The 72,089-nt window shown below is 41.4% G+C and overlaps 2 protein-coding genes and 1 long non-coding RNA gene across 3 annotated transcripts in view; all 3 read right to left on the bottom strand.

Annotated features, from left to right (window-relative positions):
- Positions 1 to 7,945: 7,945 nt before the first annotated feature.
- LOC142160649 (uncharacterized) lies at positions 7,946 to 41,439 on the bottom strand. The gene is given in 5 exon segments (XM_075215510.1): positions 7,946 to 9,105; positions 9,108 to 9,399; positions 17,696 to 19,644; positions 41,073 to 41,157; positions 41,242 to 41,439. Coding segments are annotated over 5 exon segments (3,684 nt in total).
- Positions 41,440 to 47,265: 5,826 nt separating this feature from the next.
- On the bottom strand, positions 47,266 to 57,361 carry LOC142160650 (stonustoxin subunit alpha-like). Its single transcript, XM_075215512.1, has 2 exons — positions 57,280 to 57,361; positions 47,266 to 48,959 (listed from the first exon to the last, which is right to left on the bottom strand). The coding sequence occupies exons 1-2, from the start codon at positions 57,359 to 57,361 to the stop codon at positions 47,266 to 47,268; spliced, it is 1,776 nt and encodes a 591-aa protein (XP_075071613.1).
- A 14,380-nt stretch (positions 57,362 to 71,741) lies between these two features.
- LOC142160589 (uncharacterized) overlaps positions 71,742 to 72,089 on the bottom strand; it is a 4,002-nt gene continuing 3,654 nt past the window's right edge. Inside the window, exon 2 of the long non-coding RNA XR_012693277.1 lies at positions 71,742 to 72,022. This is a non-coding gene — a long non-coding RNA (uncharacterized LOC142160589). The remainder of the gene's footprint in view (positions 72,023 to 72,089) is intronic.

Raw genomic sequence — 72,089 nt, forward strand, 5'->3', positions numbered from 1 at the left:
GAGAGGTGTGCTGGATGTGAGGTGTGCTGGATGTGATGTGCTGGATGTGAGGTGTGCTGGATGTGATGTGTGCTGGATGTGAGATGTGCTGGATGTGAGATGTGCTGGATGTGAGATGCGCTGGATGTGAGATGTGCTGGATGTGAGATGTGCTGGATGTGAGATGTGCTGGATGTGAGATGTGCTGGATGTGAGATGTGCTGGATGTGAGATGTGAGAGGTGCTGGATGTGAGAGGTGCTGGATGTGAGGTGTGCTGGATGTGAGATGTGCAGGATGTGAGGTGTGCTGGATGTGCTGGATGTGAGATGTGCAGGATGTGAGATGTGCTGGATGTGCTGGATGTGAGATGTGCAGGATGTGAGATGTGTTGGATGTGAGGTGCGCTGGATGTGAGATGTGCTGGATGTGAGATGTGCTGGGTGTGAGATGTGCTGGATGTGAGATGTGCTGGATGTGAGGTGTGAGATGTGCTGGATGTGAGATGTGCTGGATGTGAGGTGTGCTGGATGTGAGGTGTGCTGGATGTGAGATGTGCTGGATGTGAGATGTGCTGGATGTGAGATGTGCTGGATGTGAGATATGCTGGATGTGAGATGTGCTGGATGTGAGGTGTGCTGGATGTGAGGTGTGCTGGATGTGAGGAGTGCTGGATGTGAGGTGTGCTGGATGTGAGATGCGCTGGATGAGAGGTGTGCTGGATGTGAGGTGTGCTGGATGTGAGGGGTGCTGGATGTGAGGTGTGCTGGATGTGAGATGTGCTGGATGTGAGGTGTGCTGGATGTGATGTGTGCTGGATGTGAGGTGTGCTGGATGTGAGATGTGCTGGATGTGAGGTGTGCTGGATGTGAGGTGTGCTGGATGTGAGATGTGCTGGATGTGAGGTGTGCTGGGTGTGAGGTGCGCTGGATGTGAGGTGTGCTGGATGTGAGATGTGCTGGATGAGAGGTGTGCTGGATGTGAGGTGTGCTGGATGTGATGTGCTGGATGTGAGGTGTGCTGGATGTGATGTGTGCTGGATGTGAGATGTGCTGGATGTGAGATGTGCTGGATGTGAGATGCGCTGGATGTGAGATGCGCTGGATGTGAGATGCGCTGGATGTGAGATGCGCTGGATGTGAGATGTGCTGGATGTGAGATGTGCTGGATGTGAGATGTGCTGGATGTGAGATGTGAGGTGCGCTGGATGTGAGGTGTGCTGGATGAGAGGTGTGCTGGATGTGAGGTGTGCTGGATGTGATGTGCTGGATGTGAGGTGTGCTGGATGTGATGTGTGCTGGATGTGAGATGTGCTGGATGTGAGATGTGCTGGATGTGAGATGCGCTGGATGTGAGATGTGCTGGATGTGAGATGTGCTGGATGTGAGATGTGCTGGATGTGAGATGTGCTGGATGTGAGATGTGCTGGATGTGAGATGTGAGAGGTGCTGGATGTGAGAGGTGCTGGATGTGAGGTGTGCTGGATGTGAGATGTGCAGGATGTGAGGTGTGCTGGATGTGCTGGATGTGAGATGTGCAGGATGTGAGATGTGCTGGATGTGCTGGATGTGAGATGTGCAGGATGTGAGATGTGCTGGATGTGAGATGTGCTGGATGTGAGGTGTGCTGGATGTGAGGTGTGCAGGATGTGAGATGTGTTGGATGTGAGGTGCGCTGGATCTGAGGTGTGCTGGATGTGAGGTGTGCTGGATGTGAGGTGTGCTGGATGTGATGTGTGCTGGATGTGAGGTGTGCTGGATGTGAGATGTGCTGGATGTGAGGTGCGCTGGATCTGAGGTGTGCTGGATGTGAGGTGTGCTGGATGTGAGGTGTGCTGGATGTGAGGTGTGCTGGATGTGAGGTGTGCTGGATGTGAGGTGTGCTGGATGTGAGGTGTGCTGGATGTGAGGTGTGCTGGGTGTGAGGTGCGCTGGATGTGAGGTGTGCTGGATGTGAGATGTGCTGGATGTGAGGTGTGCTGGATGTGAGATGTGCTGGATGTGATGTGTGCTGGATGTGAGATGTGCTGGATGTGAGGTGTGCTGGATGTGAGATGTGCTGGATGTGAGGTGTGCTGGGTGTGAGGTGCGCTGGATGTGAGGTGTGCTGGATGTGAGGTGTGCTGGATGTGAGGTGTGCTGGATGTGATGTGTGCTGGATGTGAGATGTGCTGGATGTGAGGTGTGCTGGATGTGAGATGTGCTGGATGTGAGATGTGCTGGATGTGAGGTGTGCTGGATGTGAGGTGTGCTGGATGTGAGGTGTGCTGGATGTGAGATGTGCTGGATGTGAGATGTGCTGGATGTGAGGTGTGCTGGATGTGAGGTGTGCTGGATGTGAGATGTGCTGGATGTGAGATGTGCTGGATGTGAGATGTGCTGGATGTGAGATGTGCTGGATGTGAGATGTGCTGGATGTGAGATGTGCTGGATGTGAGATGTGCTGGATGTGAGGTGTGCTGGATGTGAGATGTGCTGGATGTGAGGTGTGCTGGATGTGAGGTGTGCTGGATGTGAGATGTGCTGGATGTGAGATGTGCTGGATGTGAGATGTGCTGGATGTGAGATGTGCTGGATGTGAGATGTGCTGGATGTGAGGTGTGCTGGATGTGAGATGTGCTGGATGTGAGGTGTGCTGGATGTGAGATGTGCTGGATGTGAGATGCGCTGGATGTGATATGCGCTGGATGTGATGTGCGCTGGATGTGATGTGCGCTGGATGTGATGTGCGCTGGATGTGTGATGTGCTGGATGTGAGATGTGCTGGATGTGAGATGTGCTGGATGTGAGATGTGCTGGATGTGAGGTGTGCTGGATGTGAGATGTGCTGGATGTGAGATGTGCTGGATGTGAGATGTGCTGGATGTGAGATGTGCTGGATGTGAGATGTGCTGGATGTGAGGTGTGCTGGATGTGAGATGTGCTGGATGTGAGATGTGCTGGATGTGAGGTGTGCTGGGTGTGAGGTGTGCTGGATGTGAGGTGTGCTGGATGTGACGTGTGCTGGATGTGAGATGTGCTGGATGTAAGGTGTGCTGGATGTGAGATGTGCTGGATGTGAGGTGTGCTGGGTGTGAGGTGCGCTGGATGTGAGGTGTGCTGGATGTGAGATGTGCTGGATGTGAGATGTGCTGGATGTGAGGTGTGCTGGATGTGAGGTGTGCTGGATGTGAGGTGTGCTGGGTGTGAGGTGCGCTGGATGTGAGGTGCGCTGGATCTGAGGTGTGCTGGATGTGATGTGTGCTGGATGTGAGGTGTGCTGGATGTGAGGTGCGCTGGATGTGAGATGTGCTGGATGTGAGATGCGCTGGATGTGAGGTGTGCTGGATGTGAGGTGTGCTGGATGTGAGATGTGCTGGATGTGATGTGTGCTGGATGTGAGGTGTGATGAATGTGAGATGTGCTGGATGTGATGTGTGCTGGATGTGAGATGTGCTGGATGTGAGATGTGCTGGATGTGAGATGTGCTGGATATGAGATGTGCTGGATGTGACGTGTGCTGGATGTGAGGTGTGCTGGATGTGAGATGTGCTGGATGTGAGGTGTGCTGGGTGTGAGGTGCGCTGGATGTGAGGTGCGCTGGATGTGAGATGTGCTGGATGTGAGATGTGCTGGATGTGAGGTGTGCTGGATGTGAGGTGTGCTGGGTGTGAGGTGCGCTGGATGTGAGGTGCGCTGGATCTGAGGTGTGCTGGATGTGATGTGTGCTGGATGTGAGGTGTGCTGGATGTGAGGTGCGCTGGATGTGAGATGTGCTGGATATGAGATGCGCTGGATGTGAGGTGTGCTGGATGTGAGGTGTGATGGATGTGAGATGTGCTGGATGTGAGGTGTGCTGGATGTGAGGTGTGATGGATGTGAGATGTGCTGGATGTGATGTGTGCTGGATGTGAGATGTGCTGGATGTGAGATGTGCTGGATGTGAGAGGTGCTGGATGTGAGGTGTGCTGGATGTGAGATGCGCTGGATGTGAGATGCGCTGGATGTGAGATGCGCTGGATGTGAGATGCGCTGGATGTGAGATGCGCTGGATGTGAGATGTGCTGGATGTGAGATGCGCTGGATGTGAGGTGTGCTGGATGTGAGATGTGCTGGATGTGAGATGTGCTGGATGTGAGATGTGCTGGATGTGAGATGTGCTGGATGTGAGATGTGCTGGATGTGAGATGTGCTGGATGTGAGATGTGCTGGATGTGAGATGTGCTGGATGTGAGATGTGCTGGATGTGAGATGTGCTGGATGTGAGGTGTGCTGGATGTGAGGTGTGCTGGATGTGAGATGTGCTGGATGTGATGTGTGCTGGGTGTGAGGAGAGCTGGATGTGAGATGTGCTGGATGTGATGTGTGCTGGATGTGAGATGTGCTGGATGTGAGGTGTGCTGGATGTGAGGTGTGCTGGATGGGAGATGTGCTGGATGGGAGATGTGCTGGATGTCAGGTGTGCTGGATGTGATGTGTGCTGGATGTGAGATGTGCTGGATGTGAGATGTGCTGGATGTGAGATGTGCTGGATGTGAGATGTGCTGGATGTGAGATGTGCTGGATGTCAGGTGTGCTGGATGTGAGGTGTGCTGGATGTGAGGTGTGCTGGATGTGAGGTGTGCTGGATGTGAGGTGTGCTGGATGTGAGATGTGCTGGATGTGAGGTGAGCTGGATGTGAGGTGTGCTGGATGTGAGGTGAGCTGGATGTGAGGTGTGCTGGATGTGAGGTGAGCTGGATGTGAGATGTGCTGGATGTGAGATGTGCTGGGTGTGAGATGTGCTGGGTGTGAGTTGTGATGGATGTGAGGTGTGCAGGATGTGAGATGTGCTGGATGTGAGATGTGCTGGATGTGATGTGTGCTGGATGTGAGGTGCGCTGGATGTGAGGTGTGCTGGATGTGAGATGTGCTGGATGTGAGATGTGCTGGATGTGAGATGTACTGGATGTGAGATGTGCTGGATGTGAGATGTACTGGATGTCAGGAGTGCTGGATGTGAGGTGTGCTGGATGTGAGGAGTGCTGGATGTGAGGTGTGCTGGGTGTGAGATGTGCTGGATGTGAGGTGCGCTGGATGTGAGATGTGCTGGATGTGAGATGTACTGGATGTCAGGAGTGCTGGATGTGAGATGTGCTGGATGTGAGGTGTGCAGGATGTGAGATGTGTTGGATGTGAGGTGCGCTGGATCTGAGGTGTGCTGGATGTGAGATGTGCAGGATGTGAGATGTGTTGGATGTGAGGTGCGCTGGATCTGAGGTGTGCTGGATGTGAGATGCGCTGGATGTTCCTTCCTCTGCATCACAAGTACCAACCTCAGAATGCAGTTATAACTGGACTAGAGATGTCTCAGTTGATGTTGTGAAATTAGTATAAAGTATAAGTGATGTGATTGTCCCCAAAAAAGGTTTTCTTTAAAAAAAATTATGCAGCATTAAACAATAGTTGAAAAGTCAATTCTGCTAAACTAAAAATATTGATAAGAAAACAGGTAAAAACACTAAATCATAAAAATGCGATAGAATCGCTATTGTTGATAATGATTACTGAACCCCAATATGAGTGTGTCAGCTTCAACAATGAAGCATTCACATGCTAGTGAGCAAAGTAATTTTGTGCAAGGGATTCCAAGATCAATGATCGTTGGTAATACGTATAAATACAATGATCTGGTGATCTTACAGAGGCCTAACTTTCTAAACACAGGTAACTCAGGTATAGTCCGTTATGTCAATCAAATATTTCACCAAATTCTATGGAATTTTCTAATGGTGCAGAATGACATCTAGTGGCCTTTGTGGGTATGACAGGAATCAGTAATGTCACAGAATTCAGCTACTTAAAGATAAGACTATCATCATCATCATCATCACCATTTATTTATATAGCGCCACTAATTCTGGAGCGCTGTACAGAGAACTCACTCACATCAGTCCCTGCCCCATTGGGGCTTACAGTCTAAATTCCCTAATATACACACACACACAGACAGACTAGGGTCAATTTATTAGCAGCCAATTAACCTTCCAGTATGTTTTATCATCAGTGATTTATGAATTTGCACTTTGGAATTGTAGGAGGGGCTAAGACATAGAGTGACATTTAGGGGCTGGGTTAGAGCTTTGTGCAGAATTTGCAGCCTAGCTGACCATGTTGTTCTGTAATGAGTGCAAATAGAAACATGTTTGCATGCAGGGTAATTAGCTATTGCTCAATAAATGCATTTGGCTGCCATATGTGATGTTCTGTTTTAGCACTTTACTACCACGTAATACAAGGCAGATTAATTTATCCAATTGTAGCTCATCCCAGTTATTCTTTATATGATAATTTTATGCCAACTATTTTTATTATATAGTGTAAATAAACATTTTAAAGACACCTCCAATGTCTACCTCCAGAGGTTTTACCTGATACTGTAAATGTAAAAAAAATATATTTGTCTTTATTTTTACTCAATACTGAAATGTGTTTAGAATTTCCTGTCTTTCTATCCAATACAACTGTCCAGACAAACAATGTAATAAAACAACAGTGACGCCTATTTGTACTAGTAATACTGTAACATATAGCAGAAGAAGGTTCATAGAAGGAGGGAAATAAATGTGTCTTATGGTCAATATTGTGATGAATATTTTTGAATGAAACATCAGAGGTAACTGAAAAAATAGCCCCAATCAGAAAAATGAAACCTGTTCTACTATATAACATATTAAAATGATTTGTTATAAAAACATTCTAGAAATAGGGAGAATAAAATGTAAAGAATGAGCTTTATATAGTAAATATATGACACCATAGATATGATGATTAAATGACGTCTTCCCTGTAAATGAGAGTGTAGTGTTCTGGACTATACACCCGTATGACCACTGTTATCTTCTCTCATTATGTGCTTATTCATCATCATCATTAACATTTATTTATATAGCGCCAGGAAATTCCGTAGTGCTCTACAATTGGGAACAAACATTAATAAGACAATACTGAGTAATACATACAGACAGAGAGGTAAGAGAACCCTGCTCACAAGCTTACAATCTATGGGACAATCGGAGTTAGAAACACAAGGACATGTGCTACATCATATTGCACAATGGACCAGCTAGAATGCAAAGGTAAAAGTATTGAGTGGGCTGTGTGTGTACCAATGTTGGTCAGAGGGTTGTTGTCTTGCATTAGCTGTGTAGATGATGGTAATAGGGAGATTAAGATGGTGGTTGAGGAATATTGTAACCTTGTCTGAAGAGGTGGGTTTTCAGTGAACGCTTGAAGGTTTGAAGACCAGAGGAAAGTCTTACTGTGCGAGGGAGGGAATTCCACAAAGTGGGTGCAGCCCGGAAAAAGTCCTGTAACCGAGAATGGGAGGATGTGATGAGAGTGGAGGAGAGACGTAGATCTTGTGCAGAACAGAGGTGTCGAGTTGGGAGATATTTTGAGACAAGTGATGAAATGTATGTCGGTGCAATTCTGTTGATGGCCTTATATGTTAGTAGAAGAATTTTTTATTGGATTCATTGAAATACAGGCAGCCAATGTAGAGACTGACAGAGTGGCTCAGCAGAGGAAGAACGGTTTGCAAGGAAAATCAATCTAGCCATTGTGTGCAAAATAGATTGTAGCGGTTCAAGTCTGACTTTGGGAAGACCAGTAAGGAGGGAATTGCAATAGTCAATGTGGGAGATGATGAGTGCATGAATTAATGTTTTTGCAGTGTCTTGTGTGAGATATGTGCGTATTCTGGAAATGTTCTTTAGGTGTATGTAACATGATTTAGATATAGAGTTGATGTGGGGAATAAACGACAGTTGTGAGTCAAGGATTACACCTAGGCAGCGAGCTTGCGGGGTGGGATTTATGGTCATGTTATCAACAGAAATAGAAATGTCAGGCAGGAAGCTTCTGTTTTAGGGTGGGAATATTATTAATTCAGTTTTATTCAGTGCTGCATCTTGTAGTTTGGTAAATCAGTGTACGTTGCTTGTTATTCTAGTTGAAGAAGGAAAACACCACTTCCTTTAATTTCTTTACATTATGGTTATCCATCTTCTGGATCTCCTGTAATATCTCCGTCTGCTCTCTGACCTCCATCAGTGACTTGATTCTCTCCAGATATCCTGGTTTGGCTTCTTGTTCCTCACTCTGTATCATCAGATCAATGTATTCTGTGGTTGACAGTGGGTTTGGTCTTAGAGCGATTTCAAGGAGACGCTTCAGACTCTGAGAAGAATTGTGAATAAGAACGTATACTGCTTCTTTCACATTTTGATATTCCATGTTTAGTTTAATGACCATCTTTTCTGAAGTCATCACTTCTCCAGAATCGGCTCTATATTTGTCTTTCAGCTCTTTGAAGGTTCTTTTCTGTTTTTTAATCACATAATCCCACTTATATCTGTCATTGGTATGATCACTCCAGACACATCTACCTGGACATTGTGTACAGTATCCATAATGCATAGCATCACAAAAAATCTTTGTAAAGTTAAAAGGCAGTAAACAGTCATTGCAACATGTAAATTTGCACTTTGAGCAGTTTGTTGTGTTGTTATTTACCTCTCGCTTTTCTGGAACAGTTATATTTACCTCATACTCAAAGTGTTTATTTGCTGATATACGATCCTTGTGCTGCTGCAGAGCTTCCTCTGCTTTCCTTATTTCATCCAGTTTCATTAGTCCAGCCCTTATTTGTGGTTGTAAGGACTGCAGAGTCATCTCAAGCTGTTTCCGTTCCCTGAGGACTTCCTGGGTCAGCTTCAGACTTTTGGTTTTTATTTTATTCAGATCACTGAAAAATGTTCTCATACTCTCTACCCCCATGTTCCAGCACATTTCATTAATACTCACGTTACTCGCCTGATTGTTGGCAAATAGAGCTGAATTGTTGAACTTGAAGTGAATGGGGTCACCATTACTGCCCAGAGGGCAGGGGATGTCAGCATGTTTAATAGCTTCTAGTACTGGAGGTCTCTCGTCATCTGAGAAGTTGATGAGAATAAATATGTTGTCTTTAATGTCTTTTGCAAAGATAGAAAATACAGAATTAAAAATATATTTCTGGGTGTGTGTCAACCGAGCCAAAGCAGCCTGAACTACAAAGCACACAGCATTGATCTGATCAATGCCATTGTCACTGGAAAAAATGTGTGAATGTCTTTTGTAAGCTTCTTGTCCTGTGCTATTCCTCTGGTGTCTCCATATCCTGGTGTATCTATCAAGGTGAGGGAATAAGGGATTTGGTACCCACTTTCATAATTCATCTTATAGGCTGTAACTACAGAGGTTTGACTGTGAGCTTCAGATTTATCTGTAACTTCATGTACAAGTTTGAACCTAAAGTCATCTTTCCATTCCACACCCAGGATGTAGTTGGCCATTCCATTGATCAGTGTTGTTTTTCCTGATCCAGTAGCTCCTATTAATAGAATCACTTTATTAGGTATCTGTCACGGGCACTAGGAGTCTTTACCCAGGGATCACCAGGTGGTAGGCTTACCAGAGCAATGTAGATGGTAATAGGGTACTCTGGTAGCTGGGTGATCACGGAACATGAAATGATGGCCGATGAGATGCTCAGGAAAGTCTATGACTAGCAACACTGGTAATAATGAGATAATACACAAGGAACTGTATGGACAAGGACACGTGAAGTAGTCAGTGGTCTGCGATAGCAAGTTGTACCACTGCTATAGTGAGGAGGAATGTCCAACAGAAACAAGGAGGTGATGAGAGTCAGCGGTCTGCGGGTAGCAAGTTGTACCGCTGTCTGAGTGAAGGAATGGAATCCAAGTGGAGGTATCCAGGTAGTCAGTGGTCTGCGATAGCAAGTTGTACCACTGCTATGTGAGAGGATAATAGAACAGGTGATACCGGGAACAGGAATCAGTGGTCTGACATCAGCAAGTTGTACCACTGAATATATATGTGAGGAGGTGCATGGGGGAAGGCTGCTACACAGAATACACAGGCACCTTATACACGATCCACTGTAATATGCACAATATAGATATATATATATATAAATGACTGAGCAGGTCTGCAATCTAGAGAGTCTCTTGAAATAGTCCAGCACAATGATAACACAGTCAATGATGGCAATAGACTCAGCGGATAGCAGACTCCAGAGAGAACCAATCACAGTCCAGCAAGATATGCAATACACAGCACAGTCAATGAGAAGTATGCATACCGTGGTTCAGTAGTAGCAGTGAGATGGATTGCAGCGGTACCTGAGCGGCTGGAGGCCGACTGGATAGGAAGTCCCAGGATAGGTGAGGCAGTGGTCTAGCAGGTGCAGCGCACCGGTGAGTAGACCAACAGGTACACGAATCCACAGGAGTTAGCAACACGTGGAACTGGACTTCAAAGGAACCCAGAAGAATGGAGATGATGCAGCAGAGGGTAGTAGCAGAGATACAACTCCAAGGCTGACAGGAGGGTAGAGACCAGTGGAACACGTGAAGGCGTGGAGAGTGGAACAGCAGGAGATGGACGATAGCGCTGACCACAGCAGCAGGACTCAGCGGCACACGGAGGTAACCAGTAGCAACCACGGGAACCAACAGCGATGGGAAACCGGAGTGTAGCGCAGGCAGGAGCTGTTGATCACGAAGTGTAGCAGTTGGTAATGAAAGCGGCAGTCTCGAGGAAGCCACAGCAAAGATGAGATGAAGCTGTAGTGCACGGAGGCAGCGGATAGCAGTCAGCTGGCAGTCACGATGATGAACACAGGCGAGTTGCAACAGGAGACTGTAGTGCACGGAGGCAGCGGATAGGAATCAGCAAACAGACTTGATGAGAAGCAGGTGAGTGAAGTAAAAGCTGGAGTGCACGGAGGCAGCGGATAGCAATGAGCAAACAGTCACGTTAATATAATGTTGAAGTGGTTTAGAAGACTGTAGTGCACGGAGGCAGCGGATAGGAATCAGCAACAGTCCAATAGACATACAATAGCGATGAAGTGGTATAGAAGACTGTAGTGCACGGAGGCAGCGGATAGGAATCAGCAAACAGTCACGATGATACCGTTGATGGTAGAAGTGGTATGGGAACCACAGAAGTAGAAGTGGTTTGGAAACCACAGGCATAGAAGTGGTTTGGAAACCACAGGAATCAGCAGCGCTGAATACACGAGGAATACAGGAACACCTTCAGAGACTCATGAGGAATGAGACTCCAAGATCAGGCAACGTGGTATTGACCACAGGTGCTTAATATAGGGAGTGTTGCCTGATCTGCCAATTGAGTTAAAGGGGTATACACTGAAGTATAGAAAAGGGCTGCGCATGCGCAGACCCTCAGGATGGTGGACGGCCACGGTTCCTAAATGTCCGGGAAGAGGCACTCACGGTCCGGTGAGTGACAGTACCCCCCCTTTTAAAGGTGGGCACAGAACGCCTGGAACCGGGCTTGTCCGGATTTTTGGAGTAAAACTTCTTCAAAAGGGCAGGAGCATTAAGATCTTCAGCTTTGATCCAAGAGCGCTCCTCAGGACCAAAGCCCTTCCAATGAACGAGGAAGTGGAGGACTCCTCGCGAAATTTTTGCATCTAGTACCTCGGTAATCTCAAAATCCTCCTCCTGATGAACTTGAACTGGCTGCGGAGCTGAGGGAGGAGTTGAAAAACGGTTGATAATAAGAGGTTTGAGCAAGGATACATGGAAGGCATTAGAAATCCGAAGACTCTTAGGAAGAAGGAGTTTCACACATACTGGATTGATAACTTGAATGATCCTATATGGACCAATAAAACGAGGGGCGAATTTCATGGATGGAACCTTCAAACGAATATTTTTTGTGGATAACCAGACACGATCTCCAATTTTTAGTGGTGGAATAGCCCGCCTCTTCTTATCAGCGAAAGATTTATATTTGACAGATGTCTTCTTTAAACAGGTTCTGACCTGAGACCAGATATTTTTAAAGGTCTGACAAACAGTTTCCACCGCAGGAACTTGGGTGGGCGGGAGGGCAGGAAATTCCGGAAAAGACGGATGGTGACCGTAGACCACAAAAAATGGAGTTTTGGATGATGACTCATGGTACATGTTGTTATGGGCGAACTCAGCCCAAGGGAGTAACTCTACCCAGTTGTCTTGATTGGCTGATGAAAATATCCTTATAAAAGTCTCAAGATCTTGATTGACACGTTCGGTTTGTCCATTGGATTGCGGATGGTAAGAAGATGAGAGTGCTAATCGTATGCCCAAGGTTTTACAAAGGGCTCGCCAGAATCTGGACACGAATTGTACTCCTCTATCAGACACAATCTCAGATGGACATCCATGGATACGGAAGATTTCTTTAATGAAATGTTCAGCCAGGATAGACGAGGAAGGCAAACCAGACAGAGGGATGAAATGAGCCATCTTCGAAAATCTGTCCACTACCACCCAAATAGTGTTATGGTTCTTACTAGGTGGTAAGTCAGTAACGAAATCCATACTAATATGGGTCCATGGTTTGGACGGAATGGGTAGTGGTCGCAGCAACCCTGCTGGGGTTCTGCGGGAGGATTTGAATTGCGAACATAATTCACAAGAAGCAATGAACTCTTTGACGTCTCTCCTCATTGAAGGCCACCAGTAACTTCGAGAGAGGATCTCAAAAGTCTTGTGTTCACCGGCGTGTCCAGAAAAACGAGAGGCATGGAACCACGAAAGGATTTTCTTCCTTAGTATAGGAGGCACAAGGGTCTTCCCAAATGGTAGCGTTCTGGTGGATGAAGCAGCCAGTGAGATACATTTGGGGTCTAGAATGGTATGGTTGGAAACCTCTTCTATATCAGAGGACGTAACAAAGGCTCTAGATAAGGCATCAGCTTTTTTGTTCTTGGCAGCTGGTTTGAAGGTAATTATTAAATCAAAACGGGAAAAGAAAAGAGACCATCTTGCTTGACGAGGGTTCAAGCATTGGGCAGTCTGAAGATATGACAAGTTCTTATGATCGGTGAAGATCGTCACCGGATGGCGAGCTCCCTCCAACAAGTATCTCCATTCCTCTAATGCGGCTTTGATAGCCAGTAATTCCTTGTCCCCGATGGTATAATTCTTCTCTGCGGGTAGGAGACCCCGAGAATAGAAGGCACAAGGGTGGAATTTTTGCTGTTCCGAGCGTTGGGAGAGAATAGCTCCTAAGCCCACATTAGAGGCATCTACTTCTAGGAAGAAGGGGAGTGTCACATCAGGCTGTCGAAGGATTGGAGCCGAAGAGAAGGACTCTTTTAATGTTTGAAAGGCTTGAATAGCCTCAGTTGACCATTGCTTAGGATTAGCCCCTTTTCGAGTCAGGGCCACAATAGGAGATGCAATGGAAGAAAAGTCTTGAATGAAGCGTCTATAGTAATTGGCAAAACCTAAAAAACGCTGGATAGCACGAAGAGTAGTTGGCTGGGGCCAATGTAGTACAGCATTTACTTTGTCAGGATCCATCTTCAGGCCAACTCCGGAAACTATATACCCCAAGAATGGAATCTGGGGTAATTCGAATGAACATTTTTCTAACTTACAGAACAATGAATTTTTCCGTAGCCTGGAGAGGACTTCTGCCACATGTTGGTGGTGAGAAGGCAGGTCCTGTGAAAAAATCAATATGTCGTCCAGGTAGACGACGACACATACATATAATAAGTCCCGAAAAATCTCATTGATGAAGCCCTGAAAAACAGCGGGGGCATTACATAGCCCGAAAGGCATTACTAGATATTCGTAATGCCCGTCTCTGGTGTTAAACGCTGTCTTCCATTCGTCACCGGAACGGATTCTGATTAAATTGTAGGCACCACGAAGATCCAACTTAGTAAAAATACGGGCTCCCTTAATGCGGTCAAATAGCTCAGTGATCAACGGAATGGGATACCGATTCTTGATAGTGATGGCATTGAGTCCACGAAAATCTATACAAGGGCGTAATGATCCATCCTTCTTTTTGACAAAGAAGAACCCAGCTCCAGCGGGCGAAGTGGAAGGTCGAATGAACCCACGCTGGAGGTTCTCCCGTATATATTCAGATGTAGCTTGAGTTTCAGGTAACGAGAGTGGATAGACCCGGCCCCTGGGAGGAGTCTTGCCAGGAAGAAGGTCAATCGGACAATCCCAAGAACGATGAGGAGGAAGACGTTCAGACTGAGCTTTATCAAAAACATCGGTAAATGAAGCATATTGAGGAGGGAGTCCCGGTGAAATAGCTGAGATGGAAGCTTGCTGTACCTTGAGAGGAATGACTTGGGAAAGGCAATGATGGTGACACTCAGACCCCCAAGATGTGACTTGAGGAGTGCGCCAGTCAATCTGGGGAGAATGACACTGAAGCCATGGAAGGCCTAGGACAATCGGACTTGTCGTAACAGGAAGAATTAAAAACGATATCTCTTCATGATGCAGCGCACCAATCTGAAGGGTTACTGGAGACGTACTCTGGGTGATGAGACCGTTGATGAGACGTGATCCATCGATAGCCGTCACAGTAATGGGAGTTTTTAAGGTAATCACGGGTAGAGACCATTGATTTACCAACGATTTGGAAATAAAATTTCCTGCTGCTCCGGAATCAATCAATGCCTGTGACTCAAAGGTTTTGGTAGCAAAGGAGATAGTCACATCAAAGGCGCAGACTTTAGATTTCATAGTTGATGGAGAGGACTCCAGGGACCCTAACTTCACCTCTCCAGAACTAGTTAGGGCCTGGCATTTCCCGATCTCTTAGGGCAGGAGCTGAGAACATGAGTGGAATCAGCACAATAGATACAGAGTCTATTCTTGACTCTTCGTTTCCTCTCCTCCGAAGATAACTTGGAACGTCCTATCTCCATGGGAATCACAGCGGGTGACACTGGACGAAATTGAGGGTTAGAGCGAAGAGGTGCCTTAGCAGAAGTCGTTTTCTCAGCCTCTCTTTCACGAAATCTCATATCAACACGATGGCATAGAGAGATCAAATCTTCAAGTGACGAAGGAAGCTCTTGAGTAGTCAGTGCATCTTTAATTTTATCGGAAAGCCCCTGCCAGAAGGCGGCAACTAGGGCTTCAGTGTTCCACTGAAGTTCAGAGGCTAAGATCCTAAATTGAATGACGTACTGGCCTACAGTATGAGATCCTTGTCGCAGACGGAGGATGCTGGAAGCAGCGGAGGTCACACGACCTGGTTCATCGAACACACTTCGGAATGTAGAAATGAATTTGGCACTATCTTGTAATATTGGATCGTTCCTCTCCCACAGAGGGGAGGCCCAAGCCAGGGCTTGTCCTGAAAACAAAGAGATAAGATAGGCCACTCTGGAACGATGGGTAGAAAAATTTTGAGGTTGGAGCTCAAAATGGACTGAACATTGGTTAAGGAAACCCCTGCACGTTTTGGGGTCTCCATCGTACTTTGACGGAGTAGGCAGGTGAAGCGTGGAAGCTGTAGACACCTGGGATGGCAATGGGGAAATGGAGGAAAGCACAGGAGCCTCAGTAGTAGCTGTCACAGTCTGTCCAGATGTTCCTTGGGAGGTTAATGACTGATAACACTGAAGTAACAGCTGTTGGCGGGCATCCTGTTGCTCCACCCGGCTAACCAGATGTTGCAGCATCTCTTTGGCGGTAGGTTCCGCATCTGGGTCTGTCATGGCCTGATCTTACTGTCACGGGCACTAGGAGTCTTTACCCAGGGATCACCAGGTGGTAGGCTTACCAGAGCAATGTAGATGGTAATAGGGTACTCTGGTAGCTGGGTGATCACGGAACATGAAATGATGGCCGATGAGATGCTCAGGAAAGTCTATGACTAGCAACACTGGTAATAATGAGATAATACACAAGGAACTGTATGGACAAGGACACGTGAAGTAGTCAGTGGTCTGCGATAGCAAGTTGTACCACTGCTATAGTGAGGAGGAATGTCCAACAGAAACAAGGAGGTGATGAGAGTCAGCGGTCTGCGGGTAGCAAGTTGTACCGCTGTCTGAGTGAAGGAATGGAATCCAAGTGGAGGTATCCAGGTAGTCAGTGGTCTGCGATAGCAAGTTGTACCACTGCTATGTGAGAGGATAATAGAACAGGTGATACCGGGAACAGGAATCAGTGGTCTGACATCAGCAAGTTGTACCACTGAATATATATGTGAGGAGGTGCATGGGGGAAGGCTGCTACACAGAATACACAGGCACCTTATACACGATCCACTGTAATATGCACAATATAGATATATATATATATAAATGACTGAGCAGGTCTGCAATCTAGAGAGTCTCTTGAAATAGTCCAGCACAATGATAACACAGTCAATGATGGCAATAGACTCAGCGGATAGCAGACTCCAGAGAGAACCAATCACAGTCCAGCAAGATATGCAATACACAGCACAGTCAATGAGAAGTATGCATACCGTGGTTCAGTAGTAGCAGTGAGATGGATTGCAGCGGTACCTGAGCGGCTGGAGGCCGACTGGATAGGAAGTCCCAGGATAGGTGAGGCAGTGGTCTAGCAGGTGCAGCGCACCGGTGAGTAGACCAACAGGTACACGAATCCACAGGAGTTAGCAACACGTGGAACTGGACTTCAAAGGAACCCAGAAGAATGGAGATGATGCAGCAGAGGGTAGTAGCAGAGATACAACTCCAAGGCTGACAGGAGGGTAGAGACCAGTGGAACACGTGAAGGCGTGGAGAGTGGAACAGCAGGAGATGGACGATAGCGCTGACCACAGCAGCAGGACTCAGCGGCACACGGAGGTAACCAGTAGCAACCACGGGAACCAACAGCGATGGGAAACCGGAGTGTAGCGCAGGCAGGAGCTGTTGATCACGAAGTGTAGCAGTTGGTAATGAAAGCGGCAGTCTCGAGGAAGCCACAGCAAAGATGAGATGAAGCTGTAGTGCACGGAGGCAGCGGATAGCAGTCAGCTGGCAGTCACGATGATGAACACAGGCGAGTTGCAACAGGAGACTGTAGTGCACGGAGGCAGCGGATAGGAATCAGCAAACAGACTTGATGAGAAGCAGGTGAGTGAAGTAAAAGCTGGAGTGCACGGAGGCAGCGGATAGCAATGAGCAAACAGTCACGTTAATATAATGTTGAAGTGGTTTAGAAGACTGTAGTGCACGGAGGCAGCGGATAGGAATCAGCAACAGTCCAATAGACATACAATAGCGATGAAGTGGTATAGAAGACTGTAGTGCACGGAGGCAGCGGATAGGAATCAGCAAACAGTCACGATGATACCGTTGATGGTAGAAGTGGTATGGGAACCACAGAAGTAGAAGTGGTTTGGAAACCACAGGCATAGAAGTGGTTTGGAAACCACAGGAATCAGCAGCGCTGAATACACGAGGAATACAGGAACACCTTCAGAGACTCATGAGGAATGAGACTCCAAGATCAGGCAACGTGGTATTGACCACAGGTGCTTAATATAGGGAGTGTTGCCTGATCTGCCAATTGAGTTAAAGGGGTATACACTGAAGTATAGAAAAGGGCTGCGCATGCGCAGACCCTCAGGATGGTGGACGGCCACGGTTCCTAAATGTCCGGGAAGAGGCACTCACGGTCCGGTGAGTGACAGTATCTGATGATTTTCTTTTCCAAAGTTGTTTTTAAGATATCCAGTTTTACAAAGATCCAATTTCAGCTGATATACAGAGGGTTTTCCTTTTTCTTTTCTATACATTAGCACGTTATTTTGTTGTATAAGTTGATGTTTTAGATGAGAGAATTTATCTTTTGTCATAATCTCACAAATCTCATCACTTGGAGCACTGACCCCAGAGTCACTACATATGGCCGACACACGTATTATGTAGGATGTCATGGGATTTAGCCCCTCAATGATACAAGTTTCTATTTTCTTTCCTGATCTATATTCCATCCATTCCCCTGCTTGTTTTTCCACTTTGAATTCAACTTTATACTCCTGTATTGTGGCTCCATCTCCAATTATAGTCGGTTCCTTGATGTGTAGTATAAGAGATGATGGTCCAGCAGTGACTTGTATGACTTCAGGTGGACTAGTGGGAAGGGTTCTCTCATCTTCTGTAACATCACTGACTGCACTGAGTCCTGGTTTACACACTGCAGAGTATCTGAACTGATACTTTGTATTAGGTCTTAATCCTGTAATTGTGATCTTCTCATTGTTATCCTTTGTTATACAAGTGGTCCAGGTCTCCTCCTCAGCAGATCTATACTGTATTCTGTATCTTTCTATAAACTCTTTCCCGTAGTCTGCAGGATTGAGGATGAGATCCATACTATCATGGGTCCTACCGCTGATAACTGGAAGATTAGGTTTAGTTGGAGGCTCAAATGTTGTACTCACCAAATCCCCATCTTCATACAGATAGATAGAAACTCCAGGATTACGTTGGTCTGGGACAGATGAGATAATGAATCGGGTCTCTTCCAGGGATACATTGACTTCAGCAATTTCTTGAAACGCTCTCACACATTTCCTGGCCCTTTTAGAGACATCTTTGTTGTTGAACCATTGTGAGATCTTTGTATTCTCATAGACAGTTTGTTTAGGAGTTTGGAGCCAATCGCATATATCAGACAGATATGTATCCTCTTCATTTAATGATGTAAAATTATAACACACGACATATTCAGTCATAGGGTCAAATACTAGTCCATTTATTTCACTCTCAGATGGTAATATGTTTATATTGTGCAGCACTTTCAGATAGGAACTCACAATGTTCATCTCCTGTTGTTTTCTGCTCAAAAACTTTGTAATATGGAGACTTTCAAATGGAGATTGTTTTGTGCTAAGTAAAATGTCTCCAAGTGCAGCTTCCTCTAATCCCCCACCACGAATAGAGGGTAAGGTTTGTGCAAGTTGCTTCTGAAATGTGAGTGTAAATTGCTCACACTGCTCTCTGAACTGGATGATGTTACTCTTGATGTCTGGAAAGGTCTCTGCAGCCGGATGCTTCATCAGATCATTACACTGTATGGTAACGTCTACCATTTGCTGTATTATGTGTTCTGTCTTGAATACAAGATTTGCACTAATTTCTCGAACCAGCTGGGCAGCTTTACTGTCCAGTTTGCTCAGTGGATACAGCCAGACTTTCACAGGTACGGCCTTCTCCCCATTCTCTCCTAGTAGATTCGGGAGATCAGTATAAATTTTTATAGCATCTTCATAAGTGACCGGATTTCTCTCCAGAGCAAAGTCTCCATGAAACTTACAGCTAATTTTTCTTACATCTTCCTTATCTTTATCATTCATGTTCAGATCTCCTTCTCCTTCAATTGAAATTATTTTTTTAGTCATGACCTGGAGATTTCCTTGTATCTCCTGGATGTTTTCTGATGTAGACACCTGACGATCAAATATAAAGAAAGCCTGAGCACCATATAAGATACCAGTGACCATATGAGTGGCCGTCTCTTTGTCAAACACATCATGGTAAGTCATGTTCTGGACTCCTAGATGGTCCATACTCAGCTGGTCAAACCTTGTGGTTCTTGAGTATTTCAGAGTAACTCTGACTTGGTTGTTAGATGTCTTAGTGTCATTTAGGTAACTAGCAGACCCACCAACTTCTACAAGACCACAGAGGAAACTGGTTTTCAAAGATGCTGCGATATTCAGAGCTGATGCCTTATCAGAGACAGAATCTGATGTGATGCACTCAAAAGATGTATTTAGTTTAGGTGTTGATGCCACATTCTCACTCAATGCTTGTTGTTCCCATAAAGTGACACCTGTATAATAAAGAAAAATATACAGTACAGTCATCCATGCTAAATTCAATTGTGACCTATTTATTTTATACATTTGTATTACAAGTTACAACATATATCAAACAAAAACAGCTGTTATGAAAAACAAAATATAGCTATTGTTGTGCATTACAACAGGGGGAAAAGAACAAAGATAAAGGATGGAAGAAAAGTGAAATAGACAAAGATACAAAGAAAGGGCTGTTGTAGGTTTGAAGGAGGTGGGGAAAGTCCAGTGCTAAATCAGAGGAGGCTGAACATGAGTTTAGGGATTAGAGTAATAATTAGAGAATTGAGGAGCTGTCAGAGGAGGAGAGCAATAGAGACACTGCTTCCTGTGTGACAGAAGAACAGGACAAGGAAGGCAGGAGGAGAGATAGGAGGATGATGTGCGAAATGTAAGGACTTGTAGAATGCACCTTAGTCATGAAACAGTGAGTAAAGACAATGCATGATTGAGGGCTATGGGGTATATTTAACAAAGTGTGATGGTGCACTAACGTGCACTTAACAGCGCACCCCATCTGTTTGCTTGCAGTCTTTAAGGAATACCGCGGACGGACTGAGAACTGCTATCAAGAAATCGTGAGTTATACACTCCAACACTGCTCTGCATTGTTCCTTATTGTTATGTCCTATACAGTTTGGAGCCTCCGGATATACCACCATTCCCTTCAGTACTATTTATTGAGGTCTGCATCTCCATCACCCGAGTATAAGCCGAGGAGGGCTTTTTCAGCACAAAAAAAGTGCTGAAAAACTCGGCTTATACTCGAGTATATACGGTATATATCTTGCTTGATACAATGTTACCACTGCTAGTGTACAACGCCTATCAGATCACTTCTCATTACCTAGTACAGTAGATACTTCCCAGTAAAACATCACTGCTTATTAAAACATATCTTGCAGACAATAACTTGTCAATACAACATCACTGCACTACTAAAACTTCCCTGTGTAAAGTCACTATTTCATGTATATTTATCATCCGTATCATATACACAATCCCACGGTTATACAGCCTTGCAAGGTTTAACAAATCATGGTATGATGTCGGCCATGCTGGAAGCATGTTAACAATTTCCTTGGCCCAATGGTGGCCATCTTATATTTGTGTGCTTACAAACTTGTTTTTCAAGACAAACACACAGATTATCATCATCATCATCAACATTTATTAATATAGCGCCATCAGATTCCGTAGCGTTTTACAATTGGGAACAAACAGTAATAAAACAATACTGGCCAATACATACATAGATAGGTAAGAGGGCCCTGCTCGCAAGCGTATAATCTATGGGACAATGGTTTGATACACAAGGGTAAGTGCTACATCATATTGAATATTTGTCCAGCTAGAATGCAAAGGTTACAAAGTATTTAGTGGGCCGTATGCTCAGTCACACAACTATGTTGGTCAGAGGGTTGTTGTGTTAGCTGTGTAGAGGGTGGTAATAGGGTAACCTAGGGAGATTAAGGGATTAAGATGGTGGTATAGGAATACTATAAGCCTGTCTGAAGAGGTGGGTTTTCAGAGAACGCTTGAAGGTTTAAAGACTAGAAGAATGTCTTATTGTGCGAGGGAGTGAATTTCATAAATTGGGTGCAGCAACAGTCCTAATTGGGAATGGGAGGAAGTGATGAGAGTGGAGGAGAGACGCAGATCTTGTGCAAAATGGAGGTGTTGAGTTGAGAGATATTTTGAGACAAGTGAGGAGATGTATGTTGGTGCAAATTTGTTGATGGCCTTGTATGTTTATTAGAAGAATTTTATATTGGATTCATTGAAAAACAGGCAACCAATGTAGAGACTGACAGAGTGGCTCAGCAGATGTAAAACGATTTGATTTGATTATGCAAAATTTAGCACAGAATTTATTCTGTTCAATCCTAATTGCCTGTGCTATCTCCATATGTTTGTTACCAGACCACTAAAGATATTTGTATTCAATACACAGTATTTTGTACAAGTACAGTAATAATCTACAAAACAAGTACATTATAACATTAACCCTTTATACACAGCTATGTAACAAGCATATTACACAATACAGTCCTTAAACTATACAGCCAGTGTTAGCAATATTAATACTAACAACAAGACCAGTTCTTACTAATCTTCAATGATACAGGTTTATTAAGATCCCAATAAACCATAAATGTAATCTCTACAATACATTTATAACAGACTAAAGAAACAAGTACAATTTCCACAGAAACATATCATTTTTCAACATCCATGAACATATAAAACACTTTACTACTAAACAATCTTCAACACAATCTAACATAAAGCACTGTACACCACAATATCTGTGTGCTATATCATCATGTCTACATCTTTATCCATTATATAGCTCCTCATGATCAGATATTACCATAGCCCGGAATGGCTTATAAATGATGATTCTAGTTGTCTTGTCTATGGTGATCAGCGAGTGAATGTGTCTGTCTGTGACCAACGTCTCTGCTCAAGGGAAGTGACCAACAAAAGGATATTCAGAGTTTATCATAAGAGATGTTAATTAGAAAGGTCTCTGCCCAGGCTATGGCTTCTGTGGGTCATGTTTCTAAGCAAGAAATATTGGTGTAACTAACAGAAATTACACTGTATTAATTCCCTTGTGTCGGTTCTCTGTCATTACAGCTGAACTGACAAATCTCGTTCCGATGTCAGTGTTTCTATGTGTGTGAGCATGTGTGCAGGGGGTCAGGATGAAATTAATTATGGTAATACAATTTTTAGTGCAAAGAATCAAGTATCAAAGGGGAGAGAAGCAAAGGGTCCTCTACTGCGTCGGCCGACAGATGAATAAACCTGTTGCCTTAAATTTATTTTTAGTTTGTTTTTGTTTTTTTGTTATTATTGGGGTTTTTTCTGTCACCAGGAAAAATCTACACCTGTCAAAGTCCTGTTTAAATTATCCATCGACAATTAAATCTAAAATTCTAGAGCTGTTTCTTTTTTGGTATAACTTCATGATGTCATCATCTTCGCAAAGTACAATGGGGTGTTGTGGAGAACATTCATCTTTAAGCATCTATGTGCCTGTAGAGTGCTGATATTCTGCAGTTGTCCACTTCCTGGTTCCTAAAATGGGAAGAAATAAACAGCAAAGGTTTCTGGGAATCCTCCTTTCCAAGTGTGATTATTTGTCCCACCCCATCCCCTCTGATAACTTATGATTTCATTCCAGGTGTTACTACCATTGTGGAATTAAAATAACACATTTTACTACCCTTTGTGAGTATTATGGACTGAACCTGACATAATATCATCCACTAGGTGTCATCCGGGGGCTGTAGGCTGCCTTTTCTTTCTATATTACCATAAAATGTCCTCCAAAGCTTCCTGTACCTGGGAAATTTCATATTTTTCTATAGACTGTTTGCAAAGCCAATATTCCCATTTTTCTCAGTTCCAATGATCTGTGTATCAATCGGGGAGGAGAAAGTAGAGGAACAGTGTTCTATGTAACCTGTGGAGATAGAAAGAAATGTGAGTATACATAATGCATTTATGCCATACAATGTCATCTCACCTAATCATATCTCCAAAGACACACAGTGTTTAGAGATTAGCCCACTTAGTATATTGGGTCATTGAAGAACCTCTTTAAACATTCAACCTTTAAAACATCTTTTACACATTTAAAGATTTTGTGCATTAACACCTTTGCTGGATAGCGGATCTGTATATCCACTTCTGATTTACTTTCTATCTAAAGCCCGAGTTAGACATGTAAGTGCCCCTAGTGGCCAACAAAGGTAATACAATAAAATCACTAAACTACCATTTTTGTTTATGTTTTTAAAATAACTTTTACTGCAGTTATAATCATTACTGTTACAAATTAAAAACTGCATTATCATTTAGTCGTATGGTCCACTTCTGTCCCCCTAATCTTGGTGAATAACAACATCACTTACTGGGGTAAGCTTCTGTTTATCTAAGTCTTACAAGTATTTATGGACATTTGTGTCTGCTATTAACAAACACTATTTTACTGCACTGGGGTTTCTCCATGACCCTAATGCACCATGTTACATACAAACTGAGTGATTTCCTACCTAGTCCTTATGTAATGTTACAACAGTTCTGATGCCATTTATTAGATCTGTGTCACCTTACACAAGTGGAATTTCCATGTCACATTTTTGAGCGGCATATTTCATTGTGCATTAGGATCCTCCTGTTTCTCCTTGGAAAATAAACGCATTACCAATATCCAGGGGCTTCATTTATTATAATGCACCATGGCCAAACACCTCCAAAACAATGACATGTAAAGTTACCAGATTTATATCATCCCGCCCATTCCTGATTACTCTAAATCTGATCAAGGGGCTGCAATACATAGATATGACCACTAGGGAGTTTTCCTGTTATTATTGTTAGTTCTTCCTGCTAATATACCATTATAAATTACTTGTATCTACCTGAGTTTTTAAATTAAGTAAGATATTAAAGGCCACCTCTCTATTATCTCATATATCCTTATATACAGTTCTAAAACAAATGCATAAATACCTCGGACATTGCAATTTTACGGGCTAAATCAATTATCATTTGATGAGATAATAATGACAATATTCATATTTTACTTATTATTCCCTATTTATTATGTTCCAAAGGCAATTTTGGCCTTCAAGAAGAAAGGTAACCGTAGCACCAGAATAAATAAATTGAAAATATAGAGGTTGAGCCAGATACTCCCTATACAAACTGATATATTCGAAATAACATTCATTGAATGTCTTCGGGAGGTGCTACCAACATACACAGATACATTAACATATGCAGAGTAAAAGAGAAAAGTACGTATGTAAAAGTGGTGCACATATCTGGATATTACTCATAATAATATTATTCTAAATACTGACATATTGTGTATAACTTCCACAACCCAATAATGGATTAAAATTATATCTTTATTGATAATTCAACACATTAAAAACATGATGCCAGCGAAATAGTAATTAAAACAAGTGTATGAATGTAAGTGTAGTGTCTTAATAGAACACATTAGGAACTGTATTCAATCCTTGTATGGTAATAATACCCCTTATTGTTTATAATTTGAAGTCAAACTAGTTCATTCATTTCATTTTTTCAAAGAGTATATTGGAAATCTGAAATAAAGTATATATACTATTATATATATTCAGTTGCAGAAATAACTCTGATCAGTGGCGATAATATGAGAAGTGAATGAATCACTGCTCCATAGCTGATCAATGTGTTAAATGGGTTAGTAATGATAAAAAATGGATGTAATATTCCCTCTAATATCTTCTATAAGTTAAGGTCTCATGTGTTTATCCTATCTAGATATTTTATGTAGTGTGAACCATATACACGCTATGGATTACCTTGAGAGATTGCCTCTGATGTCAGCAATGGGTAACTAAATGTGGTGGTTCTCGCATTATCGATGCTGTAAACATCAACAGTGTGTACAGAGACCTAAATAATCCGAAAAACAAAAGACATCGACATGTGATAAATACATATTTATGTATACACAGACCCAGCACAGTTCCGATGTCAGGAGAGGCCCTCACTTGAAAATGACGTCACTTTCAACCGTGACTTCCATATTTAAAGCAGCAATGCAACAGACCGGCATACGATCATGTAACGTAAGTATGAACTTTACCGTACCAGGGTTAGGGTTAGGGTTCATACTTACATTACATGATCATACATATATTCAATTTGTTCTCAATATTTATAATATTATATATATTGCTGTCTAAAATCGTGTATTTTGCAGCCATGTATTCTATACATACCTGCGCCCGGCTTTACTAAAGAATCCTTGTTTACACATACTTACAACTGCGGCATCTTGACTGATATAAATATTCCTATTTACCTGCACTTGCTGCAGGACTCATCACTAACCTGCGATCTGGTTCTCTTAACTGCATCCAGCTTATCAATTAATAAACTGATTATAAGCTCTCTAATGGTGATTACTAGAAATGTTAGCAGAACTTACATGAATGGGTCAGACATACCTCCCAATTGTCAGGTTCTTAAAATCAATATTTTCCTGTAAAGTTATGATATTTCCTGACTGTCTCAATGACCTGTGTTCATATTCCCGCTGTCTGTGACATGAGAATGAAGTCTGTAGTTCTGTAGTGGATTTATAAATTCGTCTTGCAGACCTGATTCAGCCTAGTCGAAATAGCTAAAATTGACTTCACAGGGTGACCAATGCGCTTTGCCTACTCAGAATTCCTATTGGATTACTGATGCAATTTCCACTGGACAGCTCTCAAAGATGTGTTTCTGCAGGAAATACTGGTTGAAGATGTCTTAATGAACACCCTGCTCTGCATGTTCTACTGGAGATAAGCACAAGTTAAGGGACTATCCATTTAACTTAAAAATATTGTATCACCCAATAATTCTCAAGTTAGTATATATTCAAACCTACTATTGAATGGGTCAAACATATCCCCCAATTATAAGTTTCCTAAAGAACTCACAAAAAGTAGTTTCTAGCCCATTTGCACCATAGGCAGATTGTCACTATCTAACAATTTGTTATCCATGACCTTCCTATAATCGTTACCCATAACATCTCAGGTGTTCTTAAGTGGCATCTTTATATGACCTTCCTAAACTGTTGTCTTGTACCACGACCAATCATAAACAGAGCAGTTCCAGTTGTTCTACGGTAATGTGTCACATCCAGAAGTCCATGAGATCTACTCAAGCAACTTCTCTGTATGACTGGGCCCTCACCCAGATATAAACACATGCTTTAACAGTTCCACCAATGACGCACAATTACGGGTCAGTCTTTTAAATAAATAAATCAGTAATTAGAATTAATATTTTAGGGTTGCTGCAATTAATTATGGGTCCCTACACCTTTGAGGATCATAATTAAAGCAGAGCTAGTTACGGCGCTAATGTTAAAGGGTTGCCTCATTACCTCTCATTAATTACCACTCACAAAGGGTAGTTCATAGTTTAAACTAAGTTCTGTTTCAATTTCTGCTCAATTTTCTCTGATGCACACAGTATAATAGAGGGAATAATGATAATCATATCAAGAAAGATTTTCAACCAAGTCTCATTTAAGATAATATGTATTCTTATTAACAATAGGTATTTTCAATAACAGTTTTTACACATAATAACAGAGGGCCTGAATAATTAAGGAACTTAGGCAAGAAATGTCTTACTTCAGTCTCCTGGACAAAACCATGTTACAATGTTAAAGGTTGAAAATTAGTTTCTATTTTGCACATAAGTTAAATACTGACTGTTTTTTCATGTAGCACACAAATACTTGATAGCTTATTAGTACACTGATATTTAAAGGTGTTATTTGTGTGTTACATGAAAAAACTGTCAGTATTTAACTTATGTGCAAAATAGAAAACTAATTTTCAATAAATTCTGTTTCCTTTAGAACTACCTGGTTATTGGATTCCATCTGTGATACCAGAAGTGTGACAGTAACATCTAAAACACTTTACCACTAAACACAGTTCATCACAATCTAACATAAAACACTGTGCAACACAATCTCTGTTTACTATTTAATATCTTGTTTACATATGTAACCATTATATAATCAGGCCCGGCGCTCCCATTAGGCAAGGTTAGGCACTTGCCTAGGGCACCGGGCTCTGGAGGGCGCCACAGAATTCTAAAATACTTTAAAACTGTGCGGCGACCGCTGACCATACCTGTCACGGCCGCCGCACAGCATCAGATGGACGGGGAGGGGGGGAAGAGGCTATTTTGTCACCACCGCCGCCTCTCTGCTCCGTCTCCTCCCCTCCCCTCCACTTACTAGTGTCAGTGATTGGAGGGGAGGAGACGGAGCAGAGAGGCGGCGGTGGTGAGACAAGGTAAGGAGAGGAGGGAGGAGGGCGGCGATTTTTGCGGGGGGGGGGCGGCGATTTTTGCGCGGGGGGGAGCGCCGCTTTTTTAAATATGCCTAGGGCGCCGTGGACCCTAGCACCGGCCCTGTAATCCCTCGTGGTCAAATATTACCACAGCCCATAATGTCTTATGTAAGAGTCCTGTTGCCTTCTCTGTGGTGGTCAGAGAGTGAATGAGTCTATGTCTGTGTCCAGAGAGCTTTCTGCTAAAGGAGGTGACCTACAAAAGGAGACTCAGATGTTGTCTTAAGAGATGTGAATTTGAAAGACTTCTATGGATGGAGACCTGTCCAGGCCATGGCCTCTGTGGGTCATACTCCTAAATCAGAAAAACTAGCAGACTAACATAAATTGCTGAACAGGATCCTCTTTATTACTTGTCAAAACAATTTCCAGTAAGGGCAGAATACATCAATCAGTCAGAATTTGTTCTAGTAGGACGGAGGTGCTAAGTCTAACAAGTCACCCCGGTTCTCACAAAGACTAACACATGGTGATAAGGTCTTCTCTGCTGGGAGCTCGTGGCTCTATGACCTGCCTTCTGTCATGATGGAGAGAAGTGGTCATTTAGAATCACATGATCCAATAAGCCAGGTCAACCAATCCAGAGTCTGGTATATGAGTGGACTTGCAAGGTGCCAAATCAGAGTCCAAAGCGTAGTCATAGAGGAGAGAGATCCATCGCTGGAGCCTATGAAGCAGCAGAAGAACCGACACCTGAGTGACACTGGGCAACGGGACCCTAAGATAAGTGTAGAAGATGTCTGACAAACCTGCACCAATAAGATATGTCAAATACATAATAAATACGGATATGTGTTCATACTCAAGTTAAATAAAGAACACTATAAACTAGCACACAAACAAACACATTAGATGAATAAAATATAACTTATTATTACACATTTTGTATTAAATTACAAAAATCTGTAAAAGTTTTATTGTGGCAAAAAAATCACAGTAAATACTATCTTTAAATAAGTCACAATATTATTTCAAATGATCAATTTTCCATTCTTGCAAGTTCTGACCGCATGCCCTCCAAATACGCTCAATGACGATGCTGATGTGGGCAATTCCTCAACTTATGTATCTGTAGAAAATAGAAATTTTATTATTATTGTCATCATCATTTACTGGTCTGGTGTCACAGATTCCGTAGCATCTGACATAATGGTACAGATAGGACATACACGAAAACAGTAAACATCATAACATGTACATGGGACAGAACAGAACAATAAATGCATGGATGCAATTAGAGAACAAATCGGATATTATTCAGAAATAATTCACCATAGGACATGACAGAGATAAATGAGTGACGGGGAGTGGACACACATGAGACATATGGTAGAGGACCCTGCGGGTGAGAGCTTACATTGTAGAGTAAGAGGGTAATAAGAGACAACAGGAGCTAATGGGACATTAAACTTAGTGGTCCAGGTGTGTAGCAGAGGAGGTGTAGGTTAAATGGTCAAAGTGCCAGGGTGGGCTAAAGTGGTTATAGGGTACGTAGAAGTATATAGGGATATTGGGCATAGAGGATGGGGAACAAGGGAGGAGAGGTAGGATAGGAGGGATGAGGGGAAGATGTGGCATGGAAAGCAGTAAGATAATGCGGCCACAGGTACGTTGAACCACAGATAAATAACATCGTAATACATATGTATGAAAGAGTGGACATACTGCAAAATGAAATGAGAGACAAGGCTTGTTCAGGAGTTCAATAGTTCAGCAGTGATCATGCTAACAGGTCAGTAGGTAGTGTCCAGTTAGTGTACAAAGCAGGTACTTAAGGTGAAGGGTAACAGAACTCACTGGAGAGTGTTGGATTTTGTTCTGTAGCAGTTATATCAGGTACAGTGCTCTCCTTCTATTCAACTCCTGTTTAACTCTGAATTATGATATATCAACTATAAAATGCTTGTAAATAAAACACATTAGCATTACAGCCACACTGACTTGCAGTTACTACACATTGATTATGTATGAGTAACAAACACATGTGATCAGTGACTTCAATCAACCCCAAATAACCTCCAACAATAGAAAGCTAGCAATTAAAGTCTCAAACAAATTTACTCAACAGCATATAGTGTGTTAAGAATAAAATAGTTCTTAATTCAGTTCAGATACTGTTGCAGACACAGTATAGATAAATACTTTCTTTGCCTGGTGTAGATATAACTAAATATAAATTATGCTATATCAATCGTAATGCACTTGTATCAACATACATTTTGAAAAAAACATACTAGCTTTACAGACATAAATATATGTAATAAAATTAAATAAGAATGTATCCCTTATTACATCATTGCACCCTACATACATCATCATATATAATGGGGGTTGGATTTTGCCCATTTTTGGGGGATCTTTTAATGTCTCGTACATATTGCATAGGAGTGACATTTGCTAAAAATTGCCATGTCTGCAACACTTGTTGCTGTTAGCAAGTAGATTTGGCAGAGGTATGGCTAAAAAAACGAACATATGAAAATATTCAGCAAACCTACATGAAGTTAAAGCTTACACCATCAAGAGCCTCTGTCAACATGGAATCATCTAAGGACCTCAGTGTTATGACATCTATACAAAACATATGTGGCACCTTTGGCCACAGCACTTTGTTTTCTGTGCCCCTCTTCAAGGTCCTCAAGTGGCCCCTCCTCCCTCTCTCTCTTGAGCCTGATGGCCCCGGCTCCTCCTCACCCTCAGAAGACTGCTGACCTCTCCTCCACTAATACTTCCTCTGAGGGCTCAACCAGATTTTTGGTCTGTTCCGCCTCCTCATCATCCTCATCGCCCTCGTCTTCCTCCTCCTCCTCCTTTTCCTTCATACTCTTCCTCCTCGTCCTCCTCCTCCTCCTTTTCCTTCATACTCTGCCTCCTCGTCCTCACCCTCCTCCTCGTCCTCGCCCACCTCCTCATCCTCCTCCCCGCCCTCCGGATGATGTGCTGCCCGAGCATCTCTGCACTGTTATCCTGTGATGTCCCAGAAAACAAAAATGATGTCATTTTATGCAATATAAATCTATTACTACACAGCAGTATCACACACTTATGTACAAAGCTTGTCAACTCAAGATAAATTTAACAGTTACTCAAAGGATAAACACAACTCTAAAACAATTTACAATGTATCTGTTGTTTAAAACATTAGTGTCTTAGCTGTAATAGAATATCTCTTGCACCATTTATAGCTTAAAATATTTTGATTCAGTGTAATGCCCCAAAATGTGGAGAAAAGGGGGAAATGGAAGAAGTCACAATGTTGTTGGATGTAACTTGCCTCTTTTATCAGTCACATTTGTTTTGCAAATTCCCCAAATTGGGTCAGTACCTTGAATCTCCTTCGGATAAAGTCTCTGGCTGGTTACTCATGTCAATGCTGAAAGGAGTCTTGTTCAGTGATGTTATAACAGTCTCTCATGCTAAAGCACTTAGGGTCTATGTACTAATATAATGCGGTGCCAGAAAATATACATGGCTGCAAATCGCAGTGATGTGTATATAAGTACTGCTGAAAGGCACCATGCCGGGGCTACTGTGACCACTCTGGTGCAAACTATAATTCCTGATTACCAGAAGCCTAGCGCTGTCAGTGAAAGGAGGACCTGCTATGTGTATGCGCACAGCACTTCCATTGTGACGGATCCAGTGATGCTATGGGGACAGTGTTAAGAAACAGTAAGTGGGTTAGGGCAGGAGAAACATTTGATACATTTTGCAATTGTCATTTTACAGAGAAAACTGCTGTTTTCTTCATTTCAATGGTACATTGCAGTATAATACATAGACCCCTTGGTGGGAATGGATGCATTTAGTGTGTGAAAAATAAAAAATCAGAGGGATGGAATAAGGAGTTTACTAAAATAATAATACTTTATACTATGCACATGATACCCCAACAACTTACTTATCTACAATATAACTCTTATAGTCTGTGGATGGTCAGCAGCATCTGTAGACTTAATACGTATGTGTTCCAGCCTGGAACACAAGGCTACAAGTTCCAGCGTGAAGTGGTTTCTTAGTACCAAAAGAACCCAACGCGTTTTGCCACAGAGTGGTTGTAACTTCTTCACAGCAATATCGTGTGTGCACTATGGATCTTGTAATCTTCCTTAAACAGCTTACACCGGTGGGTCATTATATGTTGTGGGTGGATCGTTAGATATGTTGCAAGCAGAACAATCATTTCAGTTTTAATCTGCGTGTTTGAAGGTCCCCAGATGGGTGATCCCTTACTACTAATAGAGTCCATTCAAAAAATAAAGTTCATAAACTAGAGGATTAACAGCATATTGCCCTTTAAGTACCAACCTACGTGCCTCTATCACAATTTGGGTACATAAACTGGTTTCTAAATACCCTCTGTGTACATATACACATACATAATACATACATCATTCACATATAAATTGTAAAACTCATTGCAATTGTCATAATCATCATCAGTTATTTATATAGCGCCACTAATTCCGCAGCGCTGTACAGAGAACTCACATCAGTCCCTACCCCATTGGAGCTTACAGTCTAAATTCCCTAACAAAGACATACACACAGACAGACAGAGAGACAGTCTACAGTCTAAATTCCCTAACATACACACAGAAATACTAGGGTCAATTAACCTACTAGTATGTTTTTGGAGTGTGGGAGGAAACCGGAGCACCCGGAGAAAACCCACGCACACACAGGGAGAACATACAAACTCCACACAGATAAGGCCATGGTCAGGAATCAAACTCATGACCCCAGTGCTGTGAGGCAGAAGTGCTAACCACTAGGCCACTGTGCTGCTCATACATATTCACGTCTCTCCACACATGTGTACCTGTGATTGTGTTTATGTTCAATTAATTAGCACTCTGATTATATATATATATATATATATATATATATATATATATATATTGTAACAAAGGGAGGCATTTATCTGACAAGATGCAGAGAAAGTATACAAACAGAATAATGCATTGGCACAGTTATGCACCTAGGTTGAGATTAAACCAGGTAAAAACTTATGTGTAGTTTAAAGTTTTGTTAACTTACATGATTTCCTCTCAGCAAACAGACAGGGTGTGTCTGTTAGTGCAAACAGAGCCAGTGATGGGCGTTTCCTTTTAAAGAGAAGGTGGGTGTGTCATCTGCCCATCATGCTAAGGCTGGGGGAGGAGTATCATGTATAAAAGCTTGATTGTGTCATTTGTGCAGGGAGACCAACGCTGGGGAAGCTGGATGGTCTGGAGAGAGATTGTCTATGTCTAGCTAGCGTTTAGGGTCTCCATATGTGCTATGAAATTCATATGGTATCAAATACATGTTAAACCATCCTGACAATAAAGCTGCATAAAAAGAAGAAGTTGTTCGCGTGTGAGTCAGCAGTAGCGGGTTCTTGCCACAATATATATATATATATATTTATTTATTTATGAATTTAATTTGTGAACCTGCTATGTATTTATGACTAATTATGTAAAAAGTAAACTGTATGAAAAAAGGAACTTGTCATTTTGAAGGGTGAATATGAAATGCATATGGATGTAACAGGTTAACCTAAAACCATAATGCAAATGGAAAACATATAGATCAGATTGGGTTACGATGGAAGTGAACATCTAAATCTATATTATTCAAACTGATATTAGCAGTGAAGGTCTCCTGGCAATGTTGTGAATGAGGTCAAACTCCAGGTCCTTCTTTGTTGATCTTATTATCCTTTTTGGTCCTTATCCATAAATATTTTGTATCTATAGGCTTTCTAGGCCTGATTTACATGCATCTAGGGTCTGTGATGTAAAGTTTACTAATAGTGAGCGAACGTTCACTGATTTCTCTCTAGAGGTATTTCATCCGTAACTTGGGTGTGTGTTCAATATGATTGATTCTATCCCTTAACGATTCACGGGATAGCACAATATAGTGTATGTGCGTCATACTTATACTCATTAAATAACATTAACTGGTGTAATATTTCAAATATATGTCAATATTATCTTTTCAGCCAAGGATGACTGATTCTGGATTCTGTTGGGTACCTTCAATACATAATTTGGAAGGTTTCTCCCCTATGCCAGGCTGTAGGGTTATAGTCCGCTATTGATACACTCAAGTGAGTTATGTCCCTATTAAATCAAAGGTATGTACACCAGGTGCTCCAAGGTACTCACCAGTCCCAGCCCTGTACACTTGTAAGTGTGGATGGGGTTGGGCACTCTTAGCATGATATGGCTGTAGGCTGTTTTACTGATATGGTGACTGGGATTCTGAACAGTGCATGATAGGAGGAGTTGGTCAGGGGCATATGCAGGATTTCTAGAGGGCAGGTTTCCAAATGTTTGATTTTGAAACAAAACAAAAACAAAACAAACACAAACTTTTTGCAATAAACCGTCAACAGGCAATTTTTTATAGTTAAATTGTTTATAAATAAGTTTTGTTGAGTCACAGAGAGTAAGACCTACTCTAATAACACCTGGTAAAGATGCAGCTACTGAGAGGCATTTGATCCACTGTTTCCACTTGTTGGTTTTGTTATTGGTTTCTTGGAAATTTGACTCTAAACAGGACTTATTCCTAAAAACCCCAGTAATTATTATTTTAATATTTTAAGTTTAAGTTTAACTTTCTTTCTTTCTTGAAAACATGGCCACAGCTGGGCTTCCGTGACTTTTGGCGGTGCATAGCTAGGGGAAATTTTCCCAAATGTACAGCATGAGAATGACATAAAGAGAAGTGGTATTGTGCAGTGTATATATGTATAACATAGAAATAGCATAAAGAGAAGTGGTACTGTGCAGTGTATATATGTATAACATAGAAATAGCATAAAGAGAAGTGGTACTGTGCAGTGTATATATGTATAACATAGAAATAGCATAAAGAGAAGTGGTACTGTGCAGTGTATATATGTATAACATAGAAATAGTATAAAGAGAAGTGGTACTGTGCAGTGTATATATGTATAACATAGAAATAGTATAAAGAGAAGTGGTATTGTGCAGTGTATATATGTATAACATAGAAATAGTATAAAGAGAAGTGGTACTGTGCAGTGTATATATGTATAACATAGAAATAGCATAAAGAGAAGTGGTATTGTGCAGTGTATATATGTATAACATAGAAATAGCATAAAGAGAAGTGGTACTGTGCAGTGTATATATGTATAACATAGAAATAGCATAAAGAGAAGTGGTACTGTGCAGTGTATATATGTATAACATAGAAATAGCATAAAGAGAAGTGGTACTGTGCAGTGTATATATGTATAACATAGAAATAGTATAAAGAGAAGTGGTACTGTGCAGTGTATATATGTATAACATAGAAATAGTATAAAGAGAAGTGGTATTGTGCAGTGTATATATGTATAACATAGAAATAGTATAAAGAGAAGTGGTACTGTGCAGTGTATATATGTATAACATAGAAATAGTATAAAGAGAAGTGGTATTGTGCAGTGTATATATGTATAACATAGAAATAGTATAAAGAGAAGTGGTATTGTGCAGTGTATATATGTATAACATAGAAATAGCATAAAGAGAAGTGGTACTGTGCAGTGTATATATGTATAACATAGAAATAGCATAAAGAGAAGTGCTACTGTGCAGTGTATATATGTATAACATTGAAATAGCATAAAGAGAAGTGGTACTGTGCAGTGTATATATGTATAACATAGAAATAGCATAAAGAGAAGTGCTACTGTGCAGTGTATATATGTATAACATAGAAATAGCATAAAGAGAAGTGCTACTGTGCAGTGTATATATGTATAACATTGAAATAGCATAAAGAGAAGTGGTACTGTGCAGTGTATATATGAATAACATAGAAATAGTATAAAGAGAATTGTATTATATTATTTTTGTGTGATTGATGAATTTTAAGAAATTACAACTTCTCCACATTTTTTGTCCTCTTTTTTGTGCCATGAATTTTAAACTTGATGCATACTTATTTCTAATAGTTTCAGAAACTATGTCGTTCAATTCCTATTTTGATATTCCTGATTTCCCCTATATGTAGAGATGCTTAAGCCCACCCAAACTTCGCCAATCCAATCGTTACTTTCACGCGCCCTCGGAATTGAAAACAAGGCAAAACATCATTGTTGCGTCATCGGACTTGGATTCTATAAATACCGCCCTCCATGGAACTCCAGCGCCATTTCACAGAGAGGCACAGAAGGGGTAGCAGGGTTGTTGGCAGTCTCCAGTGCAGTTGGACAGCTTCACAGCTTATACAGATAGAGGAGGGCTGGCAGTGTTCTTCAAAGTCTACATTGCCATTTTATAGAGTTATAGCTCACACAGAAACAGGAGAGATGGCAGTGTTCAGTGCTGAAACTGAAATTCTAATAATGGGGCTGGTAATATTATTTAAAGTCTACAGTAACATTGTGTTATCAAAATGGATTCACATCAGTTTAAAGAAGACCAGGAGCACCAAGCAGCTGCTGGCACCAGTCATGATGATAGTAATTCCTCTACGTCATCTGCTAAAGCCTATGTTAAATGGCATAGCGTTTTTAAGTCAGGGGAAAAAATGTAAAAAAACAACTTTTACCTTGGTAAAGAAAACATACCTGTAATTAAGGCAAAGTTAAGTGCTGAAAAAAATAAAATTGGCAACATGCCAATCTACACACGCAGTGGCAAGGAAAGAAGGAGGTCTTCCCCTTTCTCTATGAGTGCTAGTTCTGCAACTGTCAGTGAGCCATCTTCCTGTAAGGTCAGTCATAACAATGCAAGAACTTGTCATTCTGACTCCAAAAGTAGTGCCCAAATATTTTTACGTGTGAAAGCCAAGCTGGAAGAAAACAGTAAGGCATTAGAGGAAAATGTATGTTCACATTCAGAAATGACACAAATCCCTGAGGAGAGTCTATCCGCGAGTTCTATGTGTAATCCTGACCATTCTGATAGTGTACCCATAAAGAAGCTACTTCCTCAAAATGTGGAAAAGATGATGTTCATCAACATGAGCTACAACTTCCATGAGGAAGGCCTTTAATGCTAATTACATCAAAGTACAGAGACTTCTGTAATGGTGGGTTCTAGCGGGGATGAATTTATATTGTGTGAGGAGGATGCATACACTGATGAGGGTGAGGATGAGACAACATCTTGCCACTGTAGAGTTTATTAAAAGCACAGTTATCTTAGGTGCCTTAAGCTCATTGTTAGCTTGTTTTGTGGGGGCCCAAACAAACCAAGCATTTCAGCCACAAAAGTGACACTCCTTGTAACTGAAGTGCTTGGTTTGTAAAAGTGTGCATGTCCTATTTAAGATCCAACATTAGGGTGGTTGGGAGGGCCCAAGGACAATTCCATCTTGCACTGTTTGACATTTTTGGACTTGGTCTATCAGCTTGTGTAACAGTCAACAATTCAGGTTTCAACAGTATTATTAGGTTGTCAATTTACATGGTGCACGGTATGATTAGGTAGACTATTCAAATGTGGAAATATTATTATAGGGCTAAAGATATGGTTAAGGACAGGTCTAGGGACAGGTCTAGGAATAGGGACAAGTCTAGGGATAGGGACAGGTCTAGGGATACGGACAGGTCTACGGATATTGTCAGGTTAGAAATAGGGATAATACTGTCAACATTTGAATTGTCAACCTAATAAATACTGTCTACATTGCATTGATGCCCTAATAATACTGTTGATGTCATTATATTGTGACTTTATAACCTCGTCTACTCTGCTGCCCATCAATCATATTATGTAAATCCAACATAAGAATGGGTGGGAGTTCCGAAGGACAATTCCATGTTGCACCACTTTTCCTTTCTGCCACTGCTGTGTGGCAATGTTTCCTAAATGTGCTATGAACTGCCATATGTTTGTGTCGTTACTAATCAAAAGAGCAACCAGACAGCTTGCTGCAGTCTTAGGGTTTATTGACAGCACTGTTAACTTAGCTGCCTTAAGCCCATTGTTAGCTTGTTTTGTGGGGGCCAAAACAAATCGGCACTTCAGCCACAAAAGTGGCACTCCTTGTCGCTGAAGTGCTTGGTTTGTTAAAGTGTGCATGTCCTTTTTAAGATCCAACATAATGGTGGCTGGGAGGACCCAAGGACAATGCCATGTTGCAACACTTTTCATTTTTTTCTGCCACTGCTGTGTGGCAATGTTTCCTAGATGTGTTATGAACTGCCATGTGTTTGTGCCGTTGCTCTGTTGCTTAGCATCCAGCCAGCTCGCTGCAGTCTTTGTCCGAAAGTGTATGAAAGTAATATTGTGATCTGTGAGGTGGTCAAAGTGACTGAAAATGACTTGAAATTAGTGTTATAGAAGTTAATAATACTGTAGGAACAAAAAAAAGAACATTATGTGATTTTAGCATATTTTAGCAACTTTTCTAAAAAATACAGATCTAAAACCAAAACCAAAACACGTAAAGGCAATTTTGCCAAAACCAACATCAAAACACGAAGTTGATCAAGATCCAAAACCGAAATCCAAAACCAAAACACAGGGGTTTACCTTTACATGTATCTGTAAAGGTCTGATTGTCCTCCCACGTATTGAATGCGACAGGGACATTCTAGTAGGGAAACTACTTCCTACATGTTTTATGTTAAGAAATCTCTCACCTCATATGTGGATCCTGTCACTGATGAGTGATGTAGTGATTGGAATTGTATTTTTATTTTTCCCTGATTTGCAGCGGATGAATCAGGGGGGATTTTCACAATTGAAACAGTTTTGCGCTTGGATCAATTTCAAATACAAGTGAGGGATCGCAGGAGATTCAAATAGGTTGAACTTGATGGACTTGTGTCTTTTTTCATATTACCATGTTACTATGTTTTGGGTGGTTTGATTGATGTTTGAATCAATTCCCATGGTTTCAGATGATTCTGAAACAATGGGGTAGTACCCCATTTTCACCAAATCCTAGCAACTGCCCTTGGACAAGTGGCTCCAGCGACACTACATACTCCGCGTAGACTTCGTTGCCAACCGTGGCACACTAAAGTAACACGAACTCTACAAAAACTTTCTCGTAAAGCAGAACGTCGCTGGCGTAAATCTTGTGTCTCTAATGATTTCCTCACATATACTGGTATATACCACTGTTACAGAAACTCTCTAGGCACTGCAAAACAAACATAGTTCCAATCTCTCAGCTATGCTCAGGCTTCTAACCCCAAACACCTTTTTAACACATTTAAATCTCTTCTTAATCCTCCCACCCCAAATCCTCCGACTACCATCAGTGCCCAGGATCTTGCTTCCTATTTCAAGGACAAAATAGATAATATCAGACTTAAAATGGTATCATCTCCCTCGACAAGCAATCGGCTCAATTCCTTTGTAGCACCCTCTGACACTCTCTCTTCATTTGATACCACAAATGACGAGGAAGTTTCTACTCTCTTCTCATCTTCCTACTCTACCTCCTGTCCTCTTGATCCCATTCCCTCCCAAATTAGTAGGTCCCTGTCTCCTGTGCTCATTCCCGATCTAACTAAAATCTGCAATCTATCTCTTTCTACTGGTATTTTTCCATCACTATTCAAGCATGAAGTGATTTACTCCCATTTCTAAAAAACAAAATTCTGACCCAAACTCTCTCTCAAATTACCGCCCCATCTCTCAGCTCCCATCTCCCATGCCCCTCCAAGCTTCTCGAGGGAATTGCCTACACTCGCCTCACACACTTTTTTACAGCAAACAACCTACTGGATTCTCTTCAGTCAGGCTTTCGTTCTCAACACTCCACAGAGACTGCGCTAACTAAGGTTGTCAATGATTTGATCAAAGCAAAAAATGAGGGCATTACACTATTCTAATTCTCCTGGATCTCTCTGCTGCATTTGACACTGTTGACCACTCTCTCCTCATACAAACGCTACAATCCCTAGGTCTTGAAGGCACTGTCCTATCCTGGTTCTCATCCTACCTATCTAATCGCTCTTTCAGTGTTAATTTCTCTGGATCCATCTCTGCTCCGCTTCCTTTATCAGTTGGAGACCACAAGGCTCAGTCCTAGGTCCTCTGCTATTCTCTATCTACACCACTTCTCTTGGAAAACTAATAAGCTCCGATGGATTTCAGTATCATCTCTATGTGGATGATACACAAATCTACCTATCCTCTCCTGATCTTTCACCATCTGTGTTGTCCAGTGTAACTGACTGTCTTTCTGCCATTTCATCTTGGATGTCTTCTCGCCAACTCAAACTCAATCTTTCAAAAACTGAATTAATAATATTCCCACCCAAAAACAGAAATTTCCTGCCTGACATTTCTATTTCTGTTGATAATATGACTATAAATCCCACCCCGCAAGCTCGTTGCCTAGGTGTAATCCTTGACTCACAATTATCATTTATTCCCCACATCGACTCTATATCTAAATCATGTTACATACATCTAAAGAACATTTCCAGAATACGCACATATCTCACACAAGACACTGCAAAAACATTAATTCATGCACTCATCATCTCCCGCATCGACTATTGCAATTCCCTCCTTACTGGTCTTCCCAAAGTCAGACTTGAACCCCTACAATCTATTTTGCACACAGCGACTAGATTGATTTTCCTTGCAAACCGTTCTTCCTCTGCTGAGCCACTCTGTCAGTCTCTACATTGGTTGCCTGTATTTCAATGAATCCAATATAAAATTCTTCTATTAACATACAATGCTCATAGCTGATAGTGCTGTGATTTTTTACCTGCTCTACCCAAGGTATAGGAGCCTTTTTGTTAAAATCCCTATTTAGGGAATATATGTTCCTGGTGTATGTTTATAACAATAAATGTCAATAATTTTTTAATCAAGTAATTACTAGCGCCTCTATATCTGTTTTATGTCTATTTGTTTTTTGGTCTAGGTTTTGCATCCTAGCATTCAGGGGCAGCTGTAATTATCTTATAGGTCCTATCTAGCGCCCTAATATTATTTGTACAATGAAAAATCTAACAATGAGAGAAGAAAAGACAATTTGTCTCCTTGTGAGAGGAAAACCCTTAACTATCTGATGACTGATCAAAGTATCATAATTAAACCTGCTGATAAAGGGGGAGGGCTGGTTATACAAGATAAATTAGAATATCATAGAGAAGCTATGAGACAATTGGAGGACCCGAATTCCTATGTAAAACTTAAAAATGACCCGACTATGGCATACCAACTAATGTTGAAAAATCTATTAGAGGATGCCCTGAATGAGGGCACAATTTCGAAGGACATTATGGGCTTTATTTACAACCCTTATCCGGTGGTTGCGACTTATTACCATCTGCCCAAAATCCATAAGACCCTGATTAATCCACCTGGAAGACCGATAATATCAGGAATAGGGTCTTTAACAAGTAACCTTTCGTCTTTTGTAGACTCATATCTACAGCCCATTGTCTCTACCCTTAAGTCACATATTAAGGACACTACTAGCTTTCTACGTATGATTCAGGGGATCATTTGGAAACCCACTTATTATTTTCTCACCTGCGACGTAACATCTCTGTATTCCAATATTCCGCATAGTCAGGGCCTGAATGCCGTTAAAGCTTTTCTTGATAAACAACAACATCTAGATACACGTTTGAGTGATTTTATACAGTTGGCAATAAAATTTATTTTAAATCACAATTATTTCATTTTTGACTCCAATTACTATCTTCAGATCCTCGGGACGGCGATGGGGACCAGGTTCGCCCCGAGTTATGCGAATCTCTACATGGGTATGTTTGAGCAGTCCCATGTTTGGGATTCGCCATTTGGGGCGAACCTGGTCCTTTATGGGCGCTATATAGATGATATGTTCTTCATCTGGGATGGAGATGAACATTCGATCTCCAATTTTGTGACCCATCTTAATTGTAATTCTTTTGGTTTGAAATTTACTAGTGAACATCATCACTCTAGAATTCACTTTCTTGACGTGGCTTTAAGTATACATCAAGATATAATTGTGACTGAAAATTTTATGAAGGAGGTGGACACTCGCAATTACTTACATTTTTCTAGCAGCCATTACAGGCCATGGAAAATTAATATCCCCAAGGGACAATTCTTGAGAATAAAGAGAAATTGCTCAAGACAAGAAGAATTTGAAATCCATATAGAGAAATTATATAAATCATTTGTAGAATTGGGCTATCCGAGCTATGTTCTAGACAAAGCTTATGATGAAGTTTTGAAAATGGATAGAACTTTTGAAGGATTCAACAAAACTAACACCAAAAGATAAGTCTCTGGTCTTTGTAACTCAATATAACAATTGTGCTAAACAGATCAAACAGATTATTAACAAGAATGCGTCCCTTTTGGAGCTTGATGATCATATTGGCCACATGATCAAGAAGAATGAAATGACAGTTTTCAGAAGGTCAAGAAATCTTAAAGAGAGATTAGCCCCCAGTTTTTATAGGGGAGGAACTAAAGTTCATGTACCAGTTAAGTTATCCCATGCAGAGAGATGGCTTAGTAGAGGAAATGGTTTCTTCAAATGTGGGAAACCAAAATGTGTGGCATGTGTATATGCAGACCATAAAGTGGTTGACTTTACCTCATTTACATCAGGGGAAAAATTCCCCATAGAGAAAACCTTAGACTGTCAATCTATTTTTGTAGTTTATGCCATTAACTGCAAATGCGGCAAACAATACATTGGTCGTACTATAAGAACATTAGGCACCCGATTTAGAGAACATCACCGCAATATATTGAGAAACAATAGATCACACCCTCTTTCTGCTCCTATTAATCAGTGTCAAGGCACGAGATTATCAGGTCTCCTGGTAAAAGCAATAGAGCAGGTGAATATAACAAACAGAGGAGGAGATAGATTTAATCTCTTATGCAGACGTGAGGCATACTGGATTTTTAAGCTAAGAACGCTTTCACCTAATGGTCTGAATGACTCTATTGAGTTAAACAATTTATGATTTAGTTTAACAAAATGTCTTTGTTCTTCACTCTATAAGAATTTGATTAGTGCAATTCTCTTTATCTGTTCAGAGTTTGGTGAGGGGAGGTGATATGAGGATCCACTCTATAGCTAAGCAGAACAGAGTTAGGCTTGACTATGGATGGGAGACCTCTCATACCAGAGGGAATGTTTAACATAGGCACCTGTGAGAGCCTGCATTTTTTAAGTTTATATTTATATAAGTTGTTTTAAATATATTTTTTAAGTATTCTGAACCATAGTAATTGTTTTATACAATATAGGAGAGAGGGATTTATTATCATGCAACTAGTTTATTTATTTATGCAATTAGAGAGTCATTTATTGCATTTAAGATTTATAACAGTATTGGTGTAAACATCTACAATAGAAAATGTTTTTTATAACTATTGGTAGATGGGTCGGCACGGCCTACACTTGGTTTGTTCTATCAAAATTTTTTTATATATATATATATGTCTCTTGTTAAATATAACACTGGATACTTCTAATGCATCTATGCTATGCACTATTCATTAATTGGATGAGACATTCACGGTCACTTGCTATATATGTTTTGTGTATTGTTCAAACAGAGACCTTATGTGATGATATCATGCTGTGTGTAAGAATTTGCATACAGCCCATTAACAGGTGAAACAATGAGTAGCCTGATGATCACCTGGAACTAATGACAATCAATTAATCCTTTGGACATTTACAAGGGTTTAAAAACCTCTGTTCTTCCCGGATTGGTATCCTGCTTCTGATGAAACGACATCTGTCGAGAAACGCGTCAAGCTTTTACACTTATAACTTTGAAAGTTTTTCTTGAAAATCTAGAGACCCCGGGGATCTCACTAGCGGATATCTGGTTTGTTTGTATCTCATGCGGACTGACGGACGAAACAACGGCTTTTCCATTCAAAGTTTTTTGCATCTATTTCCAACAATCGTCTGAGGACGCTCTGGAAGATGAAACTTTGAGGTTATATTACGCTAAGCTTCAGTGAGCCGCAATAACCGTCTGAGGACACTCTAGAGGGTGAGAGATCAAAACCACGCTACGAAAAGTGAGTTTCTTCTTTTCAAAAGAACATTTCCAAACTGCAGTTTGCTACATTGACTATACTAAGCGCTCTTCTTTTACTGAAGATGGTGATCTAATTGTATCAAATTTCACCAGAAGAGATCCAGCTTGTATTAAGATCAAGGGTGCACTGCCCCCTTTTTTCTTTTCAAACCATTGATATTGTGTTTCTTTCCCTGGTGGTCTCTCATGCGGAGATGATGCCGGTTTGATAAATTATACCATTGCATAAACGGCATTGTGAGAACTCATATATGGTGTTTGCTATACCATCTGGACATGTATTTCAGCAAGAGTCTAACATGATACTCTACACTATATGAGTTCCTAACAAGTTGTGTCATCCCCACTTTCATTCAATTCATCTATGGAGTTTATTGACTTTTATTAATATTGGTTGTCATTTCAAATTACTGTCCGAGTGCTCATAGCTGATAGTGCTGTGATTTTTTTACCTGCTCTACCCAAGGTATAGGAGCCTTTTTGTTAAAATTCCTATTTAGGGAATATATGTTCCTGGTGTATGTTTATAACAATAAATGTCAATAATTTTTTAATCAAGTAATTACTAGCGCCTCTATATCTGTTTTATGTCTATTAACATACAAGGCCGTCAACAAAATTGCATCGACATATATCTCCTCACTTGTCTCAAAATATCTCCCGACTTAACACCTCCGCTCTGCACAAGATCTGCGTCTCTCTTCCACTCTCATCACTTTCCTGGTTACAGGACTTTTTTCGGGCTGCACCCACTCTGTGGAATTCCCTCCCTCGCAGAGTAAGACTTTCCCCTAGTCTCCAAACCTTCAAGCGTTTTCAGAAAACTCACCTCTTCAGACATGCTTATGATATTCCTCAACCACCATCTTAATCTCCCTAGGCTACCCTATTATCACCCTCTACACAGCTAACACAAGACATCAACCCTCTGACCAACATTGATGTGTGACTGATCATGCAGCCCGCTCAATACTTTTTACCCTTGTATTTTAGCTGGTCCAATATGCAATATTATGTAGCACATGCCCTTGTGTTTTAAGCTCCCATTGTCCTATAGATTGTAAGCTTGCGAGCAGGGCCCTCTTACCTCTCTATCTGTATGTACTACCCAGTATTGTTTTATTAATGTTTGCCCCCAATTGTAAAGCGCTCCAGAATATGCTGGCGCTATATAAATAAATGTTGATGATGATGATTCTTAACTAATTTGGATTTAATATCTACAGCTTTCATGAATCAGGGTGTTTTGGCAGAGATTTGTAAGAGAATGTTCCAGTGTCTTTTAAGGATTTTTTTTTTACCTGATGAGTTGTTACAGCCTGTGATAAAGTTATGGCGCCCTCTCTTCCTGTCATTAATCTTCTCTTTATATGGTAGGAGTTCATCTCTACTCAATTTCCTGTTTCTTCGAATGCCCTTTTTATCAGTATTTTAGCTACAATTTTTCTATAAACTGTTTTTTAAGTTGTTATCCTTCTGTTCTATATGTAATTCTGAACAGTTTTTTCTTAAGCTGACATGTGGGACTGACCTGTGGGGATATTTGACAACCAATTTAACTGGTGATTATTAGTGGCGAGGATATAGCTATTCACAGCTACATGTTTACGGTAAGTTTTGGTTTCTATCTTGTTGTTTTGCATGTGTTATTTCTAAATCTAACAACTATTGTTGTGTTACTGTATTTGCTAGTGAGTCTGGGTTATCAATGTGGTAATTCATGAAATTAAGAAAAAATTATTCATCTCTTTGTCAAATGAAATGGATGTTTTCATTTTATCTTCTCATAGGTCCAATTTAGCTCCATAGCTGTGCTAGGTCCTTATGAGCTATGGAAGTCAAATAATTGAATGAAGTAGGCTGGATTGATTAATATTGTTTTACAGTGCCATTGCGATTAGTACGCTACATCATAATAGGGTTAATAGCGCTATCGCACAGGTAAACAACACACACTTACATTCACACTTACATTTTGTAAATAATACACATTTAATAAAGTTCCAATCCACATTCATTTATTAGTAAATGTATTTGAGATTATTTATATATAGATAATATTACAGTAAAGGTAACTATGGTTCAGGTCCACAGAAATGTGTGGAGTTTGGTCTCATATTAATCTATATTTTACTATCTGACATCCGGTGTTAATAGGGAAGTGATGGCAAATTGCGATCGCAAGCTATGAATTGTGTGATATTAATACTCCAAAAACATACTGGTAGGTTAATTGGCTGCTATCAAATTTGACCCTAGTCTCTCCCTCTCTGTCTGTGTGTGAGTGTGTGTCTATATTAGGGGAATATAGACTGTAAGCTCCAATGGGGCAGGGACTGATGTGAATGAGTTCTCTGTACAGCGCTGTGGAATTAGTGGCGCTATATAAATAAATGATGATGATGATGATAATACTCCAAAGCACTTTGTTTATGGGTCAGTTTAAACAGTTTTTTTCGGTGGGAAGACATGAAGACAACAGTTGTAGTAAGAAGCCCCTCCTTTGGAGAGAGATTAAATGAACTGACCTATGACCAGCAGTCTACTGGAACATCGTTAACCCTGGACCAATGAAGTACTTTTTTAATGTTATCTGTGTATATTCATGACATCATCACTGTTTATGTTAACTCAAACTATATATAAAAAAGCCCCTGGGCCAGTATCATCATCATCATCATCACCATTTATTTAAATTGCTCTACAAGACTGAATCTTGACCTGGGCCCAGGAGGTGTTTGCGTAATGTATTCGGATATACGTTCCTGTATATTGTTATACCTTCTAATGCATCATCATGGTTTGCTGTAATGCTGCTATCTTTTGCTATTAAATCTCTTTGTGCATTGGAACCCACAATAATCACAGTTGACAATATTTATTGGTAGCAATAATACGAACATAACAGAGCTCATCCTCATACTTACTTATAAATAGGTTTGCATAGCTGGCAGCAAACCTGGTGCCCATGGTAGTACCTCTGATTTGTAAGTATTAAACATGTTTATGTATAATAAGCATAAAAAATGTGTTTGAGAATCATGTTTTTGTTCATCTTAGAAGTTATGGATGGTTAAAGTTGGATTTTGCAGACAAACGTGGCAAGCGTTCTATTCTGTGTTTTCACACATAGAATGGGAATTCTTTGTATAGTGAAGAATTGTGTACAAATGTATGTAGTCTATAGTAAACACTCATGGAGGACTTTTGAATCTATTCACCAAATACACCTGGGAGATGTTAGAGAAATGGCTTCTGGACAATAACCTTTTCCTAACAAGAATCGTTTTCACTGGGCAAAAATTACAGTTAATTTTTCTCCCCTTCTGAAACAGCAGTATGGCGCTCCTTCAAATTATAATAGTCCAGTTAAAGAAATAAACATAGCTACCAATAAATAGTTCTTTGGTGCAAACCTGTTTCATTCCAATCAATTATAGGCTTTTTCTAGCATGAAATCTTTGTAGCTGTTTGTAGTGGAGTACATGGTGGAGAATCATCCCCTCACCAAGACCCAATTTACTATGATTCAATACAGCATGTGTACCTCACATTACCTTTTTAATACACCATAGATTCTATAGACAGTAGCACAGTGCTTGGCCGGCTGGTGGTACATGGACGTACAGTACAGGAACCTGGATGATGTCTCAGTATTAGTGCAGGTTACAGTGAGCAGATCTGCACCAGGAATCCAGATGTGGGCACCATGTATATAACTGATATTTTGTATTAGGTTTCAATCCTGTAATTGTGATCTTCTCATTGTTATCCTTTGTTATACAAGTGGTCCAGGTCTCTTCCTCAGCAGATCTATACTGTATTCTGTATCTTTCTATTAACTCTTTCCCATAGTCTGCAGGATTGAGGATGAGATCCATACTATCATGGGTCCTACCGCTGATAACTGGAAGATTAGGTTTAGTTGGAGGCTCAAATGTTTTACTCACCAAATCCCCATCTTCATACAGATAGATAGAAACTCCAGGATTACTTTGGTCTGGGACAGATGAGATAATTAATTGGGTATTTTTATTGGATACATTGACTTCAGCAAATTCTTGAAACGCTCTCACACATTTCCTGGCCCTTTTAGAGACATCTTTGTCATTGCACCATTGTGAGATCTTTTTACTCTCATAGACAGTTTGTTTAGGAGTTTGGAGCCAATCGCATATATCAGATAGATATGTATCCTCTTCATTTAATGATGTAAAATTATAACACACGACATATTCAGTCATAGGGTCAAATATTAGTCCATTTATTTCACTCTCGGATGGTAATATGTTTATATTGGGCAGCACTTTCAGATAGGAACTCACATTATCCATCTCCTGTTGTTTTCTGCTCAAAAACTTTGTAATGTGGAGATTATCAAATGGAGATTGTTTTATGCTAAGTAAAATGTCAGCAAGTGCAGCTTCCTCTAATCCCCCCCCACGAATAGAGGGTAAGGTTTGTCCAAGTTGCTTCTGAAATGTGAGTGTAAATTGCTCACACTGCTCTCTGAACTGGATGATGTTACTCTTGATGTCTGGAAAGGTCTCTGCAGCCGGATGCTTCATCAGATCATTACACTGTATGGTAACGTCTGCCATTTGCTGTATTATGTGTTCTGTCTTGAAAACAAGATTTGCACTAATTTCTTGAACCAACTGGGCAGCTTTACTGTCCAGTGTCCTCAGTGGATACAGCCAGACTTTCACAGGTACGGCCTTCTCCCCATTCTCTCCTAGTAGATTCGGGAGATCGGTATAAATTTTTATGGCATCTTCATAAGTGACCGGATTTCTCTCCAGAGCAAAGTCTCCATGAAACTTACAGCTACATTTTCTAACATCTTCCTTATCCTTATCGTTCATGTTCAGCTCTCCGCTGCCTTCAATTGAAACTAGGGGAATTTTTTTAATCATGACCTGGAGATTTCCTTGTATTTCCTGGGTCTTTTCTGATGTAGACACCTCACGATCAAATATAAAGAAAGCCTGAGCACCATATAAGATACCAGTGACCACATGAGTGGCCGTCCCTTTGTCAAACACATCATGGTAAGTCATGTTCTGGACTCCTAGATGGTCCATTCTCAGCTGTTCAAACCCTGTGGTTCTTGAGTATTTCAGAGTAACTCTGGCTTGGTTGTTAGATGTCTTAGTGTCATTTAGGTAACTAGCAGACCCACCAACTTCTACAAGACCACAGAGGAAACTGGCTTTTAAAGATGCTGCAATATTCAGAGCTGATGCCTTATCAGAAACAGTGTCTGAGGCTATAAACTCAAATGATGTATTATCCTGAGGTGTTGATGCCACATTCTCTCTCAATGCCTCACGGTTCCATAAAGTGACACCTGAATAATAACAAAATATATACAGTTACTACAGAACATTCCTTCTTCATTCAGGTCCTTGTTTAGGTTATACTGTGTATGAATAGGGTATTAAGACTTTTAAATATACCACTAACACAGTCATGGCACATGTCTATGCTATTGTTCGGCTTAAGTATATGTATTTGTCTGCCTGGCATATGCCTTATGCAGAAATACTGCTGTATTTAGAGTTCGATATAAGATGAAATATGTGTCAACCAATACATATGTAAGTATTGAATTTTTAGACAGAATTTTTATGGGCACATTTGGGGGCTAAATGCATCAAACTCTAAATTAGATTAATATATATAAATATATATATAACCTATACCAGTGCACTACAACAGAAAGAAAGGCAAAGAGTAGAAGGATAGAATAGAAATGAATTAAAGAAAGATTTATTTATGTTGCCCACCAGCTTCTATTCCAGCCTGGTTCCTCCGTTAGAAAACCAGAGGAAGCGAAAGGCTTTACAATAGACAGGAGCATGCATTACTATCAGACTGGAATAAGTAGGCTATCAATTGGACTTGAATAGGTCCGGACACGACTGCAGCGCTTGTGCCATTTGGATACAATTTATTTCTATCTATTCTCCCCACAGGCCGGGGCTCACAGGATTTTGCAGGTAATTAGTCCCTACATAAATTGGGATATATATGCAAGACTTGTCGTTCATACTTGAAACTTTATTTGATTTTTGATCAAGTGCACTTTACATTTTTGTCAGTAGCTACTGATAACAAATAGATAGAATTGTATCTGGATTGACAGGTTGGATAAATAACATCTTTGGGAATATCCATTATATGAAGTCATACTTGTAACATCAGACCTATTATTATTGGTCTCTTATTGGGATCACTGATTGATATTGAGTAAGCTATGAATTCAATAGATATTACATGACCCATTCATCGGTTTATAAATATCATTGTATCATATTTCAACATAGGACCAGTCCATTGTCTCTGTTTTTTATTTACTTATTTATATATTTGTGTCGCCATTTACAGTTTTTTATGTGTTTTTGGTACCTATGATGGAATAAATTGTTTACATGTAATCACTCTGTTATAAGAGTTTTCCGTCTCTTGAATCGTCCCAACTGAGTATTTATCAATACATATAAATATATAAATATATATTATATATATATATATAATATATATATACTTTTTCTGTTTGTTAAGGACTTGGCAAGGTCCTCTTCATACAGCTGCGATTTATCCAAGATAACATCCACTCTATATTTACCAGTACCCAGTGCCAGTTTCTTTCCTTTTTTCCATGTTATAATTAGGGTCAATGTAAGGTTTTCTGTACAAGCAAATTGAACAGCAAGTGTCCATGCAAATAATATTTACCCAATGAGAGTTATTATCTTGATATAAACACCTGTACATCTAAAATGGAATTATTATTGTTGTATTAATGCAATGCTGAATCTGCTATCATTCAGATTAGCTCCTATAATATGTGCTCATTTAAATGTGTTTAACATAAATAAATACCTACTGTTTCTGTTGTATAATTGATTATAGATCAGTGACACAAAATAAAAAAATCTAATAATCTATAATAATAATTGAAATCACTTCAGTAATAATTATTGTTGTAGGATAAGTATAACATAAGTTGTAGGATAGTTTAATACTTCAAATCAAACATTTTTTTAAGTGATTTTATTATCTATTCAATTTTGGGTGGTGTATATTTGGAATTGTTCCGACCCCCTTTAGATTAGAGTGGGATAGTAGTAGATAAGTGAACCCTGTTGATAATATCAACATGTTTAAGAGATTTAGGGGTAAATGTATTAAAGTCCAATTTTTAACATATCTTAAGAAACATATGGATTTGCAAAAGTCTCCTACTCTTTTTAAAAAAAATAAATTACACCCAATTTGCAATCGGATTTGAATCAGATCCAGAGGGCCTCATTCATTAAGAAAAAAAAGGCATTAATTGACTCGTGGAAAAAACATTTAACACAAGTTAAATACTGGCTGTTTTTTCATGTAACACACAAATACTTTATAGCTTTATTTTACACTGACATTTAAAGTTGATGTAGGACATGACCTACCCCAGCTATAAATCTGTCCCCACATTTTAAATTTACCTCCCCCTCCAATACAACATGGTTTTGCCAAGGTGAAAAGTTTCTCCTTTTCTTGCTTCACTTTCCTTAATAAATCAGTCCCAGAATGTGTAAATTTAGAGTCTAAAGATTGTATGAGTTGTAGAATGCACATTAGTCTTGGAATATTCCTCAAAGTTTTCACTGCTAGTGGAAGAAGCGGACAATGCATGTTTGAGAGCTTAGACTGCAGTTATAAGAGTGATTAAATCCTAAAGGATAAGAGAGGAGGATAGGGAGAGGCAGGGCTGGCAGGAGGAATTCAGGGCCCCGGTACAACAAATTCATGGGGCCCCCCTTACAGTCGAGTATGCTAAAAAAAATTGCACCGCAGCGCAAACATCTTCGGAGGTGTGGTCATGCTTTCGGGGCGTGCCAAATGCGCCATTGGGGCAGGGCTAACACATCAAAATCACTAGGCTCTGAATTCGCCGTAGCATCACATATGTCCAAGCCAGGGACGGACTGGCCATCTGGCACTTCTGGCAAATGCCAGAAGGGCCGATGGCTATAAGGGCCGGCCCGACTCCCCCTGTCTTCTTGGTGGCTGGTTCACCTAGCCACCTCTGCTGCGCGCTCCCCAGCTCCCTCCCCCGTTATGCTGTGCAGCCAGTTACACTGGTGAGTGGTGAGTTTCCTGTTTTTTTTTAATTTGCTTTTTTTTTTTTACTGAAGAGGGGGGGGGGCGATTTTCGGGTGGGGGGGTGCCGCGATTTTCACGGGGGGTTGCAGGGGTGACGCGATTTTTGGGTGGAGGGGGGGTGCCGCGATTTTTTGGGGGGGTCGCGGGGGTGCCGCGATTTTCGGGTGGAGGGGGGGTGCCGCGATATTCGGGGGGGGTCGCGGGGGTGCCGCGATTTTTGGTTGGGGGGGTGCCGCGATTTTCGGGGGGGGGTCGCGGGGGTGAGAGCCAGGGGGTGCTGGGAAAGGGGGTGAGAGCCAGGGGGTGCTGGGAGAGGGGGTGAGAGAGCCGAAGGGGGTGCTGGGAAAGGGGATGAGAGAGCGGAAGGGGGTGCTGGGAAAGGTGGTGAGAGCCAGGGGGTGCTGGGAGAGGGGGTGAGAGAGCCGAAGATGGTGCTGGGAGAGGGGGTGAGAGAGCCGAAGGGGGTGCTGGGAAAGGGGATGAGAGCCAGGGGGTGCTGGGAGAGGGGGTGAGAGAGCCGAAGGGGGTGCTGGGAAAGGAGGTGAGAGAGCCGAAGGGGGTGCTGGGAAAGGGGGTGAGAGCCAGGAGGTGCTGGGAGAGGGGGTGAGAGAGCCGAAGGGGGTGCTGGGAGAGGGGGTGAGAGAGCCAAAGGGGAAGGGGGTTCTGGGAGAGGGGTGAGAGAGCCAGGGGGTGCTGGGAGAGGGGGTGAGAGAGCCAGGGGGAAGGGGGCGCTGGGAGAGGGGGTGAGAGAGCCAGGGTGGTAGGGGGTGCAGGAAGAGGAGTGAGAGAGCCGGGGGGTAGAGGGTGCAGGAAGACGTGTGAGAGAGCCAGGGGAGTAGGTGGTACAGGAAGATGTGTGAGAGCCAGCAGAGAAGGTGGTGCAGGGGGTTAAGTGAGAGGGACAAAGGAGAAGATGGTGCAGGGGCATAGGTAAAAGAAAGTGTAAAGGGAGAGACATCTTAAGAATGGGAATGTCAGGGATGCAGCCATCATAAAACACAAGTAGTAATGAAGAATGGAAATGCACAGAGGGGACAAGTGTTAAAAAAAAAAAAACAAGCCTTCATACTCCATTCACCTATATTTTCTATACCCCCACTTCTAAATTTCTGCTTCGACCACTGCCCTCTGTCCCTGCTCCCGACTGCCTGTGTGAGCTGACAACTGCTGATCCCTCCTCGCCCAGCGCGCCCACTAGGAGAACAGAACACAGGATGCCATAATCAGGTAAGTTCATATATTTTCTCGTGTGCAATATGTTTTTAACCATCCTTTCTTGAACTGGGGACACTACAGCGTATCCAATAATGTTTAACACTATGTATTGCTCATTATTGCGCTGTAATGTTTTTTGCATATTTATCTGTACAGAGATTTTTAATTAAGAGGAAAAAACATTGCTTGTCATAAATTTTATCTGTAATTGTGTCAATATATCTATCATCATCATCATCATCATCATCATTTATTTATATAGCGCCACTAATTCCGCAGCGCTGTACAGAGAACTCATTCACATCAGTCCCTGCCCCATTGGAGCTTACAGTCTAAATTCCCTAATATAGACACACTCACACAAAGACAGACAGAGAGGGAGACACTAGGGTCAATTTTTGATTGCAGCCAATTAACCTACCAGTATGTTTTTGGAGTGTGGGAGGAAACCGGAGCACCCGGAGGAAACCCACGCAAACACAGGGAGAACATACAAACTCCACACAGATAAGGCCATGGTTGGGAATCGAACTCATGACCCCAGTGCTGTGAGGCAGACGTGCTAACCACTAGGCCACTGTGCTGCCCTATGTATAAATAAATGATGATGATGATGATGATGATGATAGATATATTGACACAATTACAGATAAAATTTATGACAAGCAATGTTTTTTCCTCTTAATTAAAAATCTCTGTACAGATAAATATGCAAAAAACATTACAGCGCAATAATGAGCAATACATAGTGTTAAACATTATTGGATACGCTGTAGTGTCCCCAGTTCAAGAAAGGATGGTTAAAAACATATTGCACACGAGAAAATATATGAACTTACCTGATTATGGCATCCTGTGTTCTGTTCTCCTAGTGGGCGCGCTGGGCGAGGAGGGATCAGCAGTTGTCAGCTCACACAGGCAGTCGGGAGCAGGGACAGAGGGCAGTGGTTGAAGCAGAAATTTAGAAGTGGGGGTATAGAAAATATAGGTGAATGGAGTATGAAGGCTTGTTTTTTTTTTTTTTTTTTTAACACTTGTCCCCTCTGTGCATTTCCATTCTTCATTACTACTTGTGTTTTATGATGGCTGCATCCCTGACATTCCCATTCTTAAGATGTCTCTCCCTTTACACTTTCTTTTACCTATGCCCCTGCACCATCTTCTCCTTTGTCCCTCTCACTTAACCCCCTGCACCACCTTCTTGGCTGGCTCTCACACATCTTCCTGTACCACCTACTCCCCTGGCTCTCTCACACGTCTTCCTGCACCCTCTACCCCCCGGCTCTCTCACTCCTCTTCCTGCACCCCCTACCACCCTGGCTCTCTATTTTTGTTTGCATTGTAAATGATGTATTAAGCTGCTCTTGGGACTCACACTCAGTATCTGATATTGCTGTACCAATTTTTATTTGTAAATGAGTTTTTATCTGAGCTTAACTAATGATTTGGGGGCACTACTATGGCATAATGTTATTTGGGGGCACTATTGTATGGTATATGTTTCGGGGGCACTACTATGCCATAATATGATTTGTGGGCACTTCTGCATGACCAAATATGAATTGAGGGTAACACTATGTGGCATAATATGACCGTGGGGCACTACGATTTGGCATAATATGAACTGGGCACACTACGGTGTGGCATCATATGAACTTCTGCCAAAGGCAAGTCTTTCATTGTTGAATATGACGGGAGCCCAAAGAAGTTGCTGTATCGGGGCCCAAAATTCCTCGTCAGCCCTGCCTGTGAGTCAAGGGAGTAGACGCCTCCAGGTAAATAATCTAAATGTTTCCTATCTAATCAAACTGATGGATCACATCCAATTATTTCTCACCCACCTCCTCTATCCCCCTTAATTTATATACTGTGTTATTTAAAATGAATAGAAAAGATGCATATCCAATTACTGTAGTAAAACAAAAATATTTTTCTCTGACATTTTGCTGTAGATGGAAATACTTTTAATGCAGCCGTGTGGGTTCAACTGATCATTCAATAGTTATGTTTTTTTTTAGATACATGTTAGTTTTATTTCATGTGGAATGATTCATGAAAATTCTGCCATTACTATTTAATTGAGGGAAAAGGGTACCTGTTACCTATATGTGTGTGTAAGTATTCTGTTCGTTGTTGCTATTTTGTGGGAGATTTGAAAAAAGCAAAACATTGTTTCCTACAGTGGCATCTGTATAATTGGTGGTATTGCTGTAGTATGGGGTGGCGTGCTGGTGGCAATGTTGTAGTGTGTTTGGTGCTTAGTATTGCTAATAAGTAGGAGAGAGTATTGCTATAATGTGGGAGGTGATGCCGGTTGCTGTAATGTGGGGGGGGATGCTGGACGCTGTAATGTGGGGGGTGATGCTGGACGCTGTAATGTGGGGGGTGATGCTGGACGCTGTAATGTGGGGGGTGATGCCGGACGCTGTAATGTGGGGGGTGATGCCGGTTGCTATAATGTGGGGGTGATTGATGTAGTATGAGTGTGTGTGGGGGGTTATTTATTGCTGCAATTTGGGTACTAATAATGTATTGTCATGGTGTTTATTGATGTAATTGGGGTGCTAATAATGTAATGTTGAGGGTCATTAGGAGAAATAAATACCCCCCCCCACACATACTACATCATGTTGTACTGCGCCAGCATCAGTGTGCAACAATATAGTGCATGGAGCCCACAACACGTGGGCCTGTGTGCTTTAAATGCCAGGGCTGATTTTTAGTCCCAGTCCGGCCCTGGTCCAAGCACTCCTGACTTTCAGGACATCTAGCACCACAGTGTAGTATACAAAGAATGCAGTGTGTACACAAAGAGTTCAGTCTTGGCCTGCGCCTTACATTGGGCAGAACACTCACCAAAAATTGCCATTGTCCCTACTAGAATCACAACATTTCACATACTGTCCTGCTCTCTCCTACCTGTTCTTCTCACTTTCACCACCTGTGGCTGCAGGTTTCTTTAGTTGCGGCTTGTCTGGATCCTGGAATGCTGGGGGCCCTATTTGGGAAAAAATGGCTACATTTAGATAATTCCAAACAACCCTGGCGTTAAATCAATACCACCCACAATTAAAAATTTGGCCTTCCTCCAGCTCCAACATTACAATAATGTACCCCTTCATCATCGCCATGCCTTATGATCACACTGCGCCCTCCATGCTGCTTTTGCCCCCTTCACCTGGCTCCCCTTCATCACACTATACTATGCTGCCCCCCATTTTTTAACCCCACTGTGCCATGCTGCCCCCCATTTTTTAACCCCACTGTGCCATGCTGCCCCCCTGTTTTTTAACCCCACTGTGCCATGCTGTCCCCCCATTTTTTTAACCCCTCTGTGCCATGCCCCCTCTCGTTTTTTAACCCCTCGGTGTCATGCCACCCTCCTTTTTAACCCCTCTGTGTCATGCCCCCTCCATTTTTTTAACCCCTCTGTGTCATGCTGCCCCCTGTGTTTTAACCCCTCTGTGCCATGCCCCCCCTTGTTTTTTAACCCCTTTGTGCCATGCCGCCCCCTACCCATTTTTTAACCCCTCTGTGCCATGCCCCCCCATTTTTTAACCCCTCTGTGTCATGCTGCCCCCCACGTTTTTTAACCCCTCTGTGCCATGCCCCCCTTCCCCCCCGTTTTCCTCCCTTTACTTACCTTTTCCTTTTATTCTCTCTTCTTTCTTGGTCCTCTCTGCTCCATTCTGTCTGAATGCTGGGCGTGACCTGATGACGTCCCACCCGGCAGTCTGAATGGAGCAGAGAGGAGCAGAGAGGAGGGACGCTGGCGCCGCGATCACGTGAGTATGTTTATTTATTTTTTTCAACTACCCTGCTCCCCCCACCAATGACCGAGCCCCCCATAACCCCTCCCCCCCCCCCCGCCGCCAAAAAAAAACAACAACAAAAAATAAAAAAATCTTCGTCGCTAATTACCCGGGCCAGGGCATACCAGGGGGCCCGGGTAATTAGTACCTGCCCCCCCCCTCTCGGCGGCCCTGATGGTCAATAGAGGAGCACAGAAATATAGGAAAGAGAGTAAGCTGGAAGCTATATAGGTCATTTTAGGACATACTAGTGTCTGAAGAAATGTGAGGTTGACGGAGGTGGAGAAAAGTTGATAGAGATAAAATGAGATGGGGTGATGATAAAAGAAATAAATACAGGAAATAAGAGAAATTAGTTATGGCAGATTAAGGTGGAAAGTTGTAACTTTTTATAGTGTACCAAATATGGCAAAAATAATCAACTGATTGAAGGATTTGGGGTTATTTCTGACTATTAAGTAAAAAATAACAATATGTGTTTACCTGGAATGAGCTTATCATCACGATAATCATACAGCATCTTAAGGGAGAAGGGGCGTTCTAGAGCCGACATTTCTATGGTCATTGTGTCCACTGTTCCATCTGACCGCCCAGATCCTAAATTCCTTGATTTATTAAGTGTTGAGTCCATGACAAATTCAAGAAGCTAGACACCTGTAATGTAAACTCCAATTTATCAGGTATACACTGTCGTAAATCCAATTATCTGGAATATGTTTAAAAATATATAGAAAAGAGCATTCTATATCCATATTATATTATTATCATTAATTTATACGGCACCACAAAATCACAACTCAATAAAAACAGATACACCCATGTAGCATCATTGGGTGTCAGAAAAAAACTGTAGGAACTTACACAGAATGTAGCAAGAGACATGTATGACGAGGACAAAAAAGGAAGATGGACAATATACAGACATTAGACATTAAGTATAAAGGTTACTGCCCATACAATCTAAAGAAAGTGGTGGTGAGAAACAGTGGGAGCAACTGGAATAAAATGGAAGTGGTGGACAAAGGAAGAAGAGGAGGTGGACAATATGGTCATGAGGGGTTGGATAGCTGAGCATATAGTGGTGAGTTTTGAGGGAGCACTTGAGGGGACTGTGGGTTGGGGGAGATTCAGGTGGTATTGGGTAAGAACTTCTAATGGTGTAGCGCAGCATGGGAGAAGTCTAGGAGGCAGGAGTGGGAAGAGGTAATGAGAGTTAATGAGGTAATGGACTTATCAGTTTACCATTGTGTGAGTGTCAGCAATATATTACCCAGAAACAAAGAATACCTAAATATATGTTATTTGTCGAAATGTGTGTATATGTGGAACATTTGAACAGTGAACTGAAAATACCACTACTGCCAGGGATACGGGTGCTACAGGTCCCTGAAGTGATTGTCCATGTTCGGTCACCCTCTTTAGATCCTCGCTCTGCTCTCAGAAGCCTTGTTTGAACATGCACCAGTCTAACAGACAGGGGCTTCATGAAGGCCTCTACTAAGCTTGTACAGCTCATGGCATGCACAGTGTAGATCTCGTTGGGCCTTCACCAGACCCAGGCATGCTCAGAAGAGACAAAGTGTGGTCTGGGAGGCTGGAGGGGCATTGATGGGCCCTCCCAAAAATATTGGTATGGGGCCAGGTAAGTTCTGCTATGAATAGCACCTCCTGGACGCAAAAAAGCCGTGATATTAGTTGATTGCTGGGAGTCCCAGGAGACAAAGACGAACACTAGAGCTCAAAGACTATTAGAAGTGGCAGCCCTAGGACTGTAGCCTGGGGTCTAGTGGTCAGCCTCTTGGAGCTGATTTTGGCTTAGAGTCCTGGAAACCACGTGGGGTCTCATCACTATATGAAATAATCAACATTGTATCAATGAAGTTCATTGATAAGGATAAAATAGGTTTCTGGGAATAAAAATGGGTAGACTAGATGGGAAGGGTGGTTCTTATATGCTTTCAGATTCTATGTCAATGACATGAAGGGGGCGGTGAATAAACAACAGATATGGGGGAGAGGAACTATACACAAAAAATAAATGTGTGTGAGTGGTTTCTTGTAAACTCTTACATTTATAAAGAGCTACTAAGAGAAAAACAGTGCTATAGGCTCACTCAAAGGGATACATACACAGCAACAAAATAAATTGTAATCTTAAATTCATTGTAGTCAAATAAATAGGTATACATAATAAATATATTAATCGATTGCTAGTATATGTCCCAATCAAAATATAATACCAACTATTAATAAAATTATGATAAATATGATACAAAAAGAAAAAAGTAACTTGAAAAAAACAATATATACAGTGGATATAAAACTCTACACACCTATTGCAGGTTTATCGTGTCAGACCTTTTGTTACTTTTAATGTGACCTTGAAACCATGAAAATGCAAGTAAGAGACAAATAGACAACTTTTAGGAAAAATAAGTGAAATACAAAACCTACAATAACCAGGTTGCAAAAGTGTACACATCCTTTTGTGACAGGGCCTTAGCTTTGTTCAAAGTTAACCATCACATTCAAAATCCTGTTCAAAGGTAGCTAGTATACACCTGTCAGCAATGAAAGTGATTGTCATTAACCCAAAGTAAAGAACAGCTATTTCTGTTCCATCTCATTGAATGGTGCCAATCAGGACAGGGGTATAATAATCTAAAGCTCACATCCGCGTCAACAGAGAAATGGTTTCAGAAAAGTTAGATAAAAGTCTTGTAACAGCCCAGTCGGAGACCAGATGTCAAACCCATTGAAAACCTGTGGAATGACCTAAAGAGGGCTATGTACAGGAGATCCCCTCACAATTTTATGACCCTTGAACTTTTTTGCAGGGAAGAGTGAGATTTTCATAATAAATCGGTTTTAATATTAACAACCCTAGAAATATATGCCTGTCTGCTTCAGTGATTAAAAACCACCCCCCTGATTTACCAGCTGCCCAGAGCTTCAGCTCTGCTACAAATTGTTCCTAAACCATCCAGACTAGGGAGTGATGACATTTACTGAGAGCCCTTACACACAGACAGGGGGTGAGGAGGACCCTCGTGTCACAGTGGTAGATTGTGGTGTCTTTCAACAGACCAACAAAGAGTTCTACATTGATGTAAATAGTGTACAGAGCTTTTACATTAAACGTCATGAAGGGATCACAATCTACCATCTTTAGATGTATAGAGAGCAGCTAACATCCCGCCCTGCCCCCAAGGATTTAGTTAGTTTATATATATATTTTATATTGTTTTGTAAACATACACTTTTGATTAGAACATAGATGAAAACATCTTGGTCTTATTAGAAGCAAGGACTTACCTGTTCACAAGGATATGGGGAGACACAGACGAGATGTCCCAAATATGAACGTACAGAGAGAAGAGAATCAGAGATGGGAAACTCTACAGCTCTGTGTTTGAGGAGTGATTGGGGTTTATAAAAACCAGAACATGTTTATATAGCCCAGTGTTGAGCATAGAATACAAGAGTTTGCACAATGACAAAAAAAAATCTCACTTCTCACTTATTTATTTTAAATGGGAAGTTCCAGCAAGAATCAGAAGATCTGATATAAATGACTTTCCTTTAATTTGAAGGTTCTATTTGTCTCAAATAAGATACAAATGCTAAATCAGTGTTAAATACACCATTCCATCATTCTTTGTGTGATATACAATATATAAGAGTTAATAGTTTATGATAAATAAATACATTTTTTGGTGCATTAGAGGGCAAACTATTGGAGATCAATATAAAGTTACTTAAAAGGCCATTGGGAAACCACATGTTCAACCTGTATGTAACATGGCCTGGAATCTATTAGTGTCTGTAAGTAGGGACTGTAAGTAGGGACAACCACTGAATGTTCAGCCTGTATGTAACATGGAATGGAATCTATCAGTGTCTGTAAGTAGGGAAATAAAGTGACTTAATTCACCACTGAATGTTGGTTGTCTAAAGCGCTGGCTCAGGCATTATTCCAGAATAAGCCATATATGCTCAATTGACTTCAGATCTGGTGACAGAAGGCCATGACATATGTATAACATCAGTGTCATGCTCATCAAATCATTGGGCCACCATATGTGCTCTGTCTATGTGGGAACTGTCATTTTGGAAGATACCCCTCTCATCAGGAAGAAATGCTGCATCATGGGATGAAGATGGTCCCCCAGTACTACTAAGCAGTAATTAACCTTAGCATTGCCTATAACGAGAATGATTGCACCTAAAATATGACCGTAAAATGAGAACTCAACATTAGGGAACCACCAGAAACCTTCACTGTTGGAAACAATTAGTTCTATGTAGATCTTTAGGTTGGAGTCACATGTGCACTTGTCAGGGTGATTCATTCCTTCTCCGCTGCCTGGTACTCTCTTGTCTGTGCCGTTTGCACCACTGAACTCACAGATGTACATTGCCAAGTATAATGAGGGGTTTATAAACTGCAACTGCAATAATGATATTCTGTTCTCTGGGATTCTCATCAGACAATTTTTCATTAAATTGGCTGCTGGAGCCACAGGTTGTGATTTACAGTCAATGGATCTGCAGTTGTTCCCCTATTTTGCCTAGCGTGGATATCATTATCATGGAGTATGCGCTACAGCCGTCTGTTTCTCTTTGATGGTGATATCATTCCCTAGTGCGGTCATAATGTCATCACTTAGACACATTTGCCTGTGAAGTATTAGCAAGTTGAGTTGTTTTGTCCCTGAGGATCTTCCCAGACGCTCCCCAACAATAACCCTCTTTTCAAGCCACTGCTCTTGCAGCCAAATATCAAGGTGACCAGCACTGTTATACCTGACCCTGACCGTGTAACCCCACCTTTTGGGCTACATTTAACACTTGGGTAATGTGTTTTTGAGTCTCTCCTCATCCCCCACAGGGTCTGATTTAACCCCTTAGTGTGTGTTTAATCTCTGCTGAACCCGGATTCTCAGATCTGAATGGCTTATACAGAAGTCTTGTAAAAGGTTAACAGACCCCTGGGTGGGTAATGGGGGATTTAAAAACACAGTGTTCAAGTGTTATAATGACCCAAGAACTTACACTTCATTGATATTAATTATACACATGAAGTCCCTTTTCATTTCTATAGAAGGTGTAACATGTCCGATTAAGGTATCATACACTTACAAACAACTTAAAATTTAACAAAACTATCAAAACTCTACCACTGAAGCTTCAAAAAGCAATGAAATTAGGACCATTAAGGCTTCATACATGGTGCCATCACATCCTGCGGTTATCTGCAGATTCAGCACTATCATGGAGTGAGAATCCTGTCACTCGCACAATGGTGGAGCTGCTAATTCACAGTTCTGTGTGTTCATCATCATCATCATCACCATTGATTTATGTAGTGCCCACTCAATCCCATTATCCATTTCATTCAGTCCCCACATCCAAATATGCTGTGTTTAAGATATACTCCAATCAGCCACAATATTAAAAACATCTGCTTAATATTGTGTAGGTCCCCCTTGTGCAACCAACACAGCTCTGACTCGTTTATGCATGGACTCCACAAGACCTTTGAAGGTGTCCTGTGGTATGTTGAACCAGGACATTAGCAGCAGATCCTTTAAGTCCTGTACGTTGCGAGGTGTGGCCTCCATGGCTCGGACTTGTTTTTCCAGCACCTTGACCTGTTTATAGAAAATTCAAAGTTTCTAGAGCGCTCTAATAAAATTACAGCATGACTACCGCACCAAATTACCCATACAATTTACATATAACATCAAGCTGGTGGATACCTAGGCACTATAATCTGTCCTAAAGGGTCAATCATCTAAATCTGTCCATAACCTGTATTGCAATGTCCAATTAATGTGAAGATTTCTTATTTCTATTCCTCTCAATCTTCAAACTTTCAGCTCAAAAGCGACAACGCCGCATTAGAAGAAAATGATAGCCACATATAGTGAAGTATGTTAAAAGATGATTCAATTATTACATTCACCAAGAGACCACATCAATAGCGCATCCAAAGGTGCAAACACCGCATTTTCATGCAGTGTTGGTGATTCTCCTTCCACCTCTAATAGTCCTATGCTTACATTAGCTGTCCACTGATAAATGACTTTTAATATAGGGGCTTTACTAGGGCTCCTCCTTTTCTCATCCTCTATACACCACTCTTGTTTATGTGTAATAATCAGGGCTCAAAAATTAAAGATTAAAAACATTAATACATAAGTATCCCCAACAGAGGTGAACAATGTAACAAATGTTTCTACCAGATCCTGCTTAAGACAGATCACAGATAAACAGGAGGGTCAGCTGATCATATCACGGGACCTTTACTGGATACAATGCCTCCAGAAGACAAAAGGTTGTCTACTTCACTTCATAATCAGCACAATGCGTAAAAACAAGATCTTTTTCAAGGTGGGGGATACTGTCAGCATCAGGAGACTAACAAATAAAATTAAAACAATTCATCCATATAGAATACTATACTATAAAACATTGATAATTAAATCGGACTTTCGTCTGGGTTACCATAACAATCATTTTTAACCACACTTATCTTCAGTTCATGCTTCCTGTTAATTACAATATAATAAACTTCTCTTTAAAGTCACTCCCAATGCTAAACAATGTATTAACATAATTAATATGCAGAAATTCATATAATATTAATACGTGCCATGGAAATGCACCCACAGTGGCGTGCTCCCTCTTCTGCATATTGCAGTAGTTGCATTGGGACACGTCATAATCCGGTGGCCGTAACTACAATAGTCAAAGCTGCCCACAGTCATCATAGAAAGCTGTTGTGCAACTAGATATTATAAACCTCATTCTTATTATGGTTTTTAAAATAAATCTTAGTTTGGACCTTCCCTTCTTCAATATAAACAGTCAAATCTAGAAAGTTTACATTATCAGAACTAATATCGAGAGTAAGTTGAATTCCAAAAGAATTTGTGCAAATAGGAACTAAAGGCAAAAGCCCATCTGTACCCCTCTGTACCCCTCTGTACTAAACCTTCAAACAAAAATAATGTCACCAATAAACATCTACCATGCAACCAGGTTCATGTCCCATCACACAAATTCCGCCTCCCACTTGTTTATAAATTAGTTGGCCAAAAAGGTTTTCCCAATCACTCTGTTTCCATGCATTTCAGATCATCTTAAATGTTCTATAACTGGATTATCACTTGTCTGCGCGAATAAATTAGTAAAGGAAAACTGGATTTATTTGTTTATTTAATAGTTGCACATTCTTTTTTTGCGGTTATAAGTATCATACGATATATAATGGACGTTGTTAAATGGGTTACTATAGCAACCACTAGAGGTGTTAAATCTTACCCTGTTAGTGTTTAGGTATGATTAAATTCACAAACTTAATATAAAGCTAGATTTATTTATTTGTAAGAATTAGGTTTATAATATCTAGCTGCACAATGATGACCGTGGGCAGCTTTGATTATTGTTTTCCCTGAGTGTCCGCAGTTACGGCCATTATTACATGATTATGACGTGTACAAAACACTCCCCAACCCACCCTCAGTTCCTCTTGGTGAACTGATTCACTGATTCACATATTCGGCACCCAGTACCATCTGTATACTCATGACAACCAAATCTTCCCCTCCACCCGTGACCTCCATCCTTTTGCACTGTCTTGTGTAACCAACTATCTCACGCTACATGGATGTCCCAACGCTACCTAGCAACATGTTAAAAAAAAGCTTATCACGTTCCTTTCTGTCCCACTTTCAAACACTATAGCACAATAAAAATAATAATAATAATAAACTCAATAGTTTTTAGGATAGAGAACACCCCCCCTCCCCCCCCCCCTCGCCCAATGGGGAATAGAAAACAAAGATTAAGATATATGTTTCTATTGTAAGAGCTTACAGTTATATTACATTACAGATTAAATGTAACAATACTGATCTTTGGATGGTATTACATTTGCTGAACATCATAGCAGCATGAATGGTTACAATGCATGGTTTGGAATTTAAAATACATGATACCAGGTTCGGAGACATTCGGGGGACCGCCAGATTACGGGCCGGAGCATCACCGCCATTGGGAGGAAATTACGTTACAGATTAATGAAATATCGCCCCATGGACGAAAAGTGCATGAGGTTCAGAAACGGTACAAAGCCACTGTTTAGAAAAAATGCCTATAGAATGTGACTAACTCTGTGGGGTAGTATTTATTTGCTTTTGTTTCTCTCTCTCTCTCTCTCTCTCTCTATATATATATATATAATATATATAATATATATAGATATGTATGTACATTGTGTGTTAGTATTACTTAGCCAACTGTGATGTACAAGCAGCCTTGTGTGTATAATCTTTTCTTCTATCAGGCCCTTAGGTGATGGTTCCAAGCAGCATGGGCCTTGGCCACATTTACATAATGAGTTGTGCACATTAACCACAATTGTAAATTCCAAGACATTAGTGTACAATGTGGCATTAATAAATGTGGTTGGATGAGTATATTGATTTTAACCTTAAAAAAATTAACACCCTAATATTTGTCTATTCCGCAGCTGGGCAGACTATAAAGCTAGGCTGAAAAGCAAACTAGCACGGCAACACCGCCATGCGCACGGGACTGGGGGTGGGCCACCAATGGACATTTCCTTGACCCCGCTTGAAGAGCGTGCGAGGGCCGTGTCACGGGCACTAGGAGTTGCTTACCCGAGTTTCACCAGATGGAACTCTGCTAGAGAGGCGGGGTTATGGCACGCACCTCAAAGCAGGCAGGTGAATGATTGGAGCGACACAACAGCAGGAGAGTAGAGATAGTCTGAGGAAGTCAGCGACTTGCAGCTATGGTTAGAGGAAAGTCAGCTACTTGGAGCAGTAAACTGGAAGCTAAAGATAATGTAGACACAAGGAGTGGACGTGGATAGGTGATGGTAGGTAGAGGAGGAGTCAGTGGTCTGCGTACAGCAAGTTGTACCACTGTAGTGATGGGAAGAATAGTACTGGTGCAGGTAGGAAGCAGGGTAGTCAGTGGTCTGCGTATAGCAAGTTGTACCACCGCTATGGTGAGGAGTCTGGTCCAGGTGTAGGTAGGTAATAGGAGAGTCAGTGGTCTGCGTATAGCAAGTTGTACCACCGCTGTGATAGGAGGACTTGTCCAGGTGCGGGTAGGTAGCAGGGAAGTCAGTGGTCTGCGTGCAGCAAGTTGTACCACTGCTGTGAGAAGGAATGAGGACTTGTCCAGGTGCAGAAAAGTGAAGTTGAAAGGCAAACTGTGGCTGTATTGAAACAGCGCGAGTAGAGCAATGTCTAGTGAGGCAGAGATGGAAGGCACAATGAATAGTCTGTATGGAGTAGATGCCTTGCAGGGAGGAGAAGCTGGTCACAGCAGATATGCACAATAACGCTAAGTAGTAGCGTGAGGAGATATCGTAGCTTGAGTGAAAGCTTGTCCTAAATGAAGCAATGCAGTAACACAGTCTATATGGGTACTTGTACCCTGTGCAGCAAACAACAATGGATACAACTGGTATGCGAGCAATAGTCAATAGTCAGTAGAGCATACCCAGTTGTGTAGATCCGGAATCAGCTGAGAAGTGAAGTGTTGTAGCGGTATGGGAACCGCCGCTGAGTTGAGCAGGGAGCAGCGTGGAAGCTGAAGCACAAGTAGAGCTGGAAGCAGTTTGGAAACTGCACACAGGAGTAGAGCTGGAAGCAGTTTGGAAACTGTACACACGAGTAGAGCTGGAAGCAGTTTGGAAACTGCACACAGGAGTAGAGCTGGAAGCAGTTTGGAAACTGCACACAGGAGTAGAGCTTGAAGCAGTTTGGAAACTGCACACAGGAGTAGAGCTGGAAGCAGTTTGGAAACTGCACACAGGAGTAGAGCTGGAAGCAGTTTGGAAACTGCACACAGGAGTAGAGCTGGAAGCAGTTTGGAAACTGCACACACCTATAGAAGTTCACTGGGAGTGAGACTTCAAGATCAGGCAACTACCTAAGGCTGCAGGTGCCTTAAGTAGGGAGGGGTGATTGATCCATCAATCACATTAGTGGTCAGGTGTAGTTGTTAAAGGGACCTGCGCATGCCCAGTGCGACAGGATGGCGGACGGCCGCGGTTCCACACAGGTGTGAGCGGGAAAGATGGAGAACCACGTACCAGAGTGGAGGCACTCACACTCCGGTGAGTGACAGGCCGCTATTTCTCTTGTTGAGATTGTTGGGGTGGGCGACATAGAAACTGGCTATAGCCCACCCCGAAGAGGAGATTCCGCTCCACTAGGTACAATGATGAGTGTGTTTAGTTAATGACTGTAAATGTTTCTATATGTCTGAGCAAATGTGTAAACTCTCTGGGTGTGTCTGAAGGATTACTTTGATTGCACTATATCTTAGCCTATCACATTTGAGGAAATGTCATGTAGACTGTGAAGCTAAAAATTCTCTATATATACAGTTTTGTGCATAATTTGAATAAATAAAAGATTCTAAAGTCTCATTTGGGTGACTGTAAAGGGCAGGAAGCACATTAAAAGTGATTTCACACTTGACCAATGCTACATCAGGTTTTTTAACAATATTATTGTTGCCAAATGTTTTTATCAAATATCTTAGTGTTTGTTTTAAATCTCTCTACAGATTCCCAGCAGCAGGCCACTGAAGTAGTTTCTGAAGTTGCCCGTGATGTGGAGGGGGATCAGGTGGATCCAGGTGACAATTCATGGGAGCGGGCACTCTCGGACGCATCACAAAGACTTTACTGCGCCACAGAAGCACAGAATGATCACCTGGCACTTATAGCGAGCACTGTCCAAAACACGGATCAGCAAAAATTACAAGTCTCATAAGCACACTCTCCACTTTCATGAGCACACACACCTCTTTAATGACCTCACACAACTCTTTAATGACCTCACACAACACCCAAATGTCAAATTTAACTCAATCTATGTCACATATCGAAACACTCCTGGGTGAACTCTTACATGCCCACTCCCAACGCACCTCCGCCACATTCCCTTCTCCCAGCTCAGATTTTGTGTTCACCAGCCCCCATACCCAGTTGGCTGGTGGCTCCCCCCTCCCTGTTGGGTCTGTTGTGTCCACCCTCCCTGTTGGGTCTGTTCCGTCCCCCCTCCTTGACCCAGCCCTCTGTCGTCTTATGTGTTTAGCTTTTGCCTGTGGCTTAGCCCAATCCCCTGTCGTGGTCCCTTCCCAATCCCCTGTTGTAGTCCCTTCCCAAACCCCTGTCGTGGTCCCTTCCCAAACCCCTGTCGTGGTCCCTTCCCAAACCCCTGTCATGGTCCCTTCCCAATCCCCTGTCGTGGTCCCTTCCCAAACCCCTGTCGTGGTCCCTTCCCAATCCCCTGTCGTGGTCCCTTCCCAATCTCCTGTCCATGAGCCTTCACCAGGTCGGACACAAACCGTTTCCCATGCAGGTTTGCCTGCTTCATCTGAGGCCTCTACATCACGGGTGACAAGAAGTAGGAGTCGGAGCCAGGCCATTCAGACTCCTTACAAAAAACCAACCAAAAAATAAATAATAGTTTTTGTTTTAAAACATTATCTCATATTTGGATAACAAAATATGTATTGTTTAATAAAAAATTTTTTGTTTATTACTAAGTATGTGTTTATTGATTTATTATTACATCATCTATGATGGTTATTTGTACGCAATACTTGTTATCAAGTATCAGCAAAAGATTACCTCCCAAAAAACGTCCGGAATCATGAAGGTTCTTTAAGGAATAGGTATCTAATTTCAGTGTGGTGTCCAAAAGGAAGTGGCAGATTGATTCAGGGTCATAAATGGAAAGGATCCTTATTACAATAATCTTCTATAAACCATGAATTAATGTCAGTGTAATAAAATATCACCCTTTTTGTTAAAAAACTTACATACTGTCTGTATCTTAATATTGTTCCAAACTACTTGTTAGCTTATTTGAAGACGGTAATTAAAAGTTAATCTAGGACCTCTCCTACCCCCCCATAAGAATCAGCAAGCTCCATTTTTAAAGCATACCCCTCCAATGCCACATGGTTTGGCCTGACTTAGTTGCTTTGCCTTAACTTTCTAGAATGATTCAGGCCCCTGGTTTGGTCAAGAAGACTTAAACAAGAAGTTTATCAAGCTAAGGTTCAGAATGCTTTTGCCACAGTATTTATTTGTTTGTGTGAGTAAATGTTTTGACATCAAGCGTGCCACTACTACAGTGGCCCTTTATAGGTAGAAAAAATGATCCTGTAAAGAAAGTTTTGTTTTTGTAAACTGTAAGTTGACACAAAGTAGCCAGAAGAGAAAGGTGCAAATAGCGACAAAATACTCCTAAGATTATTTCCCATCATGGCACAGGTCAAGTATTGTTAGTTACTATTCTGAACCGTTCTGACTGTAGAAAATTTAAACACATCTAATAAGGCATTTGTCTTTAAGAATAGTACTAATGCACAGTGTATGGTACACCAATCATCCTTTAGTCCAACGCTTGTTTAAATGTTACTTAATGTCCTTATTGCACTAAGCACATATAGTTATGGAGTCAAATTGGGTTCCTAGGTGCACTTACCCCATCCACCTCTGTCATATCACATCTACCCTGGCCCCTTCTGTTAGTCTGCAACATTCCCGTCAACCACACCACCATTGGAAAACACACACTGTTTGTTCTGCTGCATGGGCGTGGTCAGCTTGGATGCAGTCAGGTGATCATTCCAGACCAACCAGAATCACCAGCTCAGATCACATTAACTGATCAGCCAATAGTTGTTTGGGACACCCTATTTAGATCTGCTGCTGTGATCTGTTCATTGGCCGAACAACACACTTCTCTCCAGAGGATAGGTGTTGCCTCCAGTGGTCTGGGCTGCATTACAAAAGCAGAGTTATTGGCCACATTTGCTGACTGCTCATTCAACTGCTATATTAAACAATAATCAAGAACATGAGCAGGAAGATGATCCAGTGTGCTAGGTTCTTATTCAGTCCAGCTCCAGCTAGTCCCAAGGGCCCATAATCGGACCAAGAAATACAGATGGCCGTGACATGTGTACACTATATAAGGATGTATGTTGTGTTGTGTGAGCTGCTTGCTGTGTGTCTGGCTAATCATGTCATAAGGACACTAAAAACATCGCAGTTTGATTATGGTTTACTCTGCCAAAGAAACACACCCTCTAATTCAATTAGTTATACACAACATTATCTACATCACCTAGTGATCATCATCATCATCATTTATTTCTATCCACTGATTCCGCAGCACTGTACAGAGAACTCATTCACACCAGTCCCTGCCCCATTGGAGCTTACAGTCTAAATTCCCTATCATACACACACAGACAGGGACTAGGGTTAATTTTGATAGCAGCCAGTTACCCTACTAGTATGTTGTTGGAGTGTGGGTGAAAACCAGAGGACCTGTAGGAAACCCATGCAAACACAGGGAGAAATCCACAAGATAACGCCATGGTCAGAAATTGAACTCATTAGGCCAGTGTTGGGAGGTGAAAGTGCTGACCACTACGCCACTGTGCTGGCCGTGATGGATATCCAAGAGGTAGTTTTTCTACCAATTTTATTGATACAGTCCTTACTGTACTAAACTCTATGGTCTCATTCCACAATTGCATGACAGTTCTAAACAATTTGGATGCCTTAATACCTTTTTTGGCTAAACAGACCTTATTGTTTATTTAGTTATGAAAACTCATTCATTGCTATACTGGCCATGACAATACTTTTGTTCTCCCTTGCAGTGGTGGATTTTATTTAGGCAAGGGCAAGCTAGTTGACATGACGTGCAAATTATAATGCTGAGTCGTTTAGTAGGTGGAGATTTTGTGTATAGACAGACACAGGTACCCATTGCACATGATCACTGGCCCAGAATGAATAAGGAGGTCCAAAGCTTTGTATCCTTATTTCAGTCTCCTAGAGAAAACCATGTTACAATACAAGAGGTGCAAAAGAGTCTTCGCATGTAGTAGCATGTTTAAACAGTCATAGCTTCTAATCAGGGCCAAACTAACATAATTTACTAGTGACACACACACTGACATAGGATTTGTAGTACAACCAAGCTGGAATGTGGCGTTTGTCGATATGTTATATTTTCAGAGGGCAATTTAACAGATATTTGGATAGTCTAATAATTACACATTTATACACCACAATAAATTAACTATAACATTGACAGAAGCACCAAACATGTAATGTGACAGCTGGCAAACAATGTGTGTCATCAGACAAATGTAACTAGTGCTAAATTTGTATACGTGTGTTGGCCGTAATCTGACATTTTGCAGACTGGAGCTATTACCAAACTAGGTGAAGTATTACTTATCACAACAATGAAACTTTGTAAAAACACCATGAAAATTGTGTATACTGTATTATTAGCTGTTCCAAAGGTGGGTTACACATAATGTTAATCTGCCCTTGTAGCAACACTACACTAGCTTAGGACACTAACGCATTTACCATCATTGTTAGTGTCGGTTTTGTGTGTGCCATGTGGGTGTCACTTTTAAACAAAGTGCCACTAGCACAGGCGAAAGATAGTTATCCTGTTTGTGCAACGGACAACAGTTTATAGTGTTGGACGTAAGACCGGTAACATTTTTTCATTATTTGTATGAGTTACACATTTTATAAGGCCTATATTGCTATGCACCTACCATGTTCCCTCTAAAAGCTGTAAAGTGTACCAGAAATCAACTACTAAGCAACCAAACACACATACAAACCTCCAAACTAAACTCATTTCCTATAACTGAACATAAACACCATAGAGTGTGTTTGTAGCCTATGGTGTGTCTGTGGCAAAGGACAAACCATAATAATATTATATTTTCTAAGTATAACTGTTACACAATAGTTAGGAAATCAATTCACAAGAATGTGTGTATGCAAAGAGAAATCACAGCACTATAGTAATGGTACAAAATGGCATGACAACAGATTGCAGAGTCATTTGCAGGATAAGATATATTTATTACATATATGAATCCAAACGGCCTAACAAAAACATAGCAAAGAAGTTAATGGTCTGTGTGTGGCAAAGATCCTTGGATGAAGAGATGCCAATGTGGCCAGACTGAAGAGAGACATAAGCAGCCTTGGAGCTCTGGAGAAATACCTCAACATGTAGTGAGACACGAATTGCACCACTCCAAAAAGCAAACAAAATAAAAAGCTTCATGCCACAAAGACCACCACTCCAGGCCAGGTGTTATATACAGGCTGTAGATATAAGAAAATTAAAAAACAGTTAGAAAAATGACCCTACACACTATATGTGCCAAACAAG

Source organism: Mixophyes fleayi, chromosome 6, assembly GCF_038048845.1.
Source record: "Mixophyes fleayi isolate aMixFle1 chromosome 6, aMixFle1.hap1, whole genome shotgun sequence".
NCBI lineage: Eukaryota > Metazoa > Chordata > Amphibia > Anura > Limnodynastidae > Mixophyes > Mixophyes fleayi.

What these genes read in the sequence shown, in the direction of transcription:
- LOC142160650 (XM_075215512.1), bottom strand. Translation starts at nt 57,361, where the DNA reads ATGACCATAGAAATGTCGGCTCTAGAACGCCCCTTCTCCCTTAAGATG. An exon ending in TGATGATAAGCTCATTCCAG is followed by an intron (nt 48,960 to 57,279) that starts GTAAACACATAT and finishes GTTATTATTCAG; the next exon opens with GTGTCACTTTATGGAACCGT.